Source organism: Nymphalis io, chromosome 15 (assembly GCF_905147045.1).
Source record: "Nymphalis io chromosome 15, ilAglIoxx1.1, whole genome shotgun sequence".
NCBI lineage: Eukaryota > Metazoa > Arthropoda > Insecta > Lepidoptera > Nymphalidae > Nymphalis > Nymphalis io.
Genome location: NC_065902.1, coordinates 12,589,530 through 12,650,256, shown reverse-complemented (window position 1 = coordinate 12,650,256; position 60,727 = coordinate 12,589,530). Strand labels below are relative to the sequence as shown.

Here is a 60,727-nt window from a genome sequence, read left to right as displayed (position 1 = left end):
ACATCTGACAGAATTGGAAGTAGAGTTAAGTCGTATTAACTGGGATATAGTAGGTCTATCAGAAGTCCGAAGGCAGGGCGAGGACACGATGACACTAGATGCCGGTCACTTACTCTACTTCCGAGAAGGACACCAACCATCCCAAGGTGGCGTCGGCTTTTTGATCCACAAGTCACTCAGATGCAATGTCGTGGAGGTTGGCAGTGTGTCGGCGAGGGTGGCATACCTTGTCTTAAAGATAACCGAGAGGTATGCCTTGAAGGTTATACAAGTTTATGCCCCAACGTCTACATACACTGACGAAGAGGTCGAAGCCATGTACGAAGACATAGTGAAAGCTATGTCTCGTACCAATACCTTCTACACAATCGTTATGGGTGACTTCAATGCCAAAGTGGGAGTACAAGAAGATGGTGAATCTAGGGTAGGAAAATTCGGCTATGGGCGCAGAAATCATCGGGGACAAATGCTGGTAAACTTCCTCGAGGCTCAGCGATTATTTCTGATGAATTCATTTTTCCAGAAAAAGCCCCAAAGGAAGTGGACCTGGCGAAGCCCCGATAACATAGCGATGAATGAGATCGACTTCATTTTATCCAATAAGCGCCAAATTTTTAGGGATGTCTCCGTGATCAACAGGGTAAACACTGGAAGTGATCACCGCCTGGTAAGAGGCACCCTGAATATTAACACTAAAATAGAACGATCGCGGTTAATGAAGTCGACTCTTAGACCAACTCTGCCTCAGGTCGAAGCTGGTTGCGAAAGCTTCCAGCTAGAACTACAGAACCGATTTGCCATTTTGGAAACCAGGCAGGGCATTGACGACGCCACCAATGGTCTGGTGCGTGTCATCCGCGAGGTAGGCCAAAATTACTTCCGACAAAAGAGCAATGGACGTAAGTCGAAGCTCTCAGGCGAAACTCTGAACGAGATGACGAGGAGACGAGAACAGCAGAACATGACGCCATCTGAGTGTCAGGCACTTAACAGGAAGGTTAAAAAACTAACAAGGCGTGACACAATACGAGCGAATACCCGGAATATTGAAGATGCTATAGCACTCAATAGGGGCTCAAAGGTTCTTGCAAAGTCACATACCTCCTGTTGTCACCTGACAAAACTCAGAACCATACAAGGCACAACCGTCACCTCAAAACCAGAGATTCTAGCTGAAGTCAAAAAGGACTATGGCGATTTATACTCATCACGAGTACCTCCACCTGAGTCCTACAGTGCGGATGACCCACGAGCCAGACTAACACGCCATCTATCAGACGATCTTCCCGACATCGATTTGGGCGAGATTAGGATTGCTCTCGGGCAACTTGGAAACAACAAGGCTCCAGGAGATGACGGAATTACCTCAGAGCTTCTCAAAGCAGGAGGCACACCAGTTCTGAGAGAGCTGGCTAACATCTTTAATTCCGTCCTCCACAATGGTATAACACCGAAGACATCGAGCAGAAGTGTGATGGTGCTGTTTTTCAAGAAGGGCGATAAAGCTCTTCTGAAAAACTACCGTCCCATTTCACTTTTAAGCCATGTTTACAAATTGTTTTCGAGGGTAATCACGAATCGTCTTACCCGAAAATTCGATGACTTCCAACCCGTGGAACAGGCTGGGTTTCGAGAAGGCTTCAGTACCGTAGACCACATACACACACTAAGGCAAATAATACAGAAGACCGAGGAATATAATCAGCCTCTATGCCTAGCGTTTGTGGACTACGAAAAAGCCTTCGATACCATCGAGACCTGGGCTGTTCTGGAATCCATGCAGAGATGCCTAATTGACTGTCGGTATGTCCAGGTGGTGAAGTGTTTGTACGAAGCCGCAACCATGACCGTCCAAGTACAAGATCAGAGCACAAGACCAATCCAATTGCATCGCGGGGTAAGACAGGGAGATGTAATATCACCGAAACTCTTTACCAATGCATTGGAGGACGTCTTCAAGACGCTCGATTGGAACGGACGCGGCATTAATATAAATGGCCAACACATTACACATCTGCGATTTGCCGACGACGTTGTCATCATGGCGGAGACTCTGCAGGATTTGGAAGAGATGCTAAACAGCCTGAGCGATTCTTCAAGACAAGTAGGTCTCGGGATGAACATTGAAAAGATCAAAATTATGGCAAACCGTCATGTATCCCCGAGACCAGTGGTCGTAAATGGCTCTCCACTTGAAGTTGTGCAGGAATATATCTATCTGGGCCAAACTATACAACTTGGACGGCACAACTTTGAGAAGGAGGCTAAAAGAAGAATACGTTTGGGCTGGGCGGTATTCGGGAGGTTACGTCATATTTTTGAATCGTCGATCCCACAGTCGCTCAAGACCAGGGTCTTCAATCAGTGCGTCCTACCTGTAATGACTTACGGTGCCGAAACGTGGACACTTACCGTAGGACTAGTCCACCAATTCAGGGTCGCTCAGCGAGCAATGGAACGCGCGATGCTTGGGGTTTCTCTGGCAGATAGAATCCGAAATGAGGACATTCGCCAGAGAACTAAAGTCACAGACATCGACATTAGAATTAGCTCGCTGAAGTGGAATTGGGCTGGTCATGTCTTCAGGCGCATTGATGGCTGATGGAGCCGACAAGTGTTGGAGTGGAGACCACGCTTAGGCAAACGTAGTGTAGGACGCCCTGTGACAAGATGGGCCGACGATTTAAAAAAGATGGCAGGTTCGGGATGGATGCGGACTGCCCAAGATCGGGATGGTTGGCATTCTATGGGGGAGGCTTTCGTCCAGCAGTGGACGGCAAAAGGCTGAAAAAAAAAATTCCAATCCATCTGATCCCAAACTAAGCAGAGCTCGTACTATGGAAACCAGACATCTGACATACTACATATATTACTTTTCTTTTGTAAATACATAGTTATGTAAACAATTACAACCAGACTTAGGACAAACAGACACATTCATGCACAAATGTCTGTCCTAAGTGGGAATCGAACCTACAATCTTCGGCGTGACTGGCAAGTATCTAACAACCACGCCAACCAGCCCTTTAAAATGTATATAATAATACTAGTTTTAAATAAAAAATAAACTAATTCTAGTTCATCTTTACCTTCATTATTACCATATATTAGGCGGAGTAGATATATAAAACACTCATAAGGTTTCAAATTATTTTTATTTACATTTTTATAACTTAAAAAATTAATCGTATTGCTACGTAGTCTTGTCAATTGTGTTAAATTCTATTCAAATTCTGCTTAATCATTTTTCTTCTTTACAGTCTTTCCGATCCTTGACAGGTGCTAAGGCTGGCCTCATTTCCTCTGTAAGAAAGAGATTATTTAATTTCCTCGTGAAACATGAATGTCTTTTGGTTTAAATATCAGATACATAATAATACAAATAATATATTGAGATGACTCAATGGACAGACTAAGTGAAACTTAACTAAAGATTACGGGCTTAAAGCCGGACCATTTTACTTAAGAGGAGAGCCCTATACTCAACGCTAGGACATTTAACGTACTTTCAACGACTACTAAACTTCTCTTATTACAATAAAAATCATAAGTTTCAAAAATCTTGTTGAACTTTCCTTCGTCCCTCTAATTGAGTGTAAAAGTATAAATTACTACACGTTATCTTACTAGCCCTCGGGTCAAGCAACATACTTATAAATTCTAGTATGAAGGCTGAGCCAATAAAAAACACTATAGATATAAGATTTCAGATCATCTCAACATTTAGAAAGGTCATTGACCCGTTTAATTCTATTACCTTTAACTATTTATATAATAAAGAAATCTGAAATTCTATTTCACCTATATCAGCTTTCCTTTTGTCCAGATAGTCGGGGTCATCCCACTCCTGTCGCTCTGAACTCCCAAACAATACGAAACCAGTATTGGAAATAATGGTCACCACGGCTGTCACTATGAATACAATGCGCCAACGACTTACGTCTGTCTGTATAAAAGACAAAATGATGTACGTATTTCTTTTAGAAATGTTCTTAATTAAAATCATATATTTTTTTTAAATAAACATTTTCGACTCTTACATTACTCGTTTCTCAGATTTTAAACTGCAAACAAGTTTAAACATTAAAAGTTAATATTTACTAGAAACATTAGTATTAAAATAAATAAGAGATTCTTACTGGATCATTTTGTAGAATCAAACTTGTGACGATTGGCGTAATGATACTCCCGAAGTTAGCCACGCAGTTTGTTAAAGAGAGCATAACACCACCATAGTTGGGTGATAGATCTAAATGGGACATCTGAAAAAACTAAAATACAGTAACAGCCTGTTCATGACCCACTGCTGGGCTAAGGCCTCTTCTCCCTTTTAAGGAGAAGCCTTGGAGCTTATTCCACCACGCTGCTCTAGTGCGGCTTGATAGAATACACATGTGCATAATTTCAATGAAATTAAATACTGCACGTATCTAATTTTACTTTTTTCCTCACGATGTTAAAAAACAAAAATACTTTATATAAATTATTAATTTAAATTATAGACTAGCAGTGTGTCTTATATTTATCAAAAATAAAAGCGATTGAAATTTTCAAAAATGATTATCGATTGGCTGAGATATTATAATATTTCATTCAAATAAATTTAATTTCTATTGCAATACCTTTACCATATTTTAAAGTAACTCAAGTTTGAATTTTGATTGAGCATCAAATATTCCTAAGTAACGCTAATATAATCACATAAACCCTTAATTATTATTTATTAAATTGTGGTGACGACGGTTTACGAAAAATACTCGTTATATTTTGTAGATATAATAAAGAATCCTTCACAAACCATGAAACCCGCAGACCAGAATCCACTTAAAGTGAGGGCTAAAACCAAAGTGACGATAGCTATATTTTTGTTATCTGGACCGATGAACGACAACACTAGCAGACCAATTGCCATGCCGATGAATCCTAAAAAAAGAAAAAAATACATATAAGCCACATCTTCCATCAAATTTTAAATCATATGAATATTTTATAATTATTATGCATTTCTACTAATAGAAATAAAATAGTTGGCAATTTTAAAATATGTAATTAATTGCAAATCTTTGGAAAGACACAAAAGAATTGACTAAAACCAAGTTTTTTCACAACCAATTTACCCTTAAAAGATACAGCTAGCTTGATAAAAAATGGTTTTCAACAAATGGTACACATATATTTTTTATTATTTCACTGTTGTCAATTTTCAATGATCTTGTGATCTCAAATCATATTGATATTAAACAAAACTAATGATGTACAAAACAAAATAAATTACCAATTGAATTGAAAATTTTTCTGCAATTTATTAATGATAAATATCCTCTGTTATACAATTTTTCACAGACAGACGTAGAAAAGACGTTCCCAAATAACATGCCCATATAAGGTAACGCTGATAACGACGCACTCTGTTGAAAATAAAATAAGTTAGAATTTTCCGTATATATTGATGTTTAGATGCTACAAGAGCGATTTTTCTCGCTATAATTTTACTTATCCAAAATTCATTATTATTTGAACGTTGTATTTGACTTTAAATGTAATTAGATTATAATTTATCTCATTCTTGATGGTGAAATTAAAATTCGAACACGTCATATGTATCCATTGGCCAGTAATAAGTTGGACTAGTTCACCACTATCTATAAACCTCCTTAAGAGGAGAAAAAGTCTGCCCTGCTGTGGAAAATTTTGGATTGTGTTTGTTGTGTTTCATTTATTATATAGGCTTCTGCATCTTTGACAGATAATTTAAGCGGCATCGCGAAGGCACTTGCGTTCATGACTGAAAAGACCAATGCGAGAGAGGATCCTCCGGCCGCACTTCCGACAAGTGTATGCGCCCCCAGATGGGCGGGGGTTTGAAGCCCGCTCATGACGCCTAGTGCGTTTTTCTTTTAGTAGTTTAACCAGTCATTGTCATGCTTTGATTGACCTTCGTGAATAAGGCGTCGCCAAATTTCATTTAAACGCATAAATATTAATGATTTTATTATGTACTTACATTTTTCAACGATATCTGTAGGCCTCTCTCCAAATAAGTGGGCATGTCGACGAAAAAGAGCACAAAACCGACGGCACAGCCAAAGTGACTCAACATTATAGCCCATAAAGCCTTTGTAGTAAATATTTGCCTCCATGGCGTTCTAAGAATCTATAAAAATTTTACGAGTATAGATACGTTGGACATATTTGACACAGAAATAGGAAATATTATTCATACTAAATGTTTATAAATTAATATAAGCCCATAATTGATATACTTATAAAAAAAATGTATTGTTATGCGCAAAAGTACAAATAAGTGCAAATATCCGCTCAATTGTTTGGGTGAAACTAATACTAAATTAAGGTACAATATTTGACCCACGGTAGATTCAAACCTAAATAAAACGCTGTTAAATGTGACTCAGTTTAAATTTTTACAGGACTAATATATAGTGAGCGCTATTTGAATAAACTTGCTCAGTTTTATGCGAAGACTATTTTATTCATAGCATTTTCCGGGTTAAGAAGCACCTAATAGTTAGTTGTGACAATTTAGTACTCATTTTATATTCTGTACATTAAGAGAGCTTTAACTACTACACCATTAAACGGCTTAAGTATCAGAACAAAGAACAAAGCCTCTTTCAAGAAAAACACTAGTCATGCTTACTTTGTCTCCACTTTTTTTTAATTTCTATAAGCCAAATGAAGATAACGATCCCTTGATGTTAAATGATTTGTTTCACCAATATCCATTTAGATTGCAGGTAAAAAACTTTTCCTAGTAAAAAAACTGGTGAGTGGATAGTATCTTCCCAGAGGGGGTTAAACCAAATAACTTCGATCTTTCGTCTATTTGACAAAACTTCATTAGAAAGTTAGATGTTATACTTGTAAACAGAAATACAAGCCCTTACCTTAGAATTGGCAACGTTCAACCCTCTCTCAATATATTCTCTTTCCTCATTCGTCATCAGACGGTGATCCCTCGGACTGTTGGCTGAGAAGAAGGCCCATATCGCCGCAGTGACGAACATTATACACGACACTGTGTAGAATATAAGTTTCCAACCCATTTTCGTTTCCGCCAAAACACCTGATACGGGCATAGCTATTATAATGCCCATTTGGGTACCTATAAAAACGAAAAGAAATTTATCAATCCTTTTGTCATCTTAATTTTCTCGAATATACGAGAATATTTTAAAAAGAATGAACTGTTATGTGGATTAAGAACATTTGAAGTGAAACATCTTAGGGCGCGATGAGAGTAACATTTTGAAGTTGACGTCACAAAATACCTACTTTTTTTCAAGCTGCTTTATAAGTTTGTTTTCAATATGTATTTGACTGGTGGTAGGGCTTTGTGCAAGCACATATCCTACCCATATGCCACCCACTCATCAGATATTCTGCCGCTAAGCAACAATACTTAGTGCTGTTGCGTTCCGGTTTGAAGGCTGAGTGAGCCAGTATAACTACAGGTATAAGGGACATAACAACCCAGTTACCAAGGTTGGTGCCGCAATGGCGATTTAAGGAAGGGTTATTATTTCTTACATCGCAAATATCTATGGGTGGCGTTGACCACTTACCATCAGGTGTCCCATTTGCTCGTCCACCTGCCTATAACATAAATAAAATATTTTAGACCTATTCCAAAACACATTCAATGCGGATCGGTAGATACACATGTGGCAGATTTCCATCCGATAGATTTAGGCTACCACATGATATTTTACCTCATCACTGAACACGTAATTAATAAAAATAATCGCAAATTAAGCATATTAAAATTCATTGGCTAGTACAATACAACCCAAATATTGCTTAACATGTTAACCTTTCTGTAACTTCAAGGGTTAAAGCTATTGTGTTACAAATCTTGATTTGTAAAGATTTTTCTCCCAGTAGACATGTGAACACACTGCGAATTTGATATCCTATTTGTTTGCGTCAATATCAATTGTTAGCATTCGATCTTTCCTTACAATTATTACCCTATTTGTATTAACAAATAAAACATTAGTTTTATAAGATTTCAAACATCATTATATTATTTAATTAATAGGAAAAACATATTCATTTTTCTCATTCTTTATTTGCCTTAACATCTGTTACAACTTTTATATACTGTACTATACCATATTGTTATTTATAAAAACAATGTATGTTTTGCTCATGACCGAAGACTGGCTAAGTATATTTATAACGCTAAATGTGTGCATAAACACACACACACGCATACAGTACACTCTCTAATGTCTAATTCTCATAATCTATTTAGATGGTAATCCGACACGACTTTAGACCAAAGATAAAAACCTATTTTCCGAGGTAAAAAACCTGTTTTCTGAGGCTTTGAAGTGACACACTGCCAATTCCCAAGAACCAATCTGCGACTGGCATTTTTTTTTTGACTGAAAAGCTTAATAGCTTTTACTTGCCTCAGTCGAACAACCTTCTATGAAAATCCTAACTTAATATAAATAAAAACATTTTATTTCATTACAAGTCAATTAAACTGCAAAATTAACTTGTTTAAAAAATAATTATTAAATATTTGCATTTTCTATCCAAAAGGTATAAAACATTTGAAAAACTTATTTATAGCAATCCAAGCAAATCTTTGATAGAATTTGCCTTATTATCCCATAATGGATCATTTAAATGCAATTTCTTTAGATTCTGCAATCGTAAGATGACAAATTGCAAACTCAATGCATTCAAAGTAAATTGCAGAAAATAATTGATTTCAGATCTCGCTAACAAAAGTTCATAATTAAATCTCAAATCGTAATTGATTACGACTACTGCCGTGGAGTAAATTCCAAACCTTGTCAAGGCTATTACTTTGTTTTTCTAAAAATCAATGTAATCTATGGTTACGAAGGCTTACTCCATTTTACTTCAACTATACAGCAATTATGATAATATGATATATGATAAAAAAATCTTCTTATCTAGGGTTTAAGCTTCATACTTAACTTATTTAATAATAAATAAATACCAAACTTCATTGAATTCAGTGGTTTAGCAGTGAAAGCGTAACAGAAAGACAAACTTACTTTCACATATATAATATTAGTCAAGATTAACTTCAAAAACAGAGGAGCGCAGATTGAAAGCATTTTCTTAATAAGTGGAAAAACAAATTTTATTTATATAAAAAAACGCTCTTATACGACAAAAACCACAAAGAATGAACACAGCTTATTAAAAAGAACTTACAAAAATTTACTAAAGAAGGCATAAATGAAAAAAGTTATACCACTGATTTTTATCTCGCCGAGGCCTTTTCACTTGATACTTTCGCATTGAAACATATTTTTATAAAAAATATAATAATTTTAACGAAAAATACTGTATAAGAACTTCATTTATGAAGCAAGTACACTTTACATATAAACAAGTGTACAAACTTCTTGGCTTGTTGTGTATTTTTTAAAAGATTAATTTTCCGAAATATTTATATTACTGTTAAGTCAAGATTACAAACGGATACAAGATTGTTTATGTTTTGGATAAAATACTGCGGTAGTTATACAATTAATTTATCTTCTCAAATGATAATAGTCTACTTGAACAAAGTAAATTTTAATATAGATTAATGTATGTTTGACATTTAGTATTTTATCTATTTATATAAAAGAATTACCAACAGACTGGGGCTAGAAACTTATGTACGGGTTTCTTTTACACAGTAAGTAAGTACTGAGGAAGGATTTATTAAAGTGTAAAGATAATAAAATTTCTTTTTGAAGAAAAAACTATGGAAATTGGTAATTCTGAATTATGATGTGAACGAAGCCGCGGGTAATACGTTTATATATATTGACATGCGCACGAACTGCAGTTCAGTAGTCGTCAATGTAATAAAATTAAAAAAAATGGTTATTATCTAACAGCTTCTTTGGTCTTTTGTAATTACCGGACACGAGTTACATAATTTGATTGACGTTGAAATAAGCGATGCATACAGTACACAAAACATTTGTAACTTACCATATATAAATACCGTACAAGGGTTTTTTTTTTTATACAATAGGAAGGCAGACGAGTATATGGGCCACCTGATGGTAAGTGGTCACCAAACGCCCTTAGACATTGGCATTGTAAGAAATGTCAACCATCGCTTACATAGCCAATGCGCCACCAACCTTGGGAACTAAGATTTTATGTCCCTTGTGCCTGTAATTACACTGGCTCACTCACCCTTCAAACCGGAACACAACAATATCAAGTATTGCTGTTTTGCGGTAGAATATCTGATGAGTGGGTGGTACCTACCCAGACGAGCTTACACAAAGCCCTACCAACAGTAAAAGTGTTAATAAATGCTTTATCTAAATAAAAATATAATTGTAATTGATCTCTTACTTATCAGTGAATAAAAATAGTTACTATACATGAATGTGTCGGAAGAAATTCTAACAAATGTATTGGAGAATCAGCCCGCATTGGAGTAGCGTGATGAATGAAGGTCTAAATCCTTCTCCCTTAAAGAGAACGAGACCTAGCAATCAATCTTTATTATAAAGGGAAAATACCTTTGAGCAAAATGTTAAACAATACTATTTTTAAGTTATTTTATTAGAATAAAATAATCATACATACCTCCATACACTATGCCAGTATACGAGGTTCTTTCTTGTGCTGGAAGCCATTTGCCAAGTAGCGTGTGACTGGCAGGGAAAAGGCAAGCCTGTGTGAGACCCATGAGCACTCGACATGCGCATACTATTTGCCATCCACCCTGAAATCCAAATAATAAAAAATATTACTACAAATAACATATTTCCGTATGTAATAATAATAATATTCTGGTACATTATTCACACACGCCCATCTGATCACAAATTAAGCAGAGCTTGTGCTATGGAAACCAGACAACTGATATACTACATATACCACTTTTCTTTTGTAAATACATACTTATATAGATAATAACACCCAGACTCAGGACAAACAGACATGTTCACACAAATGTCTGTCCTGGGTGGGAATCGAACCCACAACCTTCGGCGTGAAAGGCAAGTATCTACCAACCACGCCAACAGGCTCAAATAATATCAATAATATTTATAAAAGCCAAAAGTCATTTGGGCTATATAAAAAAAAGTCCGTTGTGTATATTATTGGATTCACAAATAATAATACATAGCAAGAGAAGGTTATATGTTGATATTATACTACCGATGGGAAATTCTAACAACACAGAGTATTTATACTTATATTCCTACAGTACCTTTTAAAAATATCGATTGATATTGTATAGGAATTATATACATATAATTAAGCTGTCCTTATTAAATATTGGAAATGGACATATTTAAATTATTACATATATGAATCTCGAATTACTTACATAGTTTAGCAAATATCAAGACAAATTAAATAAAAGAAAACTCAATGTTGCTTACTCGGTTTTTTACCTCGACCAGGTAATTACAAAGTGAAAATGGTAATAATTACGAAAGGCCGTTTTTACTACCTGATTAATAGAATATATAATACTGACATAATGCACAAGTGTTGGTAGAAGACCGCAAATGATTGCATTGGTCAACAATGAAAATAACAGGATAGGTTTTCCACCATATCTCTTAGACAGAAGACCAGCTGGAATCTGCATCGCAGTGTAACCCCAGAAGAATGAAGATAATATTAAGCCCTGGATCTTTTTATCCCATTCGTATACCTGCAAGAATAATTCATTCGTTTTATTAACATATACGTATCAAAAAGTTTCAACGCTTAGTAGGCGTTGCGGTATTAAGGAACAAACTCAAAACAGAGCAAAATATTTCTCTGAAGGTTAAAGTCATAGCGTAAGATTGATATTCGGAGATCATTGTTACTTACAGTTACGCTAGGGTTACTTCGTTTTCCCATATCAGTCATGGCAAGTACAGCTACCCCTAAGCTGCCGCGGGCGATGAATAACGAGATCATATTCAGACACATGCATATCATTTGAATATGGCGAACTCCGTATCCATATTCTGAAAAGACATTCAATACATAGATATAATAAACGTCAAATATCAAAATCATTTTTTTTAGTTTTTTTTTGTCTTGACAGTCTGTGAAAGTCCCACTGTTGGGCCAAAGCCTCCTTTCCTTTTTTGTGGAGAAGGTTTGGAGCTTATTCCACCACGCTGCTCTAATGCGAGTTGGTAGAATACACATGTGACAGAATTTCAGTGAAATTTGAGACATGCAGGTTTCCTCACGATGTTTTTCTTCACCGTCAAGCACGAGATGAATTATAAACACAAATTAAGCACATGAAAATTCAGTGGTGCTTGCCCTGGTTTGAACCCACGATCATCGGTTAAGATTCACGCGTTCTAACCACTGAGATATCCGGCTCAATGTTTGTTCTGCTTTGAGTAATTATATTATTTAAATTATTAGCACGATAAGAATAACTTCATAAAAATATAAGCGAATACGAAATCATCAATGGCGTGAAATTACAGTTTCGCTAGTGACATGTCAAATACTCATTAATTGTAACGTAATTAGATGATTTTTCGTGATTGATTTAAAGAGTACTGATGTAAAATTAGCGCCCAGTGTTGGTAACCTACACCAAAGTGTATTCGTTCTCAATAATAAAGTTATCATTTAACCAAAATTACTTCACTAAATAGTCAAGATTTGAATTTAATGTTCCAAAATGAATTTTCAAAAGTCTGTATGTATACTCTAACCAGGGATGAGCTGTATTAGCAGCTAAACATTATTTTTTTCAAACAAGTTAAGAATCATTCCAATTAAACCAGTTTAAAAAATGCATTGTAATCAAAATATTTGTTTGACAGTAACAATTCCATAGACTGACATAGAGCTAAAATCTTCAAGCTAATACCTCTATTTTGCGCCAGCAGTAAAAACTGCTTCCATGCAACGGTCACACGAATTTTACAAAAAAAAACATTAATAGTAGCATAAATATACGGACCAAACATGGAAAGTATCCTTGTTCTTAGGCTTATAAACATAAAACAAAAAGACACTTATATGAGAAATGTTTACAAATTTTAAAGAAAATATTATGCAGGTAGTTTGTCGTTCATGGTAGGTATAATATTATATTGATCTAAATTCGTTCCGATCCGATCCGTTATGAGTGAAAACAATAAATAATAATTGGTAAGCAATTATTATACGTCAGTAGTAGGTGTGTACATAATAGGTTTTTAAAAAGTAGATATTTATAACATATTGTGCTAATTTGTTTTGAATTTAGTTACAATTTTAAATATTTGCATTTAGTTACAATTTTTAATTATTGGAGGGTAATTTGTTATAAATCTGCGCATCTTCAAGGGTTATTAATTTTTTTATACGTTCGTGTACCGCGTTTCGCGTAGTTCGTTGGAGTACCAACCAGCTCTGCGACAACTTCGTTTTGTTATTTCATGTTTAAATGTGAAGTTAGAAGGGAGAGAACTTTTTCATAATTTCTGTATTAATATGCAAACATTGTGTATATATAGTTGTGTAGTATTCATAATTTTAGTGTTTGTATGAATTTTGGTAGTAGGTGTTAAACATTGGTATCGAAAAAGAAGTTTATATAATTTTATTTTACATAATCTGAATTTCTGCTAAGTGAGTTTTAGCGGCAGTGCCCCACACTTCAATTAAGTATAAAAGATGTGGTTTAACTAGGGAGTTGTATACGTGATAGCGCAGTAATCGTGGAATACAACGAACAACTTTACGAATGGGATCAATACATGAAAAAAGTTTTGGTTCGTCTTACGTGAGTTTTTACACGTCAAGTTGCCATCCAGCCTCAAACCCAGATCTTTCATTGGCTTTTTCTTGCGCCAAACGCCATTAATCTAATCTAATAATCTTAAAAATAACGTAACAAGTTTTTGAGATGTTAATCGTCAAAAGATTGTGTGTTATAATAATGATTTTAAAAATATATATAACGGAAAAAATCAATAAACATATTAAGGAATGTCAGTAAGTAAGCCGTACGAATACGATACGAGTAAGTAAGCTTTATATACTCTGGATGGATGTATGGGACACTCAACTGTTATTCTCCAAGCAATTTGTGCACAGAGTTCAGGTTTAACGGGAAATATGACATTATAGATCGCATGGTTGGAGAAGCATTGACGGTCGGTGTACGATAATGTTCGTATTTCTTACAGCCTGAAGGTGCAGTTTATTATTAGTATTTCCTCCCTCATCTAACTTACTAAAATATTGTGGAAAACTAAACCAAAAATCCTCCAGAAATCTCCCTGTCGGTTTTTTTATGTCTAAAGTACTTATTTTTTGAATGATTAATAGATTTTTGACATTTGATATTTAGTGCTCCTATTTATAATAAATAATTTCATCAAGCAATCATTTTCTTTGCGTATAAAAATTCCATCTAAGAAGCGGGATAGTAGGAGTTCATATAAATTAGAAGATTCCATCAGAGATGGGAAAATGGACTACTTGTTGATCTGGTCACAGACACCCATACAAAGTCAATAATTATAGCTTCAGTGTGCTGCCAGCCGTGTGAACTACATGTTATAACACAGATATATCTTGTGACTTCAATTACACTATCTTACTCACTGAACCTTACCCAGTAGTTACCTAAGAATCCTTTTTTTTATATGCGCCGGGTAGACAAATGACTACTCCAACTGATGATAAGTGGTAGTAGAGTCGAAAAGCGACGACGGCCTGTACAGTTGGGAAGAATGTTCAGCACTAGCCGCCCCCGCCTTGCCGGCCCGCAAGATGCACCTTTCACGCCTCGTTTGGAACCCAGGTTGTAAGAGGACGGGAACACGTAAGCTGGTAAGGAATTCCATTTTTTGGAAGTGCGACAAAGAAAGGAGTTGCCTAATTTCTTTGTGCGCGATGGAATTGATGTCACAGTTAGGCGGTGACATCGAGAGCCAGCACGCGTAGACTTATGAAGGAAGCGGGAAGCAGGAATTAGAGAGAATAATTTCTCAGAGCACTCGCCGTGATACAGTGGACAGAAAGCGCTTAGCGCTGTTATCTCTCGATGCAATTGTAAAGGCTCGAGGGTGTTTGTGACCTTTACGTCGCCAATAATGCGGAGCGCACGTCGCTGCAACCAATCCAAGGCCTCCAGTAGGTACTTAGCGGAGCCATCCCAAAGGTGAGAGCAATATTCAACGCAAGACCGTACCTGTGTTTTGTACAACACGCCGAACCTTTTTCAGAACTCCGAGTTTCCGTGAAGCTGTTTTTCTAACAGCCTCGATGTAATCCCTTGAACTACGGTCACAGCAAACGTCATCGATCCCCAGCATGGCGATTTTGCTGTGTATCACCAGCGGAGTGACACAGAGGGAGGGAAGAGGGGAAAATGGTGACTTTTTCGCTGTGAGAGCGCATACCTGTGTTTTCTTGGCATTAAACTTAATAAGATTATCAGAACCCCATTTGGCGATGAGCTCTAACGTCCTGTCGAGTTCAATGACAAGATTCTCCCACCTCTCCTCAATTTCCGCTCGCCCAGACACTGCGCATCCGTGGTATCCACCATGCAGCCTTGGAGATAGGCTAACATCAGACGATTCTCCATGCTTGTCGTTAGCTTCACCCCAGAGGTGTGTTACGTACGCTAGAAGATCACCTGTGGACCGTTTTGGTCGAAATACGTACTGACGATCATTAATTAAGCAGTGATCTTCTAGGTAATGGATCAGTTGGTCGTTTAGAATCCGTTCCATCACCTTACAAAGTAAGTAAGGCTATTGGCCGATAATTTTCCGGGTCAGACCGATCCCCTTTTTTGGGAACCGCTTGCATAGCTAGCTCTTCTCCAAGCCTCCGGCACACATCCCGAAGAGAAAGAAAGTTGAAACAGTCACGTTAACAAAGGAGACAGCTCCGCCGCGCACTTCTTCAGCACTATGGCTGGTATTCCATCGGGACCGCTAGTTTTCTAAACATCAAGTGATTGCAGCTCCGCACGCACATCACGTTGCCTGCTTTTGATGTCAGGCATCGTATGGCCACTTGAAGGTATTGTTGGTGGCAGCGTACTACAATCATCGATCACGGAGTTATCGGCAAAGAGCCAGGAGATCGGTTTTCTCCTGCGGACTGTGAGCTAGCGATCCGTCCGGTTTTCTGAGCGGTGGCAGCGAAGGTTGGCAGAAATTGTTTTGCACAGACTTGGTCAGACGCCAGAAGCTACGGGAGCCCCTAGGATGCGAAACAAGGTCATGACCAATCTGTACAATGCGATGTGCAACCGCTCTCGTGTATGTCTTTCTACAGGGCTTGGAGTTTTTGTTGTAGTTTGCTTTCAGTGAGTCAATATTAGATGCCCCGCTAATGCAGCCGTTAATCCACGCGCGATATGCCACCTGATTATATGATACAGCATCGGCACATTCACGAGTGAACCAACGCGTACCCTTACTGATGAGGTCTGAGCTAGGAATGTAGTATTCCATTCCCAACATGATCTCATCAACAACAGAATTCTTGCACAATGTACCACTAAGAGTTTCACATATATTTTATAATTCCCATTATATCACAAGTATTCCTCTTTGAAAATAGAAGATTTTGGTGAGGTATTTTGTATGTAAGAATAATGACTGCATACTCACTTTTTTCAGAATCTTTCGTCGAAATCTTCATTTTGAAGAATATACGTAAGTTTTTCTAATAAACATTTATTTTTTATTTTTTGTTTCCAATGCCGCTGCTTCCAATCGAATGGAACAAGAATACAACGACAAAATAAAGACTTAGAGTTCATAAGCAAATAAACAAATATTATAATAGATATAAAATAGGAATATAATTCTTATTGACTTTGGTAATAAGGACCAATATACTATAATAATTTTTCAGTTATCTTTGACGTAATACCGGTATGCAGTTTATACAAGTTATAATTCATATCTTAAAATAAATAGAAGAACAAATATAAAGATTTGTTTTTGTATTAAAATGTCATCAGTAGACTAGTCATATATTATTCAATCTCACTAACATAAGTTTAGGAAAATTTTAAAAAGTGTTCATTTATAAAAAAAATATTAAGACGCGTGCATTGCTTGTAATGTATTTGGGACAATGGAATTCCACTAATCTCCTTTTAAGAAGAAAATTTAGATCTTATTCGATCTATCTGCACCAATGATGATTGACTTATGTTGACATATGGCAAAAGTTCGTCTGACACCTGCAGGTTTCCTCACGATTTTTTTTATATATTTGCCAGGAAGGCTAATGACTCTACTCCACTTTATGGTAAATGGTAGTAGAGTCCTAACGCGATGACGGCCAGTACAGTCGGGAAAATTGTTCTGAACTAGCCGCCCACGCTTTGCCGGCCTGCGGGCCGGCAAAGCGTAGAGTGTATTTTAATAGGCGTGAAGAGGCATCTTGCGAGATGCCTCTTCACGCCTCGCTTGAAGGAATAAAACGTTTGAAGGACGAAAGAACGATTTTGATGGTGTAAGATCACTGCCAAGCTCAAGTGGCTGATATTATCCTCTACTGATCATACGCCATCACAAAAATAAGCATATGAAAATTCAATATTGTTTTATTTTAAACAATCTTTGGTTAAAATTCACATATTCTAACTACGGCTGTCTAAATGAGATTGAAAACTGTATCAAATTTCGGTGTTCAGCTAAGAGGATCTTGGCCTACAAACAAATACACCGATAGCGACTATGTTCCATTCTATTCACAGATATCGATAGTAATTAAATAAATAAAAACACGCCTTCAAGTAACAAGTCATTTCGTGAAGGTTTTTTCAACTATTTTGTTTCATATTTTTTTAAAAAATATTATTGGTATCAAAATATGTTAAATATTCACCACTGCCCATAGACATCGTCGCTGTAAGAAATATTTACCATTCCTTACATCGTGTGTAAATACAAGCTTGTTTAATTTAAAGTACATTTAACTTACAAAATAATATCACGTACGTTTTTTTCTGCCATACAAATAATAACTTTACTTACCTATAGCGATATTTTCGTATACCTATAAAATAGTCACAACTATTAAAAATATTTGGTAGTAGGGCCTTGTGTGTCGCCCATTAGATATTCTACCGTAAAACAACCGTAACCGTAACAGCCTGTGAATGTCCCACTGCTGGGCTAAAGGCCTCCTCTCCTCTTTTTGAGGAGAAGGTTTGGAGCTTATTCCACCACGCTGCTCCAATGCGGGTTGGTGGAATACACATGTGGCAGAATTTCAGTGAAATTAGACACATGCATGTTTCCTCACGATGTTTTCCTTCACCGTAAAGCACGAGATGAATTATAATCACAAATTAAGCACATGAAAATTCAGTGGTGCTTGCCCGGGTTTGAACCCACGATCATCGGTTAAGATTCACGCGTTCTTACCACTGGGCCATCTCGGGCCGTAAAACAACAGTACTTGATATTATTGTGATCCAGTTTGAAGGATGAGTGAGCCAGTGTACAATAGGACATAACATCTTAGTTCCCAATATTGGTGATGCATTGGTGAAGTAAGGAGTTTCTAACATCGCCAATGTTTATAGGTAGTGAACAATTACCAGCAGCAAGCCTGTGCGCCTTCCTATATTATAAAAAAAAATAAGCATCTATAGTATTACTATTATTTATTTTTCTTTCTAAAAATTCTAAGTAATCGTTCATAGTGTTATTACGCATCAGTGAAATAATCAGTAGATGTGTGTTTTCCAATAAACACGGACGTCATTCCAATGTAAGCATCATAATAAACGCGTCAGTGTCTTCATAGATTGTACTATATTTATTGACATTAAGTTTTATGTAAAGTTGGGCCATTCTACTCGAATAAACTCGACATTCAATGCACACGATTGTGAAATATCAAAAAAAAAATGCAACATGTAGACAATTTAGAACGTTAAAAGAGTAAATGCATCAGAACAGCGTACGTCGTCTTACAACATTTCACGAGCGAGATACGAAGTGAGCTCCTACAGAGCACTGCTGTTCATATTTCATTTACTAGATACGAAATATCATGAATAATGCATTTTAAAATATTTTTTTAATATTTTAGAGAGCGTTTTTTACTTAAATATTATAATAACGTCTTGCAATCAAATCGTCATGTGCATTGATAGTCAATGGTAAACCCTATCCTAAAACATTTTCTCTTTAAGAAATCTTAACAGCTCTCCTACATCGCCAAAGCGTTACCAACCTTGGAAGCTAAATTGTTATATCTCTTTTGCTTCTAATTATATTTATCATTTTATAATTTTAGTTTTATCTATCAAGACATTTTTATTTATTAATTTAGTTCGACTAATTTAAGTGATCCCCCCAAAAAAAGACTGTGCAAATGTCCTACCATGAGCAGAATGTAGATTTGAAGACGAACCAGACAATGTAAACTTTTAAATATCATGAAGGTGTTGTTTTTATTGTAATTGTAAAACTATAATATTTTAATATTTTGCAGCAACACGAAGACTTTAAAGTAATTATTTTAAGGGTCAATATGCGCTACATTTAAATATCAGTTGAACAATGGAGTAAGAAATGCAATAGTAAGAAAGTACGCCTTTAAAACATCTTGCCTTCAATGGTTTAAAATGAACTTCTTGATACGATCTTTATTCTTTCCGCGGTAATTTTAAAGTCGAAGACTTCAATATTTTTAGGGTTCCATAGAAAAATGTTCAGTAGAATAAAATATCGTAAAGGGTGTCTTCTCGCGTAATCCAACTTTCACGGCCAATGTTTGTACTTAGAGTACCGAAGTGTTAGGTGGGTGAATCATGGGCGTATAATATTATATATTGCAGACTCCCACTCCACTCTCAACTTATCTCAAAAACTACTCAATAGTTAGCTAGGGATAGTTATATATTAAAAAGATGAGGCCGTCACGGGACGCCCGACAGATGTGAAATAAATAAATTAACATTAATGTTAATTTACATAATTAATAATTGAACAAAAGTAATAAATAAATATGGAGTAAACAAATAAATACATTTGTCTCATTACTATAATAATATACAGCAAATAGTAAACGCGTCAAGCACTAACAAGGGAATATAGAGGGGGCATGACGGGCATAAGATAGCGTCACGTCACCGCCATCACGACATATAATCCAAGCCTCAAGGCGCCTTCAAAGCGCAGGAATACTTGTCACATTAAAAATACACAATATCACTCACCAATATTTTACAGGTAAATAAAAAAATGCTCCCTCGGTAAAATAAATACTGTAAAACCCTACAAGCGAGTCGGACTCGCTCTTGATCGGCTTTTTATTCAATAAATTCGCTCTAGTTCTTTAGGATTATTCTAGTTGATTTTCCGTTTACAGGTGAATGACTTTATTAATTAAGAAACTAATTAAAATTATTACTCTTAGTTTATATGTATGCATGATTTTGCGCTTTAATTTTCTATAGTCTAAGTCAAAAACTTTGAACGCCTAACTAAACGTTTTAAACGTATTGTAACGTTTTTAACGTAACGTTTTTAACGTTTTGAACGTAGTAACTAATGTTCAAAGGTATATTTTTAGACACGTTCGTCCAAGAAAGATAAGAAAAAATATCTACTAAAATACGTTTCTTTACTAAAATAAATATGAATTTCTTATTATTATAATAATTTATAGCAACGAAGTTTATGATAGGATAGCTCCCCATGGAACCACAAGGTGATATGCCGTTTGCTCTCACATAATATGAGTCGGTTTTAACCCCAAAATGCAACTATAGATGGTTCATATAAATTATATATAGGACTTTTTCTAACTTGACTGCCTCATTTCTTGATCTTGAGGTCTTGGGTCTAATTCCCAGGTTGGGCCAATAAAAAGTTTTTGGGATTATATGTCAGAAAATTCTCAGTAGCAGCCCGGAATCTTGAAGTTGGAAGTGTGTACACTCCCGTGCCTTGAAAAGCACGTTAAGCCGTTGGGCCTGCACCTGAGCTCTTTTCGGTCGTGTCAGAATGCTGTCCCATCGGATTATAAGAGCTAGGGAATAGAGTGGCACCTGTTTTTGAGCACACACTTGTGCACTATAATATTATCGCCTGCGCAGTTCGCTAATCTCTCTTGAGATTGACCGCCGCGACCGAAATCGATCTGGAGGACATTATTATTTAGGACTTCTGATTCACGTATAATTCTCCCTAAAGTAATGTGATGAACAAGCCCATAAAATGTATGTATGAGCCCTTCGCCTTGTATGCAATTTGGGAAAACAAAATCTTCAATAGCTTCATAATAATATTTTATTGCACATTAGCGCTGGCAAAGTTTAAAGAAATTTATTTAATAGAAATAGAAAAGATTAATGGTTGTTAAATTGTATTATGAATTAACTTATAGATAAGAACAATAAATAAAATACGATAGTTTTAGTTCTATTTTATCGTTTCTGTGTAATACTCCAAACCGTGTCCGACTAATACTCCAAAAACGATACGATGTTTGTCCAATGTATTATTCATAGTATCAATGAATATCTTATTTAATATAAAAAAGTATGAGTTGACATACATATACATATTTAGTTGAGACGAATTCTATATATAAGTATATTACACAAAACTTGCATACATTATGTAATTTTTCTTATCAATGGCGCAAAAGTTATATATACGTGACACACGTACCCTGTAGATTCAATGGCTAAATAAGATAACTAACAAATTCATATATGTTTTAGCATTACAGACTAACAAACATTGCGACAAAGGAAAGTTTCAGGTTAAATATTAAATAAATATATATTCATAAAAAGAATGTTTTTACGTAGTACAGAATATTTACGTATTACAGAATATTTTTAAAAACGAAACGTCGTGTTGATTTAATTGCTGGCTTTTTTTCCGTCTAACTCGAGGTTCTGGTTACAAATCCTGCGTCAGGTTATACAAAGTTGTTGAAAATGTATTTGGATTTTGACACTGTAACACGAATGATGCAATCGGTATACTTAATTCATTAGTTGTTAAGGAACGATCTGTGAGGTATTTGTGTAAATATGATTAATTAAAATTGGATTAAACTTTAAATTCGACGATTTTGGTTTAATTAAAAAAATTAAAATCATCATCAATTATATTTAACAAAACTAGATCATAATTTTACTTATTAATTAATTATAATTTTTATTATGTCTGCAAACCTTAAAAATAATAATATGTTATAAGCCATGCAAGCGAGCAGTCATGTTTCTTTTAATTTTTAAATAAAAAAAATGTTTATTTCAAAATTATATATCTACTTTTGTTTGCTGTCGGAGGCGAATAACACCTGCGCCGAACAATTCATAATACTTCATGGCAACCACGACCGCTATGACAAGATTTTCACAACGAAGAAGAATATTTTTTGGTTATTTTGCTTATTATATCGTATTAATTATCTTATATTATTAATTGTGAATTAGGCTTACTGGTGGTAGGGCTTTGTGCAAGCTCGTCTGGGTAGGTACCACCCACTCATCAGATATTCTACCGCAAAACAGCAATACTTGATATTGTTGTGTTCCGGTTTGAAGGGTGAGTGAGCCAGTGTAATTACAGGCACAAGGGACATAAAATTTTATAAATTTGGCTATAAGCGATGGTTGACATTTCTTACAATGCCAATGTCTAAGGGCGTTTGGTGACCACTTACCATCAGGTGGCCCATATGCTCGTCCACCTTCCTATTCTATAAAAAAAAAGGCTTTTCTGAGTAAAATAATAATATATTTTAAAATTTTATAAAGCACAAGTTGGTTAGTCACCTTCGATCTTAGGCATTGGAACTTCAAGAAATATGGAATTTCATAATAGAACAATAAGTGACACGGCTCACTCACCCTTCACAGTATCAGCTAAACCAGTAGAAGCGAACTTTTGTAGGCCCTCACTGCCTCCCCTTCAGAAGCCTGACGGGACGCTAGCTCACACCGCTGAAGAGAAGGTAAATCTGTTTGCGTCTTTATTTGCGGAGTCTTCACGTCTTGACGCTTGTAGCGCGACACCTAGCGCCGACACTCTTATGAGTGATATACGCATTCGGCAAAAGGAAGTTCGCAAAATGCTACGGAGCCTTGACGTGAACAAGGCTAGCGGACCTGATGGCATTACAGCAATTGTATTGAGGAACTGTGCGCTTGAACTGTCTCCTATCCTGACGCGTCTGTTTCGCTTCTCTTTTGAGACTGGTCAAGTGCCTAAGTCCTGGAAGCTTGCTAACGTTCAGCCCGTGCCTAAAAAGGGTAGTCGTGCTGACCCTGCCAATTACAGGCCCATCTCGGTTACGTCCATTTTGTGCAAGACAATGTAACCTATCCTAAATACTAGGCTCCTGACGTACCTGGGAGCCAATGACCTTCTCAGTGACAGATAGTACAGGTTTCGCTGAAACCAGTAAACTGGTGATCTTCTGGCATACGTCATATACACATCTGGAGTGAGGCCATCGAGAAACACAGGAAGGCATGGTTTGGCATGATGGCCTTATCAGCAATCTTCCTGCATATTGCCTGCCTGCTAGCCTGTGTGCGTGGATTTCAGACTTCCTGAGGAACCGATTGTTACGAGTGGTGGTTGATGGCCACTCGTCGGATCAAATGGCTATAAATTCCGGTGTTTCCCAGGTGTCAGTGCTCTCTGCTACACTATTTCTGCTGCACATTAATGATCTGCTGATGCCCGGTATCCATGGGTGCGCAGATGATTGCACAGTTGTCGAGAGCTATAATTCCAACGCGCAAGCTAGTGAGGCCCAAATCCAGGCTCAAAGAGAGGCCATGGTTGAGCGCATGAAAAGTCCCTTAAGACAGTGTCCGATTAGCATCGACCCGATGCTAATTTGGTCATGTTCAATGCATCCAAGACGCAGGCGTGTTTTTTTTTCGCCAAAAAGAGGGAATTCCAGCTACCTCCCTCTTTCCGAAATGTGTCCGTACCTATAACTGACCATCTTGGCCTTCTTGGCGTTACTCTCACGTTTATTCAGTCCAAAGCTTAAATAGCCGCTCGAAAGCTTGGTATCCTCTCCAAAGTGAGACGCTACTTTACTCCAGAACAGCTGCTCAGCTTATATAAAGCACAAGTGAGGTCATATTGTATGGAGTACTGCTTTCACCTTTTTACCACCTTCAGGCTCTAGAGATGATTGAGAGGCGTGCCAGGAGGCTGATAGGAGACGACAAATTATTTGAATCTAGGCTCCAAAATTTCGAACATCGACGTGTGGTTGCACCACTTTCAGTCTTATATCGGATACATTTCGGAGAATGTGCTCAGAAATTACACGAACTGATTTCTCCCGCCCCCTTTTACTATCGATCGGCCAGGCAAACGCAACCAAAGCGCCATAGGTACACATTGGAAATTCCCCGCCTACGTACGAAACGCTTTCAATCTACATTCATCATTCACACTGCGAAACAGTGGGATACTTTATCTGAGTCCGTATTTCCTGATAGGTACAACGTTGGTGTACTCAAATCCAGAGTAAACAGGTTTCTTATAGGCAAGCGTGCTACGTCCTAGAACGTGTCGATGCTTAACATCAGGCAAGTCGACGGTCAATCGCTGGCCTATTATGTGAAAAAAAAAGAAGAATAAGTGCTTAGCGTTCAAATAATTGATGAGAAACTAAGCCCTAACGTAGTAATGTATTTGGCTTTTTTTAATACCTATATGAAATTGCTCGTTAAATATAGTGACGTCCTGTAACTTCATATTTTGTTTAATTTGTTTTGCTGTCACTATTTTGTCTCGGTGTAAAATAAAGAGTAATGCTATCATTAATCATCTACTGCGTACGAATCGTATGAAGTAACGGCATACGGCATGATGCTCTCTTAGGCCGTTATGCTATTCTTAGAAACCAGATCAGAAGGGATTTTTTTTTAAAAACAAAATTACAGAAAACTAGATAATAAATTTAATCAATTTTACAAAATCACAAACTATTTGACAATTTTTACTAATGAATTTATGTAACAACAATTCTCCTAATTTAATTCAAAACTAACCCTAGCAACACGACACTAACAAACTTAATCGCAATGGATTACAAAAATAACACAGTATGACACCAATCGACCGAACACACGATAGCAAAAAGAGCCCTGTCTACCGTCCACCCTCCTTTAAATACACTTCCTCCCACTACTACCCTCCTATATTCCTACACTATATATATATATATATATAAATATATATACATATATATATATATATATATATATGTATATATATTATTATAATAATTAGAGTATTTGATTTATTTATTTACTTTACTCAATATTTATTTATTTGTATTTTTTAATTTCAATATTATTTCAACAGCAGTCATCAGTTGATGTTTCATAATTCGTATGATAGACAAATGTTTTTATTATAAAAGAATGTTTTTTTTTCATATTCCATGTTTATACTTTTTCTTTGTTACGCTCTCAAAAATTGAAGAAAATTCGAGCGTTATCAATATCGCAGATGCGATTTTGATTCGAAATATTTCAGTAAGAACAATGGTATCTTGATTGCAAAAACGTGCATATACCTCAGAACTGTGATGAAAGTAGAAATGAAATAACGTCGCACATATGAGTATATTATATTCCAGAGTTCCATTAAACTAAATAGGATTATACTAGCTGAACTCGCGGCTTGGGCCGCTTATAATTCGTGAAAATTTTTATTAATTATTCAGTAATGTTTATTACCATAAATTGTCCACACAAAATTTAGCGTCAATATGTGGGACGAGCTTATCACAGTACACTCGCATACAGCGGCATATGGTCGCAACTAACTGGGTTTCTATATCCAAATATGGACTTTATACTTTATGTAAATACTTTCAATTTCCTTTACCACGTGATTATAAACAACAATTGTAATAACAATTGTTGTGACTATGTCAGTATTTGTTCTTTCACTTCTGTTGCATTTATTTTTCTGTGGATCAGCTCCCTCGTCGGTTGGAATGTTAAGCGATTTGTGGACGATTTCATTTTTTTTTTAAGAAAAAAATTGCACGCGATGAATGTGCATTGGAAGTTTGACTTTGTTTGCATAAATTGAGATATGTAGCAATAGACTCATACTCCACTGGTATTTTTCATATTTACTGTCCCAAAATCATAAAGGTAAAATGTACTATTATAACGAACGAGTGTATTCCTATAAATTCAAAACTCATTTGAGAGCAAATGTACCAATTTTTAGTTTTAGTTTGTGGCGTCCACCACATGTGCATCCCACTAACATACATACTTACACACATATTATAAACATACATAAACACACATCCAAACAGACATACTACACAACACATTCCAACTCAACATAGAATATTGGATTGACGACACAACGGACGATCGAACGTACACAGTGGACAACCGCATTGTTTATCTCCGTTGTGACGTCGTCCTTTGTTCTATGTTGAGGCCCCGCCTACCGGTGCAAGCGCATTGGAGCGACGGATCTTTTATATTGGCTACGAATGATCCTACCAACGTTTACGACTTACGCATTATTCTACCACCGTCATAACCGTTACTTGCGCTTCAAAATAATTCGCTTTGTGTTTAAGTATTGTGTTCGTGTATATGTGTACATATGTGATCTTCTATGCCTGTATAACGTTATTTCTTCTGTGTGCATATATTGTGTGTATAACGTGTATATAATATACACGTTTATGGACCATCCGCGTGAGTTTCATTTCTTATTATAATATTCTCACAGACCCTAACACACGCATCACTTACCCATAAGTTTATTATTGATATAATATGGAAAACTCAGAATTGTCTGCCATGATTTGTAATATACCTGAACAGAGCTCACTACCATCTACCTTCTCACTGTAGGTAGATGGTAGTACATGTGTATGTACAGGACATACATAGGATAAGAATTAGGGGCTTTAGGATTACAGACGACACACAACTTGAGCTCGTACACAACTCTCATAAATGAACTCATACTAATATATGCATTCTCTCATGCTGAGTAGATTGATTTTATTAATTTTTTAATGACTTAACTGTCTTATCTACCAATAACTTTTATTTATTTTGTTTTGTATTTACTTTACAATATTATTTCTCGTTTTTGTAGGACGAAATAAAGATTTATATAAGTATTATAAAACAAAGTCCCCTTCCGCGTTTGTATGTCTGTCTGTTTGTACGCGATAAGCCTCAAAAAGTTGCGTAAGTCCTTAGAGATATATATATATATATATATATATATATATATATATATATATATATGACGATATAGGCATTCTACACCCTTATTCTGCGCGTGCAAAGCCGGGACGGGTAACTAGTACTATTATATATATATATTAACGTATTTATCTTCAGACATCTGAGATTAGATTTGACAAATATTTCGTGTTTTGTATAAATAAATACTATCTCCAACGCTTGAATAATTATAACGCAGAAAGTCAAAATTAGTGTTTTTATCTCGCATCATATTACATTTTTATTTATAATATTTGCAGTGTCACCTTATGTTAGCCAACAATGGGTGTGCTCTTAATTACTAAATAAATATTTATATGTGACACACATTTTTAAAGTTCGGTGTCGAAGCTCGTTCTGAATTTTTACGAATGAAAAACTGAGTTACACATACAGTGCACCAGATCAACTTCCAGTCACGGCAGCCATTTTTATTGGAGAAAACGCAGGAGATTACAACACACAGTGCCCGCCAACCACAGGTGCACATTACGTTCTTTCTCTCGCATAATATGATGGGATGTTAATCTGATACCACAGAGAGATTCACTGGTGGTAGAGCTTTGTGCAAGCTCGTCTGGGTAGGTACCACCCACTCATCAGATATTCTACCGCAAAACAGCAGTACTTGTTATTTTTGTGTTCCGGTTTAAAGGGTGAGTGAGCCAGTGTAATTAAAGGCACAAGGGACATAAAATGTTAGTTCCCAAGGTTGGTGGCGCATTGGCTGTATAAGCGATGGTTGACATTTCTTACAATGCCAATGTCTAAGGGCGTTTGGTGACCACTTCCCACCAGGTGGCCCATATGCTCGTCCGCCTTCCTATTCTATAAAAAAAAAGATCAGATACAGGAACAACAGCATTATTAATGCAATGAACATGAATAAACAACAAGAAAATCACCAAATTCTTTAGTCTGCTTCTGATTATTATTTGAGAGGAAAAATCCAATATTATTAATTAGTAGAAGGGCAACTAAAGGTTGTAGTAGTCGGAATATATAAATGAATAATATTTTAAATTAAGTTTTTTTTTCATTAATTTATATGCGGGTTTTGAGCGTGAGATTTTTTTTTTTTAATAATTCGTTCGCTTCTTCGACAAAGTCGTTGATATGAACAACAAAAAAGGAGTCATATATGACTGTGTTCGTTTTGAGTCAACCACTAGAATTACTGTGATTTGAAGAAACATTATTCTTTGTGTCAATCAGTGTTATTATAGGTACATGGGTGACATACAAGATCGAATCGATCCTTATAATTGCTTTAATCTAGTAGCAGTCCGGATTCTTGGAAGTTGGCAGTTTTTCACAGCTGTACCTAAGAAAGCACATTAAATCATTATTTCAGCGCCGGAACTCTTTTCAGTTATGTTAGATTCGCTTTCCTCTCGGATTATAGAGTTCGTCGATGTTTTCTCAGCCACTTGTGCACAAACACATCGCAACTGGCTAGTCTCTTTTGAGAAGAAAAATGTCACCTAGATCGATATAATAGGTATGATTTAAAATTCTAAGAAAACAACAAAAATCATATATTTATAACAAGATTAATAACATCATTTTTATTACCTACAAATCAAAACAATTTAAAAATTAATCATAAAACACTCATAAACATCTAATCATAAGAACGTTCATAATATTTCACAAGTGGTTCGCACTAATTCCAAGTGTATAATTTACATTTCCTGGCGACCAGACCCTGAAGCTCTAGCTGTAGATGCTTATGCTTTAAGCTGAAAAAATTTATACTTTTATGCCTTCCCAGCATTTCCTCTTATATTAAAATGTCTACAAAAATTATACATGACAAAACAAATGTCATTTTAGTCTTTCTCTATTGGCCTTTTTAACCCTGGTTTCCTTTGTAAAATAGTAGTTACATATAAATGGTTTGTATATAAGATACCCTTAAGTAGCGTTTATATATAAATGTAATTATACAAAATCTAGTTTTAATACAATACATAAACATATATAAAATGTTATTATTATTCAAATTACTAAATATAATTTTATATATCTTAGTATCGGAATGCATAAAGTACATAAGTAATTCTATTCTAGTCGATTAACATCGTACCAACTTAGTACATATTACGGTGCACACAATGTGTTCGCAAGCTCCTTTTCTTTTACAGTTCGATATACGGCCGCAATCTAATTCCAACATAGTTATCTGTTTCCCCAGACGTGTGAAATTTTAAATGTCTCATTTTTATTAGGATATTGTTTGTGGAATGACAACGTATCTAGGAGAAATCATAGCCCAAAGAAGCGCTCTTGTTTGCACAAATCTCGTTGATACTTTTCTAATATCATGTGCCGTCAGCACGTCGCCTTTTTAGTGGTACTGCATGATGACGAAATCATAACAATTTCTTATCAGATTATTATAATGTATTAATCAGTCAGTACCAACAATACAAAAGTTCCTTTGTATAATTGGTTTAATAATGTCTAAAATCATATTATTTACTCCTAATTTTATATTTTCTTCCAGCACAGGACAACACAATTTGAAGCAGTTTACCCGGAATGCAGCGAGGCTCTTAGGACGGCATTTACCGTAAGAGGAACCCCTCTACAAACATTAGACTTGATAATGACATCTATTTCCAAAAATACCCTAACTCAATACAGTGTTACCTGCAGATTATGGTTTGAATACTGTAATTCTCATTTACTTAACCCTTACCAAGCTACAATTTCATCAGTTTTGCTCTTTTTAAACGAACAGTTTCATAATGATTCTGCTTATGGTTCCTTAAACAGACACCGTTCTGCCCTACCCCTCTTGATAGGAAAGGAGATCACTTCTAACGATCAAATAAGACGTTTGCTCAGAGGAGCCTATAAATTAAGATCCAAGACCCACAGTATCTAAATATTCCTACACGTGGGACCCACAAATTGTGATTGATTTTATTACAATGTGGGTACCCCATAAAGAACTTTCACTTGAAAGAATCACGAAAAAGTTAGTGATTTTACGCGCTTTGTCCACTGCGCAACGAGTTCAAACTTTTTCGTTAATCAAAATTAATAACATTAAAAAAATTCTCTTCTGGCATTCAAATTGATATTGCCGATGTAATAAAGACTTCTGCTGCTAACCGCGATCAGTCGGTATTATATTTACCATACTTCAGAGAAAATATAGCCATTTGTCCTGCGACAATAGTAGAAAATTAGATTACATAACAGTGACCACAAATATCAGACAGATCAATGGACAAGCTTATACTGACACACAAACGACCTCACAAACCAGCCACTCTCAAACCATCAATTTTCAACATAAAGACGTTTAGCGCTAATAGTACGCGACATGCCGCTACACCCACGGCATGTATACGCGGAGTGTCATTGGACCTAATAACAAAAACAGCCGGATGGACTAATCGATAAGTCATTTACGCAGTTTTATAACCGAAAAGTAATACCAGACAACAACTTTGCCAAGTCCGTTTTCTTACCAAACTAATGTGATATTTACAATGTCACGCTTTGATTTACATATTAAATTATTAGATTATTTTTTTACTTATTAGATTTATTTTATTATTAAATTATTAGATTTATTTATTAAATAAGTTTTATTTTAACACAAAATTATATTAAAGAATATTTATATTAAAGAATGAAGCGTACGTAATATAATATATGACCAAACGTTTAGGTGGGGCAGGTTTTAAAATATATTTTCGAATTAAGCGTATTCATATAATGTCGATCGAACTTCACCTTGTAAGTTTGTTTGATCATATACTATATCATCAATTTGGAGAACTAAGATTTTTTTTCTTTTTGTGATTTTATTTAAATGTCCCCAAAAAAATGGCCCGAAAGATGCAAATGCAAAGCATTGATATTGCTAGTTTTTTAAATGATTTAGAATTAAACAAACTGCCTCGTTGGTCTAGTGGCTTAATGTAAGGCCGTTAAGTAAGAGGCCGAGTTTTGATGCATGTTCTCAGTAGCAGCCCGGAGTCTGGAAGTTGGAAGTGTGTACATTCCCGTCCGTCGAAAAGCACGTAAAGCCGTTGGTCCTGAGTCTGAACTCTTTTCAGTCGTATCGGATTGCCGTCCCATCGGATTATAAGAGCTAGAGAAGAAAGAGTGCACCAGTGTTTGCGCATACACTTGTGCCACTATAATATGGCAGTTGGCTAATCTCTTTTGAGATTGGTTGCCGTGGCCGAAATCGGTCTGGAGGATATTATTAATTAAATAAAACAAATATATTAATATGTAAAATAAATAAAATCATTTTTTTTTAAATATACCACATTTTCCTTTTTATAATAATATTTAATGAATTATATACGCGCAAGAAGGAACTAAAGAGCGATGGCGGCATGACAGCATAAAAGCAACGTGCTGTTTGCCAAAACTGCATACGGCACGTATATACTGACGTAGGAGTCCAATTAGTAAGTTACCAGTAATTCTACTGGTACTATTCGGAGACTTCTATTGACATTTATTTATTTCTATAATAGAAAATTTCAGAGTTGTTTGGGGATCATATAATTAAATAAATAAATATTTAATATAAAATACTATATTTTAATTTTGGTTTACGAATTAAAAACAAAAAAAACCTGTATAAATTTTGAATGAAGACTATCAGACACCTATTTTTCATTTTCGTTGTTATTCACGACAGTGGTTTAAGATTCGGTTTTAATTTTTTCTTCACGCTTACTCCTGACTGCAAAAAAAAAAAAACAATATTTTGTATGTTATCAAAAAGTAAAATTACACAGTACCTAAAATATACGATTTTTCTAGTGGTAGGATTTATATCCCGCCTATTTTATAAATCGTTCGTCTATTAAATACTCTCACTCACCCTTCAAACCGGAACACAACAATACCAAGTACTGCTGTTTTGTGGCAAATATCTGATGAGTGGTTGGTACCTACCCAGACGAGCTTACACAAAGCCCTACCACCAGTAATGTGTTTTATATCCCCTTATTTACAAATCGTTCTTCTATTAAATAGCAAAACTTTCGTATTGTGGCTTAAAATGCTAAATCAAATCTCAACGTGCATTATATATTTAATCATGATTCCGCTTCATGGGCTTATGTTTGCTTACAGTATAAGTGTTTATGAGGAAGGTAATCAAATAATACTAAGTGGCGTTTTATTGTTTTTGATATGAATTTTAAACTGAATTTATAAAAATAAAATTTTCATCGTGTAAGCATCGCATTGGAACAGAAACTTCGATTTTATCCATCACTTTGCTCCAATATATGCAGATTTCCTTCACGTGCACGAGATGAATTATAAACACAAATTAAAAGCACAAGTCATTTAGCTCTTAAATAAAATTATAAAAGAATACAACTAACCTCTCTCTAGAAGTAACTTCTGAATTATGGAAAATGGAGCATCAATGATGAGACAGAGGACAAAGGCAGCAACGACTGTGAATGCTAGGTTACTCATACCACGATACATCTACAAAAATGTATAACTAATCTTCAGATGATATAATTTTATTAAAATCGAGTTTATTCCAAAACAAAATTTTAACAATATGATATTAACAGATATAATGTAACATAACATACATAATAAACCATCGTCTAATTTTATTTCAATGCTTGGTATTATTGGTTACATATGTAAGTACAATAATAAAATTAAAAGTAAATTTGCACAGCAACAATATAAATTTTCAAGAATAAAGGACATTAAAAACTACCAATTAAAATACAAAACTAAAACATGGTTAAAACAACTTTATTATAAAGACGTTGAGAAACTATTAACTACTTGATAAATGAACATCCAAATCAAACTCATATAACATAAAGCACACACACACACACACACACACACCCCCATACACACACACGCGGTTTGGATTAACTTATAATAATTAGTAATAAGACCCTTTGTAATACTTTGAAATAATTTAATGGGAAGGAACTGACTTCTGACGCAGGGGTAACACCAGTTCAGGAGTCAGGGCTACTTTTCTTATAATATGGATGACTAAAGTATTATTATTATTAAGTAAATCAATACTGGTTTTTTTTTCTAATTATTTATAACAAAGTTAAGAATGAACATTAAATAGATTAACGATTCCAACAGTAAAAGTCAATCTATGAGTAATTAATAAGAGTAACAGTAAACAGGGAAGCTTTGGAACTCATTCCAGCACTATGGATTTGTGGATGTAACTGAAATATACAAATAGATTTTAGAACTACGTGAATTAATAAAATAAATAGTTATATTAGCTTTCACTTACAGTGTTTGAATCGCTGAAGTGGTATGTACTGGTCATGCTACCATTTGCAATCAGGATCAGAGGATAGTGTATAAGATACATGGCATACGAGAGACGAGCTGGGAGCTTCCATATTTGCAGAGAGAGAAACCAATTAATCGGTCCTGTGCCATGAAAAATGAATAATTCCTACTCTTACATACTTGTCAATCAATGGTTATGGCCACCGCCATAAATATATAAGCATTGTTCGTTTACATATATAATTATTAATCAATATTTATTGCTTATCAATAAGCTTAGCAATGTTAGAATTCGGTTTTCATAATTCTAGAGCTCATTGAGTACGTTTCAATTATTTTTTTAATCTAAGCTATATAATATACGAAAAGGAAAAAAATGTCCTTATAATATTATTATAATTGATGGACACTTGATTAAATAAGATAAAGAACATATTAAAAAAAAGAAAGTAATATTTACGCACCCTTGTCTTTTCTGAACTAAATTAAACTGCCTCCATTATTCATGTATTTCAAAGAAAATAGACTTGAATAGTACAATAAATTACCTCCATAACCGTGAACGCAAGCAAAGATCAGCCAACCCAAGGTCATTGCCCAGATACCTCTCATGAAAGCGTTGAGGAAATTGTCAAACATTTGTTCATCGTAGTCCGCTTGCATGATAGGGTATATACTGAATATACAGAAAGCCATCAGAGAGAATGATAATATCCATAATATTGCTACAAGACTCTGTAATAAATAATGGTTTTCAAAGATTACTATCGGCTTCTGATAAAGTTTACAATTTAATCGTCAGATTTGTGTTTAAAGAGCTTTACGACTTTTCTATTCGATAGTACTTACTAAGATTTCTAATATATATATTTATCTGTGCGGAGGAAACTGAAGTTCTTTTTTTTAAGAAAATCTCGTATGTATATTGCAGTATTTGACACGTACTCGACACGTAAATTAAATTTAAATATACATATATTATTATTATGTTATACATCATAAATAAATATTATTTTCTTTATATTGTTCTTTATTTTTATTTAAGAAAAAATATATATGTAAAAAAAATCATTTCATTACTAAAACGTTCACTTTTATATATATCAGTGAATGGGAAAAATGTGTCCAAAATTGTGTCTATAATTGTATAATATTAATAAATAATACCTTTTGCATACGAAGTGTTTTTCCTTTAAATTTATGCAACAAGTATCCATACATCATTCCGATGAAAAAAGGCGACGCCCTAGTCAATGTGTTCATGTAATAGTTCATAAAATAATCACTCAGTTGATCTGCACGTCTACAATAAAATAAAGTGGATTAGTGGACATATGACGTAGAATTTAGACACATGCCACAAGTTTCCTTACGAGGTCCTTCACCGTCAAGCAAGAGATGAATTATACACACAAATTAATTACATGAAAATTCAGTGGTACTTGCTCTGGTTTGGACCCACGATCATCGTTTAAGATTCACTACTGTTCCATCTCAGCTCTACAATTAAATATATTAAATTATTATTAAATTGAATAAGTAATTATATTCATTATTATTAAATTGAATAAGTAATTAATTCGTGGTTACTCATTACTACGTTATTACTACTCGTATAATTGTTATACTAAATGTAACAATCATATGAGTTATATTATTGTATCGTTGCCGAGATGACAAAGTCGCTGAAATCTTGATTAAGAATTACGTTTTCCAGTCACTGGTCTTACCTCGACTTTATTTACCTCGACTTTATTTAATTGTAATACTTTCATAATTATAAATTAATAATAAAAATACGTTTTAAATTACCTTGGATTAGCAATAGCAGCGGAATAATTATACATGAAACTATACACACTAGATATAGCTAAGGATACAATAACGCTGGTCGCAAGCGAACACCAAGCGACCAAAGCACTTCCAAACAACCAAACCAGAACTACAGGGCTGATAATATAGAGCTGAACATCCACAGATAAGTACCAAGTATGTTGTAAGCACTGAAAAGAATCAACAATTTAATATTTAAACAGACAATTATATGCCTAGTCAGCTTCAACCGTGTAGATTTTATTTTTCTAGCGACTTAGTTTCGAATATTGAAATTTCAAACAGAAAAAATGTTAATATTATAATATATTTATATATAATAATTTAATTTTAAGGTTAATTGTTCTAGAGATTTGTCCAAGTGTTTTACTATTTTTATTATCATTAGTTTAGAATTTGATACGGTTTCTTAATTTACCAGCATCTTATACTTTTTAATACATAAATACCATTAAAAATAAACTAATACACTACACTATGTAAATACATCTAATGACACACGTTTAAAAATGGCGTAGTTCTAATCCATTCTAAGCTTGAACATAAATTGAGGTGAGAAAAAATAATGAATTGATGACAAAAAACTTACTACATTAATAGGTTTCACGTAATTCTGCACATGCAACAACGCTGACCACCATCGCCTTCTGCATGATTCTGCTGAATATCCCACGTTTATCCACATCGGCCCATCAGACACTCGATGAAATAAAGAAGCTTGGAGCAGAATCACAGCAGCCAACAGTGGAAATATTCGGAGAAGACGGTATAAGTAAAACAGATAAAGAGATCTGATGAATTTGCCTGTAATAACGATCAATATTTTAATATTATAATTAAAAGTTGTTACGATTCGCTGTTACTTATATATGGAATTAATAACTATAAGACTAATAAGTGCAATAAGACATTTTTGTTCAAAGTTAAGACCGTGATGCATGAACGATCTGTTTAGACCAATCGTTTACTCCCGATGTAATCGGAGGGACCAAAACATAATAAACGAATTACACACTACTGTAATAAATTTGATCAATCATATAACAAGGACATTGCGTATACGTACTATTACAAAAAAAAAACTTATACAGCGTGATTCAGAAATTTCAAAAAATGAATCAACGCCATCTAGTGACAAATAGTAATAAACATGTTTTACTCTTAACACCAATCATACTTCGAATAGCTTGTGGCTGAAACTAGTTTTATGCACTAAGCTCTTATCTCATTAATTAAAACTACGCAAACATTTTCCTTCAACAAACTTTAAATAACAACGCGCTGGCTCGCCCGTGTGTCGGAACTAACGAGCTGAAAGTAAAGTCGTTGTAATCTTTACTGGAAACTTATGGCTTCAATTTTTCTTTTCTCTTCAGTTTAAAGATAGCCGATATTAATAAATTTTTCAAATACATTTTCAATATACTCAAATAGTTACATAAATTTACAGCATCAAAAATATAATAATTGAAAATAAAATTATACATTCTTTCAATGAGCAATGGTGAGCTAAATAAATTATGATTAAAGTAGGTTTGATTAAAAAAAAAAACAATTTCGAAACCGGCCAGTTGCAAATTGAACTTGTTCATTAATTGTTCGTTACCTTAACAATGATTGTGAAATAATTGAAGTGTTATATCGTACACGTCTGAATCACTTATCGATGTGGAAATCCAGTAGTATCAAATATTTGATAAGATATCATCCATAGTTACACATATTTTGTAAAAAACATCTCACTATCTAAGAAATAATCCTATTTTCGACAGATATGCAGACGGCGCGGCGAGACTAACAGCGTAAACTTCCGAGACTCGTATAAGATGCTTCCACCGCTTAGAACGGAACCATAATAATGAAGAAAGAACTTTATTACTTGGTGGTAGGGATTTGTGCCGTCTGGGTTAGTACCACCAAGTCATCGAATATTCTACTGTCAAACAGCAACACTCAGTATTATTGTGTTCCAATTTGAAGGGTGACTGAGCCAGTGTAACTACAGACTCAAGGGACATATCTTTGTTCGCCACATCGATTGATAATGGATAACCAATATTTTTTAAAGTTCCAATGTCTATGACAAGTGGTGACAACTATATCAAATAAAAGTATCAAATTTGGCAAAGAGCAAAACTATGACTACATTACTTACATCTGTTTATCTTTCCGATGACAGTATAAACACAGAGAATACCACTGAGCACAAAAAATGTATCAACTGAGATCGGCGCGGAATTCACCCAAATACTTCTAAATGATGTTAACCACTGTAAAGAAACGAAAATTTATTACATTTAAAATAAAAAAAGACGAAAACATTAAATTTCTAATGATTTAAAAGAACCTACGAAATGTAGTTTACTGATTTTTAATTTTATTTTATTTTAATATCTTATTAAAAATAATATTGCTTATATTTTATATAGTTACGGGCATACTTACAACCGATTAGCTAAAGACTGATTTCGCTCTTTCTGTCATTTTCTGGCATTCGGAAAAAGACAACTAAACAATGTTCATAAGTGAGGCTGTTAGTTATTAATTAACCAAAGTGTATAAAGTTGTTGTTTAAATTGTTAAAATTGTGATTAGAAATCGCGCTAAGTATTCGATAATAACAAACGATGGTGGAAACGAAATGGTGATATAACTAACGTTCAAAATTTGCGTAGCATTTGAAATGAAAGTCATAGCGGTCAAGCAGTACGTGTGACCGAATATGACCCACAGCATCGAAATGGCTCGGATGCCGTCGACGCATTCCAGAGCACCAGGACCATTGTTGAAAGACAGCAACCTCTTAGCGTTAGTATGGATTGAAAAGCATCGATAAACTCTATCGATTTGGGTATTATCTGAAAAAGTGAAGAAATATTTAATGAAGTAAATAAAAACATAATAATAATGTGAATAAAACATGACCGGAAAACTAGATTATATGCTATCTACATTATAAGAACATAATAAATCATTTCGTTGGATTGCCAAAAACTACAACTTACTCTAAAAAAAAATTGAAAAAGAAAATCGTTTATTATTTAATACATAATAAATATCATAATCAAATTATTATTTTCAATAAGATGGTTAGTATGAAAGATCATATCTATTAACAATAAAATTGCCTCTCGCTACACTTTTTTGGGCCTTTTTAGCACCGTGTCTAAATTATATAAATTCTAAAGAATATAAGCTGGGTAATAAATAAGTAGTACCTTACATAAGAAGTACCAAGCTTATATATGTTGCTCAATCGTTGATGATAATTTTCACTTGATTTATTGCAATTCATACCGAAATGCTTAATAGATTTTTAATGAATTTAAAAGCAAAAAAATAAGAAAGATTTGATCTATCTTATAAAATTATTGTAAATATATTCTTACCTTTTTTTAATAAATATGTTTGATACAGATCGTATGAAGTGCTTATTATTGTTACAATTAATATAAATGAGAAGAGTGAACTGAAACATACGAATGAACCATAATAAACCTATGCTGAGGAAAATAAATATAGTTATAGTAAGTATCCTTAAATATTAAATATGTATATATTATAATTGTGCACACATTCGTGCGCAAAAACATTATCCAATGGAAAGGTTATCCTACATGACAGGAAAGTGATAGGGAGGCAGGTTTTATGTGCTTTGCGAGGCACAGAGAGAACTACAATATTCTGAACTTTCTATTTGGATGCATCTGTAATGTTTTTATTTTTGACTGCCTCGTTGGTCTTTTTTTTTATAGAATAGGAAGATGGACGAGCATATGGGCCACCTGATGGTAAGGGTAACGTCCTTAGACATTGGCATTGTAAGAAATGTCAACCATCGTTTATAGCCAATGTGCCACCAACCTTGGGAACTAAGATTTTATGTCCCTTGTGCCTGTAATTACACTGAGCCAGTGTAATTACTCACCCTTCAAACCGGAACACAACAATATCAAGTATTGCTGTTTTGCGGTAGAATATCTGATGAGTGGGTGGTACCTACCCAGACGATTGTCTAGTTGATGTAAGGCCACAGACCCGGTGGTCCTGGGTTCAATTGCCAGGTCGGGCTAGTAAAAAGTTATTGGGTTTTTCTGTCAGAAAATTCTCAGTAGCAGCCCGGAGACTGGAAGTTTGAAGCGTGTACACTCCCATGCCTCGGAAAGCACGTAAAGCCGTCAATCCTGCTTCAGGCGCAGGATTGCTGTCCTTCTGTGTTGCTCTTTTCGATCGTGTCGGATTGCTGTCCCATTGGATTATGAGAGCTAGGGAATCAAAAGTGCACCTGTGTTTGCGAAAACACTTGTGCACTATATAATATGTCCTGCGTAGTTGGCTAATCTCTCTTGAGATTGGTCGCCATGGCCGAAATAAATCAGAACTACCTTAATGTTTTTGACATCACCATAGACTTGAATTTAGAGCTTTGAATTTACAACCCTATAAGCAAGTCACTTGGTACATATTATTCTAATATTAATAAGATAAATGGAACTAATGTATAAAAAAACGGTACTAAAATTGACTGCGGTTAAAACGATATAAATACGCTTCTTTATAATTATAATATTATCAATATAAATTCACTACAGAAATTGTAAACATACATTACATTGTGAAATACAAAATAACACAATATCTTGTTTTAACAGCTTTTAAGAGTTGCCTGTGGAATAATAAAAACGAGTTAAATTCAAGTCGTCGCCACGGCACAAGGGATTACAATTTATGCAACTTTATGTTTCCCAATAATTTATTGACCATAGCAATTTTTTTTTAACAATTCAATACTTTTAACAATTCGATACTCTTAACTTATCGTTATTTCTATATTCTAAAAATAATATATTTTGTACTTACATGCTTATATAATCTGCAATGCTAACAGGCTTATCATTGGGTAATCGACAAAAATATTCGTTGAAAGTTAAATTTATGTTATTTAATGAACCAATGAAATTAATTACTTGTTTTGGTCGACATACTTTAGGAACGCAAACAGCCAATGTGATTGTCATATCAGATCCGAAGCTAGGTACAACTGCTCTAAAAAAAATATATATATTTCATTTTTTTTTAATCTAGTAAAGTTATTAATTACTATAAATATATACTATAAGTAATTTTATAAAATTTATAGGCATATGATTTTTTATCGGGCAAATTTTGGATTGTAATAAGAATTTGGACCTAGTTTTGCTTGCTAAAAAAGTTATCTGAAGAATTTTTTTATCTCTTGTACAATTTTTAGCTAAAATATAAAACATATATGTTAGCATTAGTATTTTAACCTTTACCTAGAAATCATTGAGTTTTTTGACGTTGATATGAAGGGAGCTATTTTTTTTAGAATAAAACTTTTTTTAACATTTCCAATGGTAGAGTTTTGTAATCTTGGCCATATTTTGTTTACATCCGAAAAGTCTCGTGCTTGTGTGTTTTCAATATTTATGTTTTGCTTTAGAGGTACATGGATCAAGCAATATTTCCCTTCGATATCTAAATCACCTTCCAAATACTGAATACTTAAACATTGATCATAACTTCCAAGATCAGCCAAGTTGCCCATAAGAATTCCATTTGGAATTTTTCCACTCGCATCTATAACTGTAAAAAGGAATAATAATGAGTAATAAAAAAAATATCTGTTATTTACATACCTGTAATTGTAATGTACTTAGTCGCATCTTTATACCAAGTTACTATCTACGCTTATATTCTAAAAAAATATTATTATACAAGTATTTAGCGGGTAGTTGCTTCTTTCAGACAAACTGCAATATACCGTATAAACATCTCGATTCTAATTGAATATAAAAAATAACTATTAATGATTTCATTTCGTGAGTGAAATCAGTCATTCCTTACAATGTAAGTGTAAATAATTTGTATATATAGTGGAGCTAATAGAAGTATTTGAAGCGTATAGTGCTACATATACAGTGTAATCAGTTTCGAGTTTATGATATCTTGGTATTTTATCTATGAAGTATGCGTGAAGCGCCCAATTAAAGGTAAGTGCAAAGATATCATTAAAGATTAATTGTTTTATTACAATTTTTTTTTAGGTTGTTGGTAGGCGGACTGGCAAATGGAATACCTGATGTTAAGTGGTCACCACCGTTCATAGACATTGGTGATGTAGTATGTACTGTAGTTACACTGGTTCACCCATCCTTCCAATCGGAAAGTAACAATATCAAATATTGCTGTTAAGTGGTAGAATATTTGATGAGAGGGTGCTATAAGCCCAGACAGGATTGCGCAAAGCCCTACCACCTAGTAAAGGCGTGGTTGGTTTTTTTTGGCGGCGGCCGGCGCCGGCGGGGGCGGCTAGTGCATAGCCGACCCCGCCTTGCCGGCCCACAAGATGCCTCTTCACGCCTCGTTTGAAGGAACCCGGGTTGTAAGAGAAGGGGAACACGTGAGCTGGTAAGGAATTCCATTTTTTGGAAGTGCGACAAATAAAGGAGTTGCCAAATTTCTTTGTGCGCGATGGAATTGATGTCAGTTAGGCGGTGATATCGAGAACCAGCACGCGTAGACTTATGAAAGAAGGGGGAAGCAGGAATTAGAGAGAATAATTCCTCAGAGCACTCGCCGTGATACAGTCGATAGAAAGCGCTCAGAACTGCTATCTTTCGACGCATTTGTAAAGGCTCGAGGTTGTTTGTAACCTTTACGTAATACAATGCGGACCTCACATCGCTGCAACCGATCCAAGGCCTCCAGTAGGTACTTAGCGGAGCCATCCTAAAGGTGCGAGCAATATTCAACGCAAGACCCTACCTGTGTTTGTACAACAGGCACAGTTGTTGTGGCCTGCATAGCAAAGTATGTTCCCAAGAGAGAGCTTATCATTATATCAATGATAAGCAAAAGAAAGAGTGTGGGCGATAGCACAGATACCTGGGGGACCCCAGCATTCACTAAATAGAATTGTGAAGCGCAACCATCAACTAAAACACTTTGGCTGGTATTCCATCAGGACGGCTAGCTTTCCGTGCATCAAGTGATTGCAGCTCCGCACGCACATCACGTTGCCTGATTTTGATGTCAGGCAACGTATGGCCACTTGAAGGTATTGTTGGTGGCAGCGCACTACAATCATCGATCACGGAGTTATTGGCAAAGAGCCAGGAGATTAGCTTTCTCTTGCGGACTGTAAGCGATTCGTCTGGATTTCTAAGCGTTGGCAGCGAAGGTTTGCAGAAATTGGCAGAAAAAGGTACCTGGCTCACTTAGGGGGAGAATTGGTTATTGGGATTGTGTTGATATAACGCATCCGCTGAATCTCCCTTGCTGTGCTCCGCTCGTGACGTGGCTCTCTCCAGGGGGTTATTGAAACCACTAGACTGTCTCGGTTGGGTTTAAAGTAAGTATTTATTATAATTATTTTCTACTTACATTGCATTGCAACAGATATGTTATTTGCCAAATAATCTAATTGTTCTTCACATTTCATTGGATTTAAAACACGTTCGTAGAGATCTTGGTCGAAGGCACTTGTGTATTTTAACGTTTCGTCTATAAAATATGCACGTTTCGCCAAAATTAGTAAAATTAAAATAAATAAATAGTTTTTTTGATACATTTCAGTAACCAACGTTCTAATAACTACTGACTATTAAGGTAACAATATATTATTACTGGAAATATCGTCCCCTGATATGTTTTGCCCTTATCTTAAGTAAATAAGGTTTCTACTTCAAAAATAAAGTCAAATAGTCATGCTCTGTATGTATAAGGTAAATAGTGAGTTTTAGTACAACATTTTAAGTGATATCGGCTTAACCTATAACTATTGCTTAGATAATTAGTTTCACAATGCTTTATCCTCTTCTTGCGAATGTCAAATCAATGATGACTGAAAGAGAGAAAGCATTGTTTAACCAAATAATGTTTTTAAGCGAGACCGTATGTAATTTACCTATAAACAATCCGAAGGGGATGTTTTAAATTACTTTTATTCTTAGTTATTGGAGTTAGAGAATGCAATTATATTGGTTAACAAAATAAGCGAATCACCTATTGTCAGGCTTTAGGGCCGTTTTTACTAATGGGTATAACGTTGGTGTCCTTAAATCCAGAGTAAGCAGGTTTCTTCTAGGCAAGCGTGCTACACCCTAGACCGTGTCAATGCTTAACATCAGGCAAGTTAACGGTCAAATGCTGGCCTATTAAAGAGTAAAAAAAGGGCTAAGACAGCCTTGTATACCATTACGGCAAACGACCTACTTGTGTTCGGGGCACTTGTAATATATACTGATGCTATATAATTATTGTAAAAATAAGATGACAATGTTTATTTTATTAAAGAAACTATGTTTTTTTTATTTTTTATTTTACTCCATATTTATTTTTTGGCTTCTAGTATATATTTTATCCTATAATAAACATCAATTTCACATTTGCATGCGTGTGGGTCAACGATCACATTTTCTTTATACAATCATTTAGCTGAAAAGTATTTTTTCCGGAACCAACGCTACCTTGAATCACTGATCTTTATTTAAACTAGTTTCTATCCGAAACTTTGCAAGTGTGGGGGAGGGGGCGTCAGCGTTAGAAACCATAATATGTACTTTACAATACTTCTTACAACGTGTATGTACAATTTCATGATAATTGGTTGAACAGTTAAAACTTTTAAGCGTAACAAACAAACAAAGAAACAAACTCACTTTCACCGTTTTTAATTATTTTTTAAAATTAAACACTTACCTGATAACACTACCATGATGATTACCAAAAACACTTGAACGATATAGACACGTTCATCAATTTGATAAATAAATTATTGTTACACATAAATAAATACAATTGAAGTATCTGTCTGTGATTTAATCATAACGTTATAAATTATTACCGCTATTTACGAGTTACCAAAACAAATACAATCAATTTAGAGTACCGCTTTTACCTAATAATTGGAATATTTTATATGTATAATTCAAATACGCATTATGTACGTTGAAATAGCGTATTTTGAGAGATTCTCGTCATTTATACATAACGTTATAACTCGAGGTTCATGTATGGAACACTTCGATCTAAACCAAATATTTCCGTTTTCAATTTCAAAAGCAATTATTATTATTGCAGTTATGCAATCATATGAACACATAAATGTTTATATAAAATAATTCCATTAATATAATACGAATACGAACGAATAACTACGAAGCTATAGAACATCAATTACAAAATTAAATAGACGTGGGCACAAAAGTCAATAGAGAAAGATATAAATCAAATATATCAAAATCTCGTGTCACGGTCTTTGTGGTCGAACTCCTCCGAAACGGCTCGACCGATTTTTATGAAATTCGTTATGTATATTTGGAAGGTATGAATAAATCGGTCGTGAAGTATATTTCATACCGCTAGGTGTTAAGGGTGTCCCATTCCAGAAAATTTTCAAATTATTATATTTTTTTAATTAATAAGTAATATAAACGTGTTTTATATATTGAAAAGGTAGGTAAAATACTAAAAGATCAAATACATTATCGGTATACCATTTTATCAGTAAATACAACAATTTGGTCTATTTGTGTGTGTGTGTTTCAGTGAAAGATGCCAGCAAGACGCAAGGGAGCCCATTTGGGCCGTTGAACTGATAAAGCAACAAGCATGCGTAATAATAGAATAGAAATAACAGACGAACAAATCCATCAAAATAACGAAAATGTGCGTGTGGGCATGTCACCATTAAACGGTTTGCTCATCGGCACGTTTCCAGTAGCAAGGCTGTTCCTGAAGTCCATTCGCACACGAAAAAATATCGCAAATGACTTCATTCCTCCCTGGGTCTCTTCTTCCCCAACCGTACATTGTTTTTTTTATCGTTTTAATTTACACGGGACTTATATCGTGTCTTCATCGTTATTTTATGGAGGAAAGTCAAGAAACCGAAATTGTAGCAAGTGTAAATAATGCAATCTTGAAAAATAAGTTAATATAACATGTAAATTAATTCAAGTATACATACATTACATACATTCAATATACACATGATTCGAGTGCTTACTATTGACAGTATAATCAGAGAAATTATTGTATAATCATATGTTCAGCGTCAAAAAAACTATCGAAGTAAAAAAAAAAACAACAAAAGCAATGACCATTATTTATCAAGCTATTATAACAATATTTAATTTATAGTAGACTCTGTTTTGATTGTTTGAAACTTTTAAAGACATGTTTTATTTATTGTAAATGGGTTTAAATTACTTTGACAACATTCAAAATAAAATACTTTAGAAATACTATCATTATTCTGAATCAAATTTAATTATTTAATGCAATAAGGAAAACTTAATTCCATATGAACTCTGTTAGCAACGCTACCTTTAAACAGACTATGTTTGTTTATATAGTTTGTGTGAAATAAATCATCTCGAGTTGTGTAAAATAATAAACTATATTTAAAAAAATAGCAAAAATTCAATTTGTCTGTTTTAATAGAAACTTATAGTTGCTAATAATTGAATCGATTGAAAGGTAATAAAAAGACGCAGTTGCCTCACTGGAATTATAAAAGTATTAGTTTAAATGAATATCTTAGGAGTCACGGCAACATTAAAATTCGCAAGAAGAAATTTAAATTACGGTGATGGCCAACGATGCGGCAGCAAAATAACCAGTGCAAAGATTATATTCCATTCGTATGTATTAGGTTCTTACATATGAAATTAGCATTTTGTCGTACTGACCACTTTGATCTGAAATATCTCCTCTTTGGTTAAGAGTTCCAAATTCAAATTTATAAATTCATTTAGCTGGTACATTTGAATTTTGAAAACAATCATTCATTTGTTTTTCCTCATTATTTTTTCTTTGGCGTCGCTTATTACCGTACAATGGGAAACATGAAATATCGGTATACTTACGAGTACGAGTTCTACCGTGGTACCAGTGCTGCAGAAACAGCTCGAAGGATTAATGATATGTACGGCGAAATTAATTAATAAAATTAAAATTTCGACCTTCAGAACCAATCCCGTGGACGGCCGGAGACCAAAGTAGAAAATGAAGAATTAAAGGCTATTGTGGAAACGGATCCAAAACTTCAGAGATAGCTGCAGGCTTCGGGGTAAGTGATAAAACTGTATTAATTCACTTGAAGCAAATCGGGAAAGTAAATAAACTTGAACGATACCTCATGAATTGACTGAATCGAACTATCAAACATGCGTCGACTGCTGTGTTACTTTGCTCAGACGACAATAATGAAGGGATTTTAAATCGAATCATTACTTGTGATGAAAAGTGGATACTGTACGATATTTGGAAGCGCTCGTCGCAATGGCTGAACCTTGGAGACCCAGCCAAATCCTGCCCTAAATGAAAATTGACTCAGAAAAAATTACTTGTGAGTAATTGGTGGACTAGCGCTGATGTCGTTCACTACAGCTTTCTAAAATCTGGCCAAACGATTACAGCAGATATCTATTGTCAGCAACTACAAACCATGAAGGAAGAACTAGCTGCTAAACAACCGAGATTGGTCAATCACTCTAGGCCACTGCTGCTTCACGACAAGGCAAGACCACACACTGCACAACAAAAAACCACTAAGTTAGATAAGTTACAATTGGAATGTCTGCGACATTCAACGTACTCCCCGGGCCTTGCTCCAACAGATTACCATTTTTTCCTGAATTTGGACAACTTCTTACAAGGAAAAAATTCAACTCCGATGAGGCAGTCCAAACCGCCGTCTAAGAGTTTATTGATTCTCGCCCCCATGGTTTTTTTAGTAAAGGGATCAATGAACTACCTATGAGATGGCAAAAGTGCATAGATAACAATGGTGCATACTTTGATTAATTAAATATATTTTATAAAAAAATAATTGTCTTTATATTCCTCCCGTACAAAATGCCAATTTCATATGTAAGGGCCTTATACTATTTTTATCCCATATTCTATCTCCAAATAGAAATATTTAGTATTGTTGTGTTCCGGCTTAAAGGGCGATAGATCCAGTGTAACTATAGGCACAAGGGACACTTTAGTTGCCAAGGTTGGTGGCGCATTCGCGATGTATGGTTAATATTATTATAATGCCAATGTATATGGGTGGGGGTGACCATTTACCAATATTATAAATAAAACAATAACGGCCCACCTTTTCCAAAAGTTCTGTCTAATAATGTGGGACGAATGTATGATGAGCGACCACTCACACATAAAATCCGTAGACATAACCTAAGAAAACAATAATAAATAAACGCATGAAAAAATTCGCAGGGTAGTGCTTTATGCATATATGTATAATAAGAATCAATAAGTCGCAAGGCCAAACGATGTCCGTTTGTGGCTTAGGTTGGGCACACCACGTTTATCACACGGTCACGTATACGTGCCATGTTCTCGGGTGGGCAAACCATCGAGCTAATTTGTGTTGGCTAAAGACGGACCAACAAAAAAATCGAACACTCAATTGCTCTTAGAAATTAATTAACTGCTTTAGGATAATTTCTTTTTTTTTCATTTTACATTTATATTTTAATCAAACAATGAATTTGTCCTTTATAATAATGAAATAAATTGAATTGAGAAAATGAATGGTTGGTGTTTTTTTATTTTCATCGGCGGTCATCATCTACAGCGCTCCGCTCCGATTTCTGTCATAGATCCCATCCCCACACACAATAAATTCGTTACTTTTTAGTTAAAATTCAAAATATTCAGTAAATATAATTTATATGGCAGAACAATGTTTGCCGTGTCAGCCGGTGTATTAAAAAAAAATACAGTCAACTGCGTTTACTATATGTAATATATCGAGCGCTCGACATTGAAGATAATATTGTAAGGAAATCTGAATTAATCTGCATTAGACTGGCGTGGTCGAACCCAAAATGCTTTTAAGGAAACGCCTCTGTCCAACAGTGAAACAGTCAACAGTCTTTGTTGCTTTTTCATGTTCAAACTGTGATAGAGTTTAAAAAAGGCAAGATGCCTTTTTTAAACTCTATCACAGTTTGAACATGAACTCTACAAGTTCATCCATTATCCAGTTTTCCATAACTCCACTGTTCAACAATTTCCTCAAAAAAATACAAAACAAAACCTGTAATGAGTGATGGAACAATATTTGGTAGCTGCCAGTTATTCCCATGACGTCATCAATCGACGCTCTTCATCAATTTTGCGCGGACTCATATTGACGAGTCGTTCTTTGTTTGTTCCATTTTCATGTCCATTTTACGATTATTTTGTTTTTTGTTTTTCAAGTGCTATTGTGTTTCCATAATCTATTTCGCACCAATCTTTACATGAATATATGTTGGCTTAAAAAATGTTTGTGTTAAAATTGAAATTGGGTTTCTGATTTTTAATAAGAAAATAAGATTTGCTATAATAATTTGCTATAATAATAAGAAAATAAGATTTGCTATAATAATTGGTGCGTCTTGGTACATATCACATATTCTACCGCCAAACAGCAATTCTTATTGTTGTGTTCAGTTCGAAAGGATTACTTACGTATTTACAGGTAAAATGGGAAACACATTGTACTTCCCAAGATTGGTGATGTAATTCTTATGGTGCCAATGTGGCGGTGACCATTTACAAACAAGTGGCTTATCTATCCTGGTAGTAGGGCTTTGTGCAAGCTAGTCTCAATAGGTACCACCCACTCATCAGATATTCTAGGGTTTGAAGGGTGACTGAGCCAGTGTAATTACAGGCACAAGGGACATGACATATTAGTTCTCAAGGTTGGTGACGCATTGAAGATGGTTAACATTTCTTACAATGCCAATGTCTATGGTCGTTGGTGACCACCCACCGTCAGGTGGCCCATATGCTCGTCCGCCTACCTACGATGTAAAAAAAAATCTACCCGTCCACCAATCCGTCCAATATTAACTATATAAGAAAAGGTAAAATTCGTTAATGCTTTCAGGTTATTGAGGATATTGTATCTTGATTCTTCCACTTATATATTTATAATATATATTAAAATTTTATTATACAATTATTAAATATAGTACGATTGATCCTAGTCATTAATTTAGCCAGGAAATTATTTCATTTTCCTTTACCCAATGGTTACTGGTTGCTCACCAGTTTTATAAATTCTCCAAACATCACTTTATTTTGCTGCATTTTGTATGAAAGTCCACTTGCCTTTCATACAAAATGCAACAAAATGTAGGTTAATGTTATAAGCACAAATATATAACATCTCGTGATCGGTAGTGCATTGTCAGTGGATGGAATGATTTAGTCTTCTTGCAGTTTCTATAAGTGAAAGTTACCACTTAATTTCAGGTGGCACATTTGCTCATCTGCTTTACCATTATAACATTATATATAATTAAAGTTTTAGCTTACAAATAGTTTATAGTAATTAGATTAAAATAATTAATAATTTATAAATTATTCAATTATAAATATTAAGTATTACATAAAAGACAAAATATATAAAAAAACACGATAGCATAAAAGTGATCTAACAATGTTAGTCCTTTACAAATTTATAAATCAGTAATTTTTTATTTTTAAGTTAAACGAATATGTCGTTTTTAGTAATACTCAACTTTGTTGGTCTTGTATTTGATTTTATTAAAACTAAAATATTACCAATAAATATATCAGATATATTATTCTTTGGTAAATAATCCATTAATAATATTTTATTACTAGCCTAGCCAATATTATACAAGCAGCGCGGTCGATTAGGATATCAATGATCGCAGTGAACTCTCATAAAATTCTAATCAAACGCCATCCGAGTGGTTCTGTCGTCAAATTACTGAAACAGCCTTAAACCCTTGGACACATTTCTGGTTGCTTAATTTAATCCAAACATAAATTTAGTGTATTATATTTAAGAAAAGTCTGCATTATTCAATGTATTTTAATAGGTCACAAATTAAGCACATGAAAGTTCAGTGGTGCTTGTCTGGGTTTGAGCTCACGATTATTGGTTAAGATACATGCGTTCTAAACACTAGGTCATCTCGGCTTTATGATTCAATTGAATAATTCATGAAATAATCGATTTGTCACTAACGGTATACATGTAAGCATTTTTTTTATTTCAATGAAGGATTACAAATAAATAAACTTAAGGTTGCTCTGTAACCAAAGAACATTTAAAGTTTATTATTCCACATGTCGTATCCTTCACAATCCCTTATTACTTTTAAGCTAAAAACAACTTTTTAAAACATCATATCTCTTAACGTCATTCCGATTTATTTTAATTAGCACAGATAAACTATTAAAGAAAATAAAAAGCCAGCGCGAAGGTAATCATAGCAAACATTAAAGAAGTATTACGATTATTTCTTTACATACATGTATACAAAAATATATTTAAAGACTCTTTTTAGAGTGATAGTTCTATATAGATTTTATTTTTATTTCTAAAACATTCAACCGCTTGCCTAATAATAATACCATGAATATTCATCGTTCTCATTCTGGCTATTTAAGCATAGACCTTTGCCCAGCGGTTGACTAATTATAATGGAGTATTTACGTTTACATGTCAGAATGAATACCTAAAAAGGTACCGTCAAACAATAAAATAAATTTATTAATATAGTATTTTATAACACATCTATTCATGTATTCGTCCCTTAAAACTCTAGGGAAACAGGATCCCTTTATCTGTGATCTTATCAATAAGCCCTCGATCGGGTATTCACATTCAAGCATCCGTTACGGATAAAATATTCCTTCGTTTATGTAATCATTTATAATCTTGTTGATAAAATCTGATTTCAGTAAACGTGTACTAAGCTATTCAATTATTTTATTATTTGTTTCATTTACTGTCTAGACGACTGAGTAGCTTGATTAAATAGCTATTACTTGGTGGTAAGTTGGTAGGTACCACCCACTCATAATTTATTCTACCGCTAAACAGCACAATTTAGTATTGTTAGGTAGGTTTGAGGCGTGAGCGAACCAATGTTTAACCACATACCACCACAGGCATAAGTGACATGACTTCTTAGTTGGTTATTTGTGGCCTAGGTTGGTGGCGTATTAACGGTTGGTACAGTCGGTACCACCTTGGTGACCACTTACCATAATATGGTTTATTTGCCAGCCTGCGTACTTAATATTTTTTTATTATGAAGAGAAATGAAACGCGGGCGCGTTTGACCGTTGTCTTGCCTTATGTTAGGCATCAACGCATCGTTAGAGCGATCCTGCCAACCTTCGAAGCCTGGATAAGACGAAAACGACACCTTCCGATTTACGCAGGTAATGACCGGTCACAGTTACGAAGTAACCCGACCTCAATACTAATAATAATAAGATCCTGGGACATTACTCACACACGGCCCTTTGATTCCCAACTAAGCAGATTGTACTATGAGATCAGACAACTGACTTACAACTGACTTTTCTTTTGTAAATATATATTTATATAGATAATTACACCCAGACTCAGAACAAACAGATATGTTCATGCACACAAATGTCTGTCCTGGAAGAGAATCGAACCTTTTTTTTTTTTTTTCGAGGAGGAAATGCATTTACGCCTCCCACCCGGACACGACCAGGACAGATATGTGGGACTCACGAGGCAGAAGGCCACCGTCCTACCTACCGTACTACCCACTAAAACCTCCTCGCTTCCGTCTCACCGTATGGTGGCGGGGTTACGGGAACGCGTTAGAACACCACCGCGACCCCGCCTGCGGCTGTCGCTTTGGGTGAGCGACCCACCGGTTGTTATTTATTGAGGTTGTCTCCTCTTGGCCCGGCCGGTGAAGACAAGGCCCTCGGTCCCACCACAGGCAGGCGCCTGGATGGGGAAACGTTGGTTTAGGGATGGTTTGAGAAGGCGGTAACCGAAGTCTGTCCACCCAGCATCGACACCGAAACTGGGTGAACCCGCATCTCCCTCCTCTACTCCTTCCTCCTGTCTCCGGCAGCCCAAAAGGACTCCGGAGACCAACTCCTCCTCCTTTCTCCGGCGGCCCAAAAGGACTCCGGAGTCCTCCTACTGGCCACGAAGCCGTTCGTTGGTCCACTCTGTGCAATAGAGAAGTACTAGGAGCGGCCCGTGGCACTTCCGCCGCGTCAGTCTCAGCCGCGATCGACAAACAATCCGGAAAAATTGATTGCTGGTCGACCCCGTTGCCCAGGGTGCACCACGTGGAGGTGACTGACATGCACCCCAAGAGAATCGAACCTTCGTGAAAAGCAAGTATCTACCAACCACGCCAACCATCCCTGAGCTACTAAGCCATTCTTGGTTTGTAACTCGGTTAATTTTATACCTTAATACGAATAATAATGGCCAACTGGAATACCAAATAAAGTTCATAAATATTATAACGGAAAAGAGCAATATTGAGCAAAATGTGTCGAAATTGAAAGAAATCAACTAATTACTGCGATGCTCATCCTCTGTAATATATCCATTGGTATAAGTTATGTACATTATTAGTAGTCTATTATTGATGGCATACGAAGCTCATACATTTTGTATGTGAGTTTAGTTACTCAGATTACTGACGGTTGTATATATAAAAACGGTATTTATATTATATGGAACAGCTATATGCTATTAATTGTCACTGTTCTTTAATCAAATAATTCATTATATTATATTCATCTCAAAGTACAAGCATAGGGTAATTCTACATTGACTCCCATTTTTGTGCGTGTACTCATTAGTGAGTTTATTGGTAATTTCTGCACGACTTGGCTAATTAACCGAACCGAAACCGAAACAGCCTGTGAATGTCCCACTGCTGGGCTAAAGGCCTCCTCTCCTCATTTTGAGGAGAAGGTTTTGGAGCTTTTTCCACCACGCTGCTCCAATGCGGGTTGGTGGAATACACATGTGGCAGAATTTCAGTGAAATTAGACACATGCAGGTTTCCTCACGATGTTTTCCTTCACCGTAAAGCACGAGATGAATTATAATCACAAATTAAGCACATGAAAATTCAGTGGTGCTTGCCCGGGTTTAAACCCACGATCATCGGTTAAGATTCACGCGTTCTTACCACTGGGCCATCTCGGCTTGGCTAATTAAGGTTATATTCAAACTGTACATGGTTATTTATAAACACTAATAACCTCGCAACACTAATGACTAATACTATAATCAAGGGTTGAAGTAATTTTGATTTATGTACATACATGTATATATACATAAAAAAAATTACTATATAATTAACAAATATAATAAATAGCTACAATAACAAAGTTCTTTAAGAAAAGACAAGTACAAAATTCTAAAACAACATTTGACATAGGCTTCAATTAATTAACGTCCAAATTATAATTAATAGCAGAGTTCGTAAACTTTAAGAAATTATGTGAGAAGCTTCTCGAAATCAAAATTACTTAAACCTTCAAACCTATATCACGAAAATTCGTCTTGGAAAGCTGGCTCCGATAGTGCGCATATGTGCTCGACATAATGAATTGACAAAAGTTATACATGGCATTGACATCTTTTATGACAGATTCATTACTTTTAAAAAAAAGCTCATGGATTAACTATTTGACAGCGAGTCTATTTTCAAAATAGTGCGATGAGATCCTGTTGTTTTTTTTCACACTGTGTTAATGAAGAAAGCATAGGTCAATAATTATTATTTTTTATTTTATTTCATGTTAACGCGATACTTTGTGAATGTTGTGTACACTTGTAATCGATATACATATCAAAAGGTGGTTTTTATTTCTTTGGATGTTATGTATGCCACCATTTAATATGTATATTGTTAGTGTTCCTATTAAATAAATAAATATATGATAGTATTTATTTCGTCAATTAGTATATTATACCTTTCTTGACCCTATGTCCCCTACATATACGTCTCATGGTGTAAATAATTGCTCAGATAATAATAATTAATCTCTTTCAATAAATTAATCCGAATCGAATTAATCATTAAAACTGATGACACACATATTGAGTTTAGATGACGCACTTGATAGAAAACTTAATCACTTAGATTAATCAAAGAGTAAATATTAGGACTTTTTGGACAGGACATCTGGCTATTTTATCTAATCTCGTCACATTAGTTCTATGTATCTTTTTTTTTCGGGTAGGTGTCAAATAAAAGATAACACGGTTTTATAAGAGCTCTTGTTAATTTCAATTAAATAAATTGGAAGATCAATAATTATACTAATACAAATGTGCTAATTGTGTTCCCTACCTGCCAGCTAAATCTCCATAACACGGATTTAATCCCCCATAAACAGAAACATTGAAAGAATATATAATACATTCACATTTGCACTATGGAGTCCATCAAGCACTCAATTCAAGACCTGACTGAACACTTCAACTCACGGATGGCTGAATTTCAAAAGACTCTTCAGAGTTCTATCCCAGCATCAAGTCCAACCACCAACATAGCGGCTCAGTTTAATACATTTAGAGTCTTTGTTTTAACTGCGTTGGAGAGCCTTCAGAAGCAAGTTGAACTCCTATCAAAGCAATATAACCAAATGGAGATGCGAAGTAGAAGGAAGATGCTCCTCTTGCATTGGAATTACTGAAGAAGTCAGGGAGAATGTACCAACTGTGGTGTCGAGGGTTTTATCAGATCATCTCAAGTTGCCTGAGCTTACCATGGATAAGCTCAGCCGATGCCAGCGATTGGATCAATCCACGCGAGATAAGCCTCGAGCTATTCTTGTCAAATTTCATGACGCGTCGCTTCGTAATAAAATCTGGTACTCGAAAACATCTCTCAAATATACGGGTGTAACTCTTTCGGAATTCCTTACTAAGGAGACATTTTTTTTTTTTTTTTATAGAATAGGAAGGCGGACGAGCATATGGGCCACCTGATGGTAAGTGGTCACCAACGCTCTTAGACATTGGCATTGTAAGAAATGTCAACCATCGCTTACATATCCAATGCGCCACCAACCTTGGGAACTAAGATTTTATGTCCCTTGTGCCTGTAATTACACTGGCTCACTCACCCTTCAAACCGGAACACAACAATATCAAGTATTGCTGTTTTGCGGTAGAATATCTGATGAGTGGGTGGTACCTACCCAGACGAGCTTGCACAAAGCCCTACCACCAGTAAATACATAGTACATGAACTGTTTATGGCTGCGAGACGGAAGTTTGGAATATATAAATGCTGGACGAAGGATGGTGCCGTTATTGTTACTGGGTCAGACGGTAAGCGCCATCGTATTGTCACAACAGCTGAATTTAATTCAATCAAATGCACACAGAATGATATTCCTTTGGCTACTATTCCTGCTGCTATTCCCAGTACCAGTTCTGTCGAATCAAATGCTAAATCTACCAGTTCCACACAGGCTATTCGAAGCAAGAGAACTGTCAATAAGTAAGCCCTGTTTTGTTAGACGTACTGTAGCATTATTAAATATATTTAATATTATATATATTAATATGTTTAATATATAAGTAAATTAATATCGTATACTTTAGAACATTAGTGTTCAGCTTCGATTTCTATTTTGTATTTATGTTAGATACTATATTGTTCTATTTTTACTTTCATTATTTATAATTTATGGACATGTCGGTACAATGTGAACAATTAGACGTTTGACAAGTTTACATGCTAATTGTAGTTGATTGGCTTTGGACTCTTGCATTTTGGCCGTAGTTTTTTTTTAGTACAATAACTATAGTAATTTAATATCTTACACTTATTTTTGTATTACTTTAATTAGTACGTCTTTTTTTTAATATTCCTTTTATTATTTAAATGTTTCTTGTTTTTTTGGGATAGTTTAATAGCTTGTTATAATAGTTCTATAGTCTATGGATACTTTTTGTGTAATTATTCATAATACTGATGTATGCTTTTTTTAGTTTTTTTTTTTATTGTTTTCTTTACCGTGTCACTTAAATCTTTAAAATTGTGTCCACTCCTATTGTTTATTATGATTGGTATTATCAATATTAATTTTAAAATGCTATCTCACATACTGCTGGCGGGTTAGAGAATATGCCTTGGTCAGAACTTATATATATATATATATATATATATATATATATATATATTGGTTGTTAATATAACAAGCATGATTTCAAAAGTGACTCGAATGACAATAGTGAGTATCTTAGTGACGCAGTGCTCTCTAGTGATGATAGTTTTCATAGTGCTTCTCTTCCTCTAATTTTTCTTTTAGATTCAACTTTCTCCGGTTTCACTAGAAATTTTAATGTAGTGCATATAAATGCACATAGTATACCATCTCATTAACCCGATTTTCTGTCTTCCTTCGATAGTAAACATATTCATGCCGTCCTAGTATTCGAATCTTTTCTGAAACCCTGCTTACCTTCAACTTCTTACTGTTTGCCTGGCTTTCATCTGATCCGGAATGATCGTACCGGTAAAGATGGTGGTGGAGTGGCAAAATGTCTCCGTAGTCATATCCCCTTTACTATTTTAAATAAATCTCCTACACAATACTGTGAGTCATCTGAACATATTTTTATGGAAGTCTTATTCGGCCATCTCAACATCTCGGTGTTTTTTATAGTCCGTCCCTTACTATTAATTATTTTGATAATTTTGAAAATTTGTTGGAACAATTTAGTGCGTCTGTTGATCACACAATCATTATGGGAGATTTTAATACTTGTTTAATTAAAGATGATCAACGCGCCAAACGATTTAAAAATATAATTAATAGCTGTAACCTTAACGTACTTCATACGAACGCAACTCATTTTTTTCCAAATTGTTTGCCATCGCTGTTGGACTTAATGGTTGTTTCCTCGCCTAGTCATGTTGATGCACATGGTCAGCTTCCCGCTGAAGCCTTTTCTTACCATGACTTAATTTATTTATCCTATAGGATACGGCCTCCGCGGGCTAAGCCCACCATAGTCATGCGGCGAAATTAGCAGAATTTTAATACTCCCAATTTTATGGCTGATCTAAACAATATCAACTGGACCGCAATATATAATGCCAGCTCAGAAGACGATAAAATGAGTATATTTAATTCCCTATTAAATGATCTATTGGATGTACATGCCCCTTTAAGACCTATCAAGCTTAAGCACCTACCGGCTCCTTGGCTAACTCAGGACATTAAAGCACTCATGGCAAAGCGTAATGCTGCGAAAGCTAGATATAAAAGAAATGCGACGAACGATAATCTTTTAAAATATAAGCACCTGCAAAATCGTTGCAGTATGCTTTGTCGTGATGCTCAGCGTAAGTTTATTACTAATGCTATCGAAAAAAGCGGAACATCTAGGATATGGTAGTTTTTGAGAACATTGGGGATAGGGCGTCAGCGGGAAACGTTTCCTGCCAATTTCAATCTCGATAATCTTAAACACATAATAAACACTTTATTTCCTCTTCCTCTGTAAACAATCAACAGCCAATCGTTGTCCACTGCTGAACATAGGCCTCTCCCAAGGTGCGCCAAAGCTCCCTGTCCTCCACCTTCCGCATCCAGTTGGTGCCCGCCACCTTCTTAAGGTCGTCGGTCCACCTGGCTGGAGGGCGCCCTACGCTGCGCTTGCCGATTCGCGGTCTCCACTCTAGGACTCGTCTACTCCAACGGCCATCGGTCCTACGACATACGTGACCAGCCCACTGCCACTTCAGCCTGCTAATTTTGCAAGCTATGTCGGTGACTCCGGTTCTTTTCCGGATAATCTCATTTCTGATCTTATCCTTCAAAGATACTCCGAGCATAGCTCGCTCCATAGCACGCTGAGCGACTTTGAATTTGTGGACTAGTCCCGCAGTTAGTGTCCACGTTTCGGCACCGTATGTCATGGCAGGTAAGACGCATTGTTTGAAGACTTTCGTCTTCAAACATTGTGGTATAGACGACTTGAGGACTTGACAAAGGTTGCCAAATGCTGCCCATCCCAAGCGAATTCTTCGATCGGCTTCCTTCTCGAAGTTGTTCCTACCGACTTGTATTATCTGTCCTAGGTAGGTATATTCACTAACAACTTCGAGAGGTTTCCCCTCGACGTATATCGGTCCCGGCACGACATGCCTATTGAACATGACCTTGGTCTTGTCCAAGTTCATACCGAGACTGACACACCGGGAAGACTCGCCTAGGCTACGCAGCATTTCAGTGAGTTGTTCCAGCGACTCTGCTATGATGACGATATCGTCGGCAAATCGAAGGTGTGAAATGTACTCGCCGTTTACATTGACTCCATACCTAGTCCAATCCAGCGTTTTGAAAACGTCTTCCAACGCGTTGGTGAACAGTTTCGGGGATATTACATCCCCCTGTCTCACCCCTCTGCGCAGTTGGATCGCCTTCGTCTTACAGTCCTGGATGTGGACAGTCATTGTAGCGGCGTTTTACAGACATCTCAGTACCTCGATATATCTCCAATCGATATGACATCTCTGCAATGAGTTGAGCACTGCCCAGGTTTCGATGGAGTCGAAGGCTTTCTCGTAGTCCACAAATGCCATACACAGCGGCTGATTGTACTCTTCGGTCTTCTGCACAATCTGCCGAACAGTATGGATGTGGTCCACGGTGCTGTAGCCTGATCGAAAGCCGGCTTGCTCTGGGGGCTGGAACTCGTCAAGTCGTCTGGCGAGACGGTTCGTGACGACTCTTGAGAACAGCTTATACACGTGACTCAGGAGGAAGATTGGTCTGTAGTTTTTCAAGAGGGTTTTATCACCTTTCTTGAAAAACAGTACCACCTCACTCCCGCTCCACGTTTCCGGGGTCTTGCCATGTTGGATGACGGAATTAAAGAGGCTTGCTAGCTCTTTCAGGACCGGAGTCCCGGCTGCCTTAAGCAACTCTGTTGTGATTCCGTCATCTCCCGGAGCTTTGTTGTTTTTAAGCTGTTCTAGAGCCGCCCTAATCTCTCCTTGGTCAACGACCGGGAGCTCCTCGGAGTAATGGCGCATAAGAGGGGCGCGCTGGTCATCAATACTGATTCCCACGGGTTTATCCGATCTTGAAGAGAACAACTGCCCATAAAACCTCTCTACTTCTCCGATAACCTCAGGCCTAGAGGTAACGACCCCACCATTTTCAGTTTTAAGTTTTGTCAGACGCGGCCTCCCAAACTTGCGAGCGAACACTTTCGATCCCCGATTTTGCTCAATCGCAGCCTTGATGGCACGGGTATTGGAGCGTCGGAGATCGCGTCGCGTCAGCGTTTTTATTGTTCGGTTTAAGGCCTTATCTGACAAAAACGATGGTAGTTCTCGTCGTTTTCTCATGAGCTCGAGTGTCTCAGCAGAGAGTTTTGGTGCGTTGTCTCTTCTCTGTGGCGGAAAACACTTGCGGGATGTGTTTTGCAGTATTTTGACCAGCGTGTCGGTTCTCTCATCAATGCTGCTTATGGTTTCCAACGCGGTGAATTGATTTTGAAGTTCCATTTGGAAATTTTCGGAGCCTTGAGCAGCTTGGAGCATGGTAGGTCGGAGAGTAGACCTCATCATTCTCGATCTTTCGGTTTTTAAGTTGATATTTAGAGTGCCTCGAACCAAGCGGTGATCACTTCCGGTATTAAACCTGTTGATCACTGAAACATCTCTAAATATGTGCCTTTTATTCGAGATGATAAAGTCTATCTCGTTCCTTGTCACGTTATCGGGGCTTCGCCAGGTCCACCTCCTCTGAGGCTTCTTTTGAAAGAAAGAATTCATCAAAAAAAGCCCCTGCGCTTCGAGAAAGTTTACCAGCATTTGCCCCCTGTGATTTCTGCAGCCCAAGCCGTAAGGTCCGACTTTCGATTCACCGCTATCTTGTACTCCCACTTTAGCATTAAAGTCTCCCATAACAACATTGTAGTGGGCCCTCGAGGTATCGTTGAGGGCCTTTGCGATGTCCTCGTACATCGCTTCGACCACATCATCAGAGTATGTCGAAGTTGGCGCATATACCTGTACAACCTTCAGGGAGTACCTGTCGGAAAGTTTTAGGACAAGGTACGCTACCCGGTTCGACACACTACTGATTTCCACAATGCTGCTAATGAGATCCTTTTTGACTAGAAAACCGACACCACCCTGGGAGAGGTTATCACCTTCGCGGAAGTAGAGTAAGTTACCGGACTCTAGAGTTATCGTGTCCTCCCCCTGTCTTCGGACTTCAGATAACCCCAGTATATGCCAGTTTATATGACTTAACTCTACTTCTAATTCGGCGAGGTGATGGTCCAGCCTCATCGAGCGTCCATTATACGTTGCCATTTTCAGTCGTTTTATACGGTAGCCTGCCGTGAACCGGTGATTCTTAGCACCCCCTGCCCTGCCGATACCGCGACCGCTACCTTGGTCGGGCCTAGCGGGCTTGCCGGTAACTGGGGGCCTTTTTTTGGGCGCATCTGCCATTAAGGGAGGGGTTTGCCCATACTCGCCGCGCTGGGCAGGC

The 60,727-nt window shown here is 35.7% G+C and overlaps 2 protein-coding genes and 1 pseudogene across 3 annotated transcripts; 1 reads left to right on the top strand and 2 right to left on the bottom strand.

The window, feature by feature from the left end:
- Window positions 1–3,136: 3,136 nt before the first annotated feature.
- On the bottom strand, window positions 3,137–16,747 carry LOC126773814 (putative inorganic phosphate cotransporter). Its single transcript, XM_050495009.1, has 11 exons — window positions 16,620–16,747; window positions 11,854–11,993; window positions 11,510–11,689; window positions 10,606–10,744; window positions 6,906–7,123; window positions 6,005–6,154; window positions 5,276–5,408; window positions 4,799–4,923; window positions 4,140–4,262; window positions 3,802–3,946; window positions 3,137–3,303 (listed from the first exon to the last, which is right to left on the bottom strand). Exons 1-11 carry the CDS (start codon window positions 16,648–16,650, stop codon window positions 3,242–3,244), a joined length of 1,446 nt encoding a protein of 481 aa, XP_050350966.1. The 5' UTR covers window positions 16,651–16,747; the 3' UTR covers window positions 3,137–3,241.
- Window positions 16,748–31,816: 15,069 nt separating this feature from the next.
- LOC126773781 (O-acyltransferase like protein-like) lies at window positions 31,817–43,015 on the bottom strand. Of its 2 annotated transcripts, none has more exons than XM_050494933.1 (13): window positions 42,782–43,015; window positions 40,672–40,981; window positions 40,235–40,420; window positions 38,764–38,843; window positions 38,033–38,232; window positions 37,530–37,644; window positions 35,964–36,178; window positions 35,354–35,544; window positions 34,709–34,844; window positions 34,090–34,276; window positions 33,540–33,682; window positions 32,629–32,737; window positions 31,817–31,976 (listed from the first exon to the last, which is right to left on the bottom strand). In XM_050494933.1, exons 1-13 carry the CDS (start codon window positions 42,966–42,968, stop codon window positions 31,936–31,938), a joined length of 2,100 nt encoding a protein of 699 aa, XP_050350890.1. In that variant the 5' UTR covers window positions 42,969–43,015; the 3' UTR covers window positions 31,817–31,935. The 2 variants fall into 2 exon arrangements, with proteins under 2 accessions (XP_050350890.1, XP_050350891.1); XM_050494934.1 differs by lacking the exon at window positions 42,782–43,015 and adding an exon at window positions 41,070–41,224.
- An 11,453-nt stretch (window positions 43,016–54,468) lies between these two features.
- Window positions 54,469–55,708, top strand: LOC126773958 (uncharacterized; annotated as a pseudogene).
- The last annotated feature ends 5,019 nt before the right edge of the window (window positions 55,709–60,727 follow it).

What these genes read in the sequence shown, in the direction of transcription:
- LOC126773814 (XM_050495009.1), bottom strand. Translation starts at nt 16,650, where the DNA reads ATGAAGATTTCGACGAAAGATTCTGAAAAAA. An exon ending in GACGAAAGATTCTGAAAAAA is followed by an intron (nt 11,994 to 16,619) that starts GTGAGTATGCAG and finishes ATGTCTTTTCAG; the next exon opens with AATATGGATACGGAGTTCGC. An exon ending in TACTGGCATAGTGTATGGAG is followed by an intron (nt 7,124 to 10,605) that starts GTATGTATGATT and finishes TCGTTTTTATAG; the next exon opens with GTACCCAAATGGGCATTATA.
- LOC126773781 (XM_050494933.1), bottom strand. Translation starts at nt 42,968, where the DNA reads ATGTATCAAAAAAACTATTTATTTATTTTAATTTTACTAATTTTGGCG. An exon ending in CATATCTGTTGCAATGCAAT is followed by an intron (nt 40,982 to 42,781) that starts GTAAGTAGAAAA and finishes TCCTTTTTACAG; the next exon opens with TTATAGATGCGAGTGGAAAA. An exon ending in ATTGCAGATTATATAAGCAT is followed by an intron (nt 38,844 to 40,234) that starts GTAAGTACAAAA and finishes CGTATGTTTCAG; the next exon opens with TTCACTCTTCTCATTTATAT.